General features: G+C 33.8%; 1 non-coding gene and 1 pseudogene across 1 annotated transcript; both read left to right on the forward strand.

The window, feature by feature from the left end:
* Positions 1-21,141: 21,141 nt before the first annotated feature.
* On the forward strand, positions 21,142-21,348 carry LOC122240711 (annotated as a pseudogene).
* A 26,652-nt stretch (positions 21,349-48,000) lies between these two features.
* LOC122240599 lies at positions 48,001-48,145 on the forward strand. The gene has a single exon (XR_006220380.1). It is a non-coding gene; the product is annotated as a U4 spliceosomal RNA (small nuclear RNA).
* Positions 48,146-72,089: the final 23,944 nt, after the last annotated feature.

Raw genomic sequence — 72,089 nt, forward strand, 5'->3', positions numbered from 1 at the left:
GCAATTGCACTACTAGGCATTTATCCAAGGGATACAGGTGTGTTGTTTCAAAGGGACACATGCACCGCCATGTTTATAGCAGCACTATCAACAATAGCCAAAGTATGGAAAGAGCCCAAATGTCCATCGATGGATGAATGGGTAAAGAAGATGTGGTGTATATACACAATGGAGTATCACTCGGCAATCAAAAAGAATGAAATCTTTCCATTTGCAACTACATCGATGGAAATAGAGGGTATTATGCTAAGTGAAATTAGTCAGAGAAAGACTTAAGATACAGAACAGATGAACATAAGGGAAAGGAAGGAAAAACATGGAGGGGGACAAAACATAAGAGACTCTTAAATATGGAGAACAAACAGATGGTTACTGGAGAGGTTGTGGGAGGGGAAATGGGCTAAATGGGTAAGGGGCATTAAGGAATCTACTGCTGAAATCATCATTGCAGTATATGCTAATTTTGGATGTAAACTAAAAAGTAAAATTGAAAAAAAAGAATAAAAAAGTGAACACAAATTCCATATATATATATATATATATATATATATATATATATATATATGAACAACTTGTCAAATTTTCTTCCATAGATTTTGCTTTGGTGTTATAGCTAAAAACTCATTAATAAACTCCAGTTCATATAGACTTTCTTCTATATATCTCTTGTCTCTTCAGACTACGTCTTTTCTTGACTTTTAGCATACCTTGTAATATTTTGGTAAAAGCCAGATATAGTGAGTGATAGGAACTAAGGCAATTAGACTCATCATATGAAGGTTTATGGGGGTCTGGGTGGTTCAGTCAGTTGAATGTCTGACTCTTGATTTCACCTCAGCTCATGATTCCCAGTCCTAGGATTGAGCCTTACGTTGCAGCAGGATTCTTGCACAGAGTCGTTACTCTAAGGGTTCTCTTTCTGGGAAGCAACTTTATTCCTGCCAGCATGGCTCAGTTGGGTTTGTACCTGAAGAGTTGAGCCCCAAACGCCATGTGGCATAGTTTTTTACATATTTTCTACTTCTTTGTCTCCCATATATGGTAACACACAAACGTGTAGTCTGATTAAGTGGTCTCATGTTGCAAATTCATGAGAGATGTTGTCATGTATGTGTATAACCAGGTTGCTTGAGGGTTTTTTTTTCCTTTACTTAGTGAGGGGACCCTACCACAGTGTCAGGCTTTCTGCTGAGTGTGGAGCCTGCCTGGGATTCTCTCTATCTCTCTCTCTCTCTGTCACTCTCTCTCTCTCTCTCTCCCTCCCTCTGCCCCTCTCCCCTACTCACTTTCTGTCTCTCTCTCTGTCAAAGACAAAGAAGTTGTTTTGTTTTTCTACCCCTGCCAAAGCCACAAGAGGATCTTTCTTGACCCTGTACCTTGAGAACTTGGTGGGATTCCTAAAGATAAAACCCACAAAAGCTGTCTCCTAAGACTGTAGTTCCAGAAGTTTCCCAGTCTCAAGCTAGTTGGTCTACTTTTAGCCTTCAACAGTTCATCCAAAAACCAATTAAGTGTTCCTGACCCTTGTAGTTCCAATGTGACTTCTGTTCCAGGTAAACAGATCTTGGCTGTGAGTCTAAGCATTCATTCGCTCTCCGGATTTCAGGGTGATAGTTTGCCCCACAATCTCATATATCTGATGGATTCAACACAATTCCTTCCTTCATTTTCATTTTGTTCAGTTGTGTTGTTGTTGTTGTTGTTTTATAACAACAGGAGCTGCAACTTTCAAGCTTTTTACAAGCTAGAGCTGAAACCGGAAATCCTTTCTGTTTCTTTTTTATAACTCCAATCATTAAATATGTGTTTCATATTTCAGATTTTAAAATGTTTGCTAGAATGCAACATTGCAATAACAACTCCTTTTATAAGATTTTTAAAAGTATGAAAATATAAATCAAGTGGATCATAAGGGGTGAAATAATAATAAAGGAGAAGAGATGGTTTCACTTTCTATGAATGTGATTTAAATTTACAATGAAATTATATTTGATTTTTTTGTATGCAATGTAACATACTTTTAATTGTAAATCATTATTTCTGTTCTATTTTCCCATGCTAACGTAATAGCATATTAAGTAAAATGGATATTAGCCTGTCAAAGAAAGTGTTTTCACAGAGAAGAGTTTTCAAAAATAAGTTCACTCATTTTTTAAATAGTGGTCTGTGTAAAAATCTTCATTCATAAGCAATTTGACATACATACTTTAAAGATCTGCTAAAGGAATTAAATAAGATGCAAAAATTCATGGTCATTTTAAGGAAATACAGATGGAACTATCAGACATAAATATTTTCGCACACTTCAAACCAAAGTCTTTGCAAAGGAATATCCAGAATCAGTCTTCAACAGCTGACACTAGCACAGTACACAGTCAGTGCATACTATTTGTTAAACTACTATAAGATATCAGTAATATTTGCTACCATCATCACCAATAATGAGAATGGCACACCAAAAGTTTCTCTAGAAATAAGATATTATCACTAAAGTTCCTATCTTGTATCATCTTCTATCACTTAATATGACAAATATCCATTGAGTGACAACTATATTCTAGGTAGCAGGTCATGCAGAGAAGTTACAGCATTATATATGACAGAAATATGACAGAAAGGGCTCTTTCTCATCCAAAGCTTACAGTTCAGTGTACACAAATGCTCTTCTCGTCAAATATTGCCCTTCTTACACTGCAGAAGTTCTTTGTTTAGAATTAATAGTTGGCATTTAGTCATTCTGGAGGAGGAAATCAAAGATGATGTGAACCTTCTATGCAGTCCACCTTTCCATGAATGTGAATAAAATTTGGGGAACAAAAACATTCAATCCTAGAATGGCTAAGGCAGAATGTAACCAATATTTTCATAACTGCATATAACACAGAAATTCTGCTTTGTATTTAAAAAGATAATATTTTAGGGAGCCTGGGTGGCTCAGTCAGTTAAGCATCTGACTTTGGCTCAGGTCATGATCTCTCAGTCTGTGAGTTTGAGCCCCACGTCATACTCTGTGCTGACAGCTCAGAGCCTGGAGCTTGCTTTAGATTCTGTGTCTCCCCCTCTCTCTCTTCCCCACTCACACTCTGTCTCTGTCTCTCTCTCTCAAAAATAAGCAAACATTAAAAACATTAAAAAATAAAAATAAAAAGATAATATTTTAATAAGGATCACTACATCCCAAATAAAAAAGAAAAATTCACTATAACATTTAAAGCAAGTGGAAAGAGATGATTTCACTAAAACAGTATCCCATGCACTTTGCTTTTATCTTGTGTTGTATATATGTAAAGGAATATTGTGCTGAGGGTATACTGGCGGGCTTCAAGTAGGACATAGAGCCTACTGCCTTGAAATAGCCATATTTTTGGAGTTGCAAACTAAGAAGTATTGCCAATGACAAAATTTGGTGAAATATGGATTTGCACTAAAAAAAGAAAAAATTAGACTGAAATGAGAAGACTGACTTAAGGTGGAGAGAGGAGCTTGTAAGTGGGAAGATGGCTAGCCTACAGTAATTTCTTCTTATGTTCTTGCTTGCCACCTCCAGCTTGAATATATGTAAGGTTTAAAGGAGTTAAAAAGGAGTAAACAGTAACTAATCCTCACTCATTTTCCACACTTACTCTGAAGCAGCTGTATAATAATCTTTAAATCCTTGACATTACTTGATTATGCAGTTTAATTAGCACACTACACGTGGCTGAATATTAAAGATTTTTTTTAATCTCCTATCTCAGACCACTTTTCAAATCACATTTCTGAATGCCCTAATTTTTAATAACAATACAATAAACATAGTCTTTACATAAAAATATTTTCAAAGTATGTTTTTTCACAATTTCACCAGAATTCTCATTCAAAATTTGATATTGTGTCGATCCTAAAAAGATTTTTCTCATTAAAAAATCAATTTATTGTATGTGATATTTTTGATAAAACACATGTGAATATGTCATTTGTTTTTATATGAGTATAATCTTAAGTATATAAAGGAATTTTCACAGGTCACAAGATTATGAAACTTCTTGAAACATTTTAAGAATACATTCCAGAAATAATTATGTGTCTGATAAGCACCGGAGTTTACTTAGAAAGAGCTTGTATTATATAGAATTTTATGTTTTTTGCATCAGAGAGAGTAACATATCATATGTGCACATGTGGGGATTGCATTCATATACACGCACACACCTGTATAACTATGTGATATATTGAGTTTGTCTTATGACTTCAGTGTTTATCTCTAGTATATGAAAAAAGGAATTCTAATATGATGATATTTCCTTATGTGGGTAAAAAAACCTCTCACACACACCAAATTAATACCAATTTTGTGTTCATCATTATATTCCAAGTTACTGAAAGGAAATTTTCATCAGCTATAACATTAGTTTTTCATGGTAAACTTAAGTTATATTTTAAATCATTACTCTCATTTCAAACTATTACTGTTGTATGTTTGTGTGTTTTTTGTCATGCATTTTGCCACCTATACTTCTGCTGCTAAAAAATAAATATCGTTTCTTTTACAATCCGGTTCACTGATGTTTTTATTTTAAGGTGCATCAAATACTTATATCCCATGTTGTCGTAGTTTATGAATTATAACTTTGTCCTTTGAGCTACACTTTAATTAAGACCGTTTAAGAAGTGTGCTGTTGCTAGAGAAGACCCCAATAAACACTGACATTGTACTTGATTCTGCCTTTCGGAAACATTTTTCTACCTCTTATGAGAAAAATCTAGATTGCCCTTCCCTGCTTGGCCAGTATATACAGGGGGCAATGGTTTGCTTTCGCGAGCAGAGCTTCTAACACCCTAGAGAAACATTGAGGAGCATGGGATGAAGAGTGCGGTGCTACAAAATAGGATCCATGGAGTAACACAGAGATGCTATATTTCAAAGCTTCTTTAAACAAGCTGCACCGAATAAGGAAGTAAGAAAACACTTCCTTATTAAATATCACTTACAGCTATTTGGTAAATTTTCACAACCAAAAAGCATTGGCAATGATACCAAAATACTGAATTCAATCCCCCAATCCTTTTACTATACTATGCATGCTGACCGGGGGCACATCCCTGCTACTGGTGTGTGAGGGGCTAGCCACACAGGAGGGACCTGGGATAAAGAGAGAGCCTTATTTTCTCCACTAAGGAAATGACACGTAGTTCTACATTTTGAAAGTGTTCTCATATGGCACTGCAGACGTATAGCCTATATGTTTTGTAACAATTATTATCCATGTATCAGTCTAAGGAAATAACACAGAAGGACTGTGTGGGTATTTGTATGCATTTATTCTTATGCTCAATAATTTTTTATAGTCAAGTCCCATTACCATATCCAGAAGGACTCCTTAGCACTTGTAGAATAATTTTATTGGTAGAACATGTAATATTTTGAAAATTGTTTCCTCTATCCACTCCCACAGCTGTCACCCACAAAACCCAGATTATTTCTTTCATGAAAGTCAGTGTGACATGTTTTTTGTGGGAGTTCACATAGCAGTTTCCTCAAACTCTGGCCTCGTCCATCTGATTTATCCTGCTTCCATTTCTAGTAATACCTTTACAACCCATGTCAGATTTCTAGCCCCAAATCTATTCATTTTATAAAGAATTTTTAGCTAACCTTACATCTTTCAGACTATTTCACTAAAGAAAAAATATATGAATGTGCTAGAGGATTCTATATGAGATATCCATGACAAATAATGTCTGAATAATCATCACACATTTTGAAAGCTACAAGGAATAAATGTATATAATTAAAACTCTAAGACCTCTTAAAGTAAAATGACATCTTTCTATGTCATTATCAGATGACATACCTACACCTGTGTCAAATAACAGATATATGAATCTCTTTATTATCACTATAATAACTAGTGTTAAAAGTGTCTTTTGTTCAGCTGCTGTTAAATATATCTAATCCTTTTAGTTTTTAAATTTTGAATTGTATTTTACACTGAATTCTATGTGCCTATATACCAATATATGCCAATAATCCTTGCACTTAGTACACAATTCAGTATAAATTGTAGAGGTATAGGGGTCCTCTGGGCCAGATATCTAGAAATGGAATCCTTAGGTTTCAAGGAAAGTATGTACAGTTTTCCAAAGTAGTTGTACCAACTAACACTCCACCTGCAGTCACTGAATGCTTGCTAACCCACATGTAATCATTACCAACATCAGTTTTCTAAAGAATGCTCATTTAGTGAGTACAAAATAATGGCTTCTGTTACATTACTCTGATTCTTGATATATCTATCTCCATCCATCCATCCATCCATCCATCCATCCATCCATCCACCCACCCATCCGTCTGTCCGTCCAACCATCTCGATCTCTACCTATATGTCAAAGTTTATAGGCAATGTGCACTTTCTCTTCAAAATTATTTTTATTTTACTATTTTTCTAGTGTTTTTTTTCTTTTCATGTTGATTATAAATGTTCATTTTATTTTCTATAAAGTAACTAATCCTTCAATAATTAATGTGTCCCAAGAGAGTTTGTGGCATTTCTTTTCACTTTCCTGAGAGATTTGTTTAATAATAGAAGTTTTGTAATGTTAATGTTGGATAATTTATGAATATTTTCTTCTGCTTATTTTTTTATCCGGTATAAGCAATCCTTATAAATATCACAAATATGCTTTCTTTTATTTTATTTAAAACATTTAACATACTTAAATATTTACATATTTTCTTTGAATTTTAAATGTATATTTTGTGATGTAAGGATTCAATTCCATATTTTCTCATGCTATCACCAGATACTTAGAATAAAAACAAGAAATAAAGAGATGGCCTTTGTTTCTCTGTCCAACTCCATCTTTGTCTTATCAAGTACCGTTAAAAGTACTCTTTTAAGTGTCACTTGGCTATTTGTGGACATTTGTATTTGCATTAAAATTTTAGAAATATCATGTCATCAAAATAAATAAACATTAAAAAATATGTCAAATACTGCAAAATATATTTGTAATTTTAAAGTGATTTCATTGAATCTATAGATCAATTTGGGGAGAATTAAAATATGTTCTATGATTAAGCTTTTTGGTTTAAGTGAATGGTATATTTCTATATTTAAGATTTTTTTATAGTCTTAAAATTTTATCCATAAGGTTTTGCACATTTTTATTCTTATCACCATGTACTACTATTCTAATGTATCATATAAGATAAATAGCATTTATGCTTTAAAATGGTCATTCCTTTTTTTTAATTTTCCTTTTAAAAATTTTTGATGTTTATTTTTTGAGAGAGAGAGAGAGCGAGAGCGTGAGTGGGGGAAGGGCAGAGAGAGAGGGAGACACTCTGTGCTGTGGAGCATAGAGCCCCACTCTGGGCTCAAACTCAAGAACAGAACCTCGAGATCATGACCTGAGCCGAACTCAGATGTTTAACTGATTGAGTCACCCAGGCATCCCATGCCTCTTTTTCTTGTGGGAACTTCTTATGAGTGTTGAGTCAATACATGAGTTGGATTTGGGTTTTTTGGTTGATTTAGGCTCTTACGTGCACATCTGACTTCAAATTCCTACGGCATTCCTTCGAATTCCTTTATGTTTTATGTTGGGATTGGATTGGTAGGTTTTTTTCATCTTTCTGCCCTATTTTCAGCGGTCCCTGCATGGTACGGAGGGACCCCCTCCATGCTCTTGCTTCATCCCTAGTATTTGACTACTGTTGAGGACAGAGAGGGATTCTTGATTCTCCTATTCTCTCTTCAGTCTTATGTAGGCCATGTACACTTGGAGCTAGATGATTTAATGTAGATGTAATGATATTCAGTCTCATTCTCTTAATCTTTTTTAGGCTGTTCATAGTAGAAACCCAGTTATTTTTTGCTAACAAGTATGAAACTATTAATACCAGTTTTTATAAAGTAAAAGGTTTCAGGGACAAAACCCTTTCCTAGAAGGATTTTTATTTAATGAATTACATTACCTCCTTGCCCTTATTTGTAAACAAAGAAATCTCAAATTTTAATTAAAAAATCGAAACTAGGGGCGCCTGGGTGGCTCAGTCGGTTAAGCGTCCGTCTTCAGCTCAGGTCACGATCTCGCGGTCCGCGAGTTCGAACCCGCGTCGGGCTCTGGGCTGATGGCTCAGAGCCTGGAGCCTGCTTCCGATTCTGTGCCTCCCTCTCTCTCTGCCCCTTCCCCGTTCATGCTGTGTCTCTCTCTGTCTCAAAAATAAATAAACGTTAAAAAAAATTTTTTTTTTAAAAATCCAAACTACAATTTATATGAGAGTGTAGCATTTTCAACTCTCTTGTCTAATACCATCTTTGCTAGCATAGGAAATAAATGTATAGGACTTTCCACAGAGAAAAAAAATGACATTCAAAACACATTCCTTTTAGAAAAGTTATATATTCTCATTTCAAGAAAGCAGTCTCAAGAACAACAAACATCAACTGGGAAAGACATAACATTTAGATGAAAAAAAGTGTTATGTCTAATTTATTTATAAATGACTTTTCTACATATAATACAATTTGATTTGGATACTTAAGAGTTGGACTCAAATATTCATATTCTGTATTCATATAAGCTTTTAAGGGGTAATTATCTGTACTATTGTCTAATTGGAAATTTAAAAATATTCTACTGTATAATATGGTTGAATGTAGTACAGCAAAATGAGCCCTCATTAAATCCAAGAATGATCAAAGTATTTTAAGTTCTGGACATAGTTAAGTGAATATTGAATTAATTATTTCTTCAAATAAAATCCCCAAGGATCTATAAAACATTCTAAATATCTTCTCTTTCTTCATTATCCACTTGAAATTTGGAAAATGTTTCACATTTAGTTGTAGAGTACCAAGTTATAAGCTATTCTTTGGAATTCAATGAGATAAGCAGTTGTTACTTGAAAGAATTTAATTAATTTTAATGTGATTTATTAATTGATAAGCTATAGAAGATATATGATTTCCTAAATTTCCAAGGAAGGTCATTTTCAAATCTAGATTTTTTTTGTCCCTGAAAAACTTTAATAATAATGATATCAACAACAAAAAACAATACTAACAGTGTTGACTCTTACCCTATGACAGATACTGCTTAAACTCTAAATATATTATCAAACATATCAAACATATTTTATAGATTATGCTCTGAGATATGCAGTAATTTGGCTAAGGTTACAAAGTTCATTAGTGGTAAAGCAGCATTGATACTCAGCTTGATTCTGGGGAGTCTGAGCCATTAACTGTTATATCCTATGGACTCTGAACCAATTACCAGGTTTTCAATAGGACCTAATATATACTATATTCTCCATGTTCAAAATAAATACTTTAATGGAGGTCATGAAGGCCATCACTATGGCAATAACAGTGACTCTTAATTATTCCCAAGTGAGAAAAAAAATGTTTTCCGGGGAACTTTCATGTGGGTATTTTAATAAAGAAATCACTTTTCCATTTTTATAACCTTTAAAATGTAAAATACTTTATGCATCACTAAAACTTGGATTATCATATTTTCTTCACCATAATACTGTGAAGATCAATATACACTGTGACTGTTCAAGGCCATAAAGGTAGTAAGTAAAAAATCAGAAACAAATATGTGATGAATCCCATGGTTTCTCTACTCCACCACATGGCTTCTTCCATGTGTGCAAATTTGCAGCAGTGTTCTTCACTTCATATTCAATTTATCATTCATGTCAGGCCAGAAATACAGAAATTTTTATTTATTTATTTATTTTTAATTTTTTTAATTATTTTTTAAATATTTTTTTAACATTTATTTATTTTTGAGACAGAGATAGAGCATGAACGGGGGAGGGTCAGAGAGAGAGGGAGACACAGAATCTGAAACAGGCTCCAGGCTCTGAGCTGTCAGCACAGAGCCCGATGCGGGGCTCGAACTCACGGACCACGAGATCATGACCTGAGCCGAAGTCGGACGCTCAACTGAGCCACCCAGGCGCCCTTATTTTTTTTTTTAAAAAGAAAGAGCACAAGTGTGGGAGAGGCGGACAGAGAGGGAAACACAAATCTGAAGCAGGCTTCAGGCTCTGAGCTGTCAGCACAGCAATGGCCAGAAACTTAAGTGATCAATTAAAAATAAAAGGTGGGAAAATATTTTTAAAAAAATGATGTGAAATTAATATCTATCACATACCCAAGTTAAAAACTATTTAAATCAGAGATTGAGATAGAAGGCCTTGGCTTGGAAGATAGTGACATTATGATGACAATGATGAAACTAGTAAGAAAATTCAAACTGGTGATTCTAACCACAAATTCATAAATAATCCAAAAAGAGTCCCAAATAATGTCATCTGAGTTAGAAACCATTTGAGAGAGAGAGGTATGTGTGTGGGCATGTGTAATTATAATCTATCTATATATTAATTATTATATATATATTAATTATATTATATATATTATATATTAATATATAATTATAATATAATATAATTAATATAATATATATATATTAAAGAAAAAAATATCCAGTTACCAAAATGTCTACCACATAGTGAAGAACTTCTTTTTAAAACACACATAAAAATTACACCCTTCTGGACAGTCCTGCTGCATCTAGGAATTTAACTCACAATAGTTTTAATTTGTCAAATTTAGAAAGGCTTTCTGAAACTATTTAGGTCAAGATCTAACATATGTTATATTATGAATAATTTTTTTGGTACATTAAACTCTGACACAAATTCCTAGAGATTTTAGCAAAACAGACATATTTGTCTTTACTATAAAAGGGGATATGACCACAGGGCAATAAAAGTTCTATATAATAAGAGGAGGTCGGAGTTCAAATAACTTTAAATCCAACGCCTTATTTATTTGGGTACCACTTTCTTTTAAATGTTAAAAAAATCCAATACGAATATAGAATTAAATATAGTTTTTCCCAATTTTCCTCTCAGGAAAATGTTCTTCCACTTGCTGGACCTATTTTTCTTTTCTGCTCTACTTCACTTTAAACTTTGATATATCTACATAATTAACAAGAGCTATAGATTCTATCTCCCCTTTCCACCTTGCTATTTTAAATTCCATTTCCCTCTGGTATTCTTTATGGGATAGCTCTTATTAAAAATTCAGTTGCTACATATAATTATTTATTTGATATGTTTCCATATCTAGGAAAGAGCAAAGTAGTTCTCATTAATACTTCAATATGCATGATGTGGAGTAGATATTCACAAATGTATTTTGAAAGAATAAATTCAGTTTAATATTTCCATTCACTTGTAGAAGATGATGTAAAAGGGCGGTGGACTAGATAATCAAGCCAGAAGTATGATGTTTCAGAGAAATGTGAGTGAGAAAGGGAACCAAACCACCAGCAGAATTCTCACCTCACCTTCACCATAGACAGGACATCATGGATAACCGAGCATTTTCTCCACACTAATTTAGGTCACCATTTCTTCCTACATTAGTGGGGATGTGGTTAAGACACATAGGACACACACTACTTTTGCAGACTTGAGTCCCCTGGGGTTCTAGTAACAAACCATTCAAGTCTTAGAAACATATACAATTCATGCCTTTAATTTGTTCCAATGGCTAAGGTAAATTTAAAAAACAGAACACTAATTTTTTCCGAAAAATAACATTTCCAAAAATTAACTTGTAATTTTAATATTGTTAGTGTGCTTTCATTATTAAAGTCAAGTTTCCTGGTTTTTCTTTAGAAAATTTAATGATTCAATAATCTAATCACTATCAAAATTAATTTAAATAAAAATATATATAGTGTTCAGTTACAATTTAATTATTTTTGTCGTTGTTACCGGTCTGAGTCCATCTCATTCTTTCAAATAAAGTAGAGCTATCTATATAAGTATTGAGGAACAAACATCTTTCTACAAACTCTGAGGAAATTGTGCCACTGCCTTTTATTAAAATAGTTTCAGGGAAAAAAGCATGAAATTAAGCTAATATTGGATCCTTTACAAATAACATCTGTTTTCTGCCTAGATACCCTTAACAAAATATTCTGTATTTTTAATAACATAATAAAGGAAAAATATTTACATATTAATCTTGTTTTCATTATTTTGTCTGGGAAATGAAACCTATAAAATTTATAGTAATCAAATAAACATAACTTAGCTATCTAATCAAATATTTTTAATAAAATAAAAAAGGAAAATATTTAGATATTAATCTTGTTTTCATTATTTTGTCTGGAAAATGAAACTTATAAAATTCACAGTAATCAAATGAACATAACTTAGCTATCTAATCAAATGACTGATAGGGAAATTTAAGTGGTACAGAGGAGTACCATATTGGGATTTTTTTTTATATTCTAATAATATAAAATAACATGTGCTACCTACAAAATAAATTTCAACTAGAGGATAATAATAAAAAAATATAATTGTCTGTTAGTGATCCTTTCTGAAATAAGTATCTTTAAAATGTGCTAGCCTTTAAGAAGAATATTTATGAAATTCTTTTACATATTTCCTTGCAAGGAGAGGAAAAAAAATAAGAAATACCCTTTCTGACCTTTTTCTCTTGACTTACAGTATTTTTATTTTCTCGTTATGAGAGAAGTTGTATATTTAAAGGAAGCACTTATTAGCTAGTATAAGTGTCCCAACTTAAGAGAGTATGCTTCCCGTTCTTTCTCTTTGGTGGGATGCTGCATTATTTCTCTACTGCTCTTACACCCATACTGTCTCTCTTCCATAAAATTGCGTTATTCTACTCTAGTCCTCAGAAATTTTCTGGAAGCATAGTCAGAGAATGACATCAAAATAGGATCTTTAAAATCTGGGTGTTTTTCCTTCTATAAAGCAGGCTATCTACCATTGCTATTTTTCTATTTTAATACCTCATGAAGGAATACTTTTGTAGTCTGTTGATGAACTTTTTATTGAAGTCCAAGATCACTTACAAAATTCATTAAGGCTTAATTTAACAGAGAAAAAATACTGTGGCCATAGCACACAAATAAAAATATTGATTTATTTATAGCACTATATATATCTGCTTAGCAATAAAAGTGCAGCTGTTGTGATTCACTATTCATTGATAGAATTCTTTCTCTTTAGAGATGTAAATGAGAAAAAAAAATAAGTAACAAATTCTAGAGCAAGTTTAATGCACTTGAATTACTAAAGTCAGTAAAAATGAATATGGATATTAACCCCAAAATGGATTTTAGAAAAATGGCTTATTAAAACCACTTTTTCTTTGTCTTTCTCAGTTTTTGATAACTTACATACTCAGAGGATCATGATTAATTAGGTCAATGTACTGCGACAGAATAGGAATTGTACTAAAAATAAGAAAACTTGGTTTTTATCAGTCATTGCCACTCTAAGTTGTGTGAACCCTCAATATGTGTTCTCCATTGTTATTCATTCATTTAAATACCTGTTCAAGAGCTATCACCACTTATTACCATCAGAGGTAAGATCTCAGCCTTCACATTGCTTACAGGTTCTCAGATGTGAAACAGACACTTAAAAAAAAAACCATTTGAACAATAGAGAAAAGTATGGGGTAAGACAGAAGCACAAAATAAGGGGATATAATAGTATAAGAGCTCTGGAAGACATTCAGGAGAAAGCAAATTTCTAATATACTTTTAAATCAAAAGTGGGGAAGAAGGGTCTACAGAATTGAAGAGACCACAATGTTGAAGTCTGGAAGTGAGAAAAGAGCATGGTCCATGTATGGAACTAAAATAAGCTTCATTAAGTCTACAGTGTAGAAAACCTCAACTGTGAGCTTATCTCAATTTAACTTTTTCTCTTGTATTCCAGGCTACTAGAGACCTTACAATACTCTTCTAGGTATATGCAATTAAAGAGTATGCTAGAACTGAAGCAGTTTATCATGGACTATTTCAGATATTTTCACCTTCTTAGCTTAGGATTCAGAAGTAAGTCCTAAAAAGAAAGAAAGAGTGAAGAATAAGTGAAATGTAGCAAATGAAGAAATCCCTTGGCTTATTAACACATAATTATCACCAACAATTATGAAATAATAGGTATTCATTTATCCTTAAATATTTTGATCTCTAAATACCATCTATTTGGGAGCTATAATCTGTATCAAGTATAAAAATATACCATTTTCATAGCATTCCTTCCTAGCTTCCTAGCAATGGCTCTTTGAAGTCTTTCTCTGTTCCTCATAAGGATGGCAAACTCCCAAATTCATAGCTCAACTTTCATTTTTGATGGCAGTGACACATAGATTGTAAGAAGGCTTTGAAGCAGTACAGTAGTTAAGAAGAGAAGAGAATCAACAATAAAAAAAAAAAAAAACGCAACCCAATTTCAGGGAGAGCTGTTTAAGCTCAGTGAACAGATTCAAAAATGTGCAAGCTCCACTTAGGCGTATATCAAGCATGCCTCACTGCATTTAAATGAAGACTGAACGTATGAAAAAGGTGAAATAGAAAAAGATCTGATGAGATACTTCTGTTCAATTAATCAACACACTTGAAAATGAGAAATACAGCTAAGAATGAGTTGTTTGTAAAAATGATTATGATGTATATGGCATCAGTTTAAGCTGATTACCTCATATTGAACATCTTAATACAATATAGAATCTGTTGAAAGTTATAATCATAATTATTATTATCAGACCATGGATGGATACCATTTTAGAATACTTATGAGGTGCTAGGCATTCCACTTGGTAAACATCATTTGAAGTACTTAAGTCACAAGAGAAAAAACAAAATTGCCTACTCAATGGAAGGCAAAATGGGGACTGCCACCATTATATGTTATCATGGAATTTCTTAGGCTTAAGAAGCCAACTTTCCTAAACAAACATCTTCCAAATGTTTGGGGTTTTTTTTTTTGTTTTTTTTTTTTTGTTTTTTTTTTTTGTTTCTTTGCCTTTTCCTGATCCTATGAGAAAGGATGGGCTAATTTCACAAAACTCAAACATGCTTCTCAAATTAGTCTACGTGAATTGCTCCTTAAATTGGTCATGTTAACCAGTTCTGAATACTATCTTTCTTGTTTCTTTCTTATTACTTTCTGACTCAGATACTTCTTTTTTCTAACTTTCTCTAAAGTCAGTCTTATAGGCTTCCTATAGTGAGAAATAAGAAGTCAATGAGTATTAGGTTTGCCAAATCATTGATTATTACAGAAAATCCTATTCAGTGTCACTTTTCCATTATATCACCTTATGGGCAGTAAAGAGGTAGCATTCTGCCTAGGAGCAGGCAGTAAGGGGGTACATGACTTTACATATTTTATAAAAATAATAAAATATCAAAATAAAAGTTGTTCTATATTTTTATTATCACCATGATTCAGCAATTTTAAATAATGTCAGTAATAAATTATTCTTTCCTCGGAGAATAATTTGTTAAAGTTCAAAAAGTGTCATGGTTACAGTCAAGTTAAAAAAAAACATACATGTGCTTCCAATTCACATATTTTATTGTGTCCTCTATTAAATATTGTACACTATATGGAAGTTAATTCAGAGAACTCTCAGTTGTACAGTAAGCCCCCGACACATGTGGACTCAATTATAGTCATTGTTTTCTAAATAGTTTGATCTCTAAATATCATCAGGTACAGTGTGTCTCCAACCAATGTGGTACTACATATTATTTTTCCTCTCCTTACAAGGAAATATGTAAAAGAATTTCATAAATATTCTTCTTAAAGGCTAGCTCATTTTAAAGATACTCATTTCAGAAAGGATCACTAACATACAGCTATATTTTTCTATTATCCTCTAGTTGAAATTTATTTTATAGGTAGCACATGTTATTTTATATTATTAGAATATTTTTAAAAATCCAATATGGTAATCCTCTGTACCACTCAAATTTCCCTACCAGTCATTCAATTAGATAGCTAAGTTATGTTCATTTGATTACTATAAATCTTATATGTTTCATTTTTCAGACAAAATAATGATAATAAGATTAATATCTATATATTTTTCCTTTTTTATTTTATTAAAAATACAGAATATTTTATTAAGGGTATCTAGGCAGAAAAAAGCTCAAGCTTTTTTTTTTTCCAAAGGTGGACACAGAATAAACAGTGTCAGCACAATGAATGTACAGAGAAAGAAATGGAATTTGAATTAGGTCAATTTTGTCATTCCATGTGACTGCTGGAATTTTTATTTTAAGACCTGAGTGAAATAATATATGAACTCTGAAGTGCATAATTTTTGTTTGAAAAGTTCATATTAAGCCACATATATAATATTTTATTGATTTTAATAACATACTTAAAATTGGATTTTATTATTCTATTTTAATTAATTTTTGTTTTAAAACAGAAAACAAGTCATAAAAATAAAATGTGCACCAGTGGAGCAATTGAGTTGTTACTCAAAATAAACATTTTATGTTTGGTTGTGAGAAAAAATCTTATTAACATATAAAAAGTAATTTAAATAATTATATCAAACTAATGAAAGTTTGACATTCACTTGTTATAAAACTTTATCTACATAGTTTTTTGTGTTTTGAGGTTTTTTCCCTCTCCAGGAATTTGGAGTAGCCTAAAGTCATTTTCTATATTATTGTGAAACCATAATAATTCTACGTTCTGTAAAGTTCTGTAAAGAACTTTAATGTGAGGTACCTTGTCAACATGAAGTGATAACATTCTAGTGGAGTAAAACAAGAAAATAGAAGTCAATACAGGAGGTAATTGAATCATTGAACATACTCTAAAAAGTGTAATATATAAAATATTACATATAGTTCTTCAATTATAGGAAAATCAGGATTGCACATACAATCCTAAGAATGCATACAAGAAAGAATAATGCTTAAGTGATACAGGTAAAGGATGAATTTGAATATTTTTCTCTCAAGTTTGATAATTTTGAACAGAAAGTAAGTATCATCAAAAGTCAACACTAAGAGTGATGATGATAATGATGATGATAAGGAGATGCTTGGCTAAGCCTTTGAAGGAAAAGATATGATAAAAGAAATTTTAATGTATTATGATTTCACTACTTAGTCAATATTTGTTCCAGGTGATTGATATTAAACCCGTTTAAAAGAAGTGAACCATATTATAATAAATGTTGTTATACAATTGAATGAGAATGAGAAAAGAACAAAGGAGGGAAGTCAATTCTTGTCAACTTGATGGTTTTTAGACTCTTTAAATATTTTCCATATAGTGGAAAATTGAGAGTTTATGTGAGTTGTTTAGAAACTGAAAAAATTATATATTTTATTAGTTTACTGGTAATGAAACAAAACCTGGCATGTCCAGCTTAATAAATCATTTTAAAACCTGCTGGAAAGTATATTCTAAAGTCCCTGATATTAAGACATCTGAACAATATTTATCTTCTTACAAAATGGAAGATTTTTACACCACATACGAAAACATATATATGCATATATGCACACATATATACATACATATGCACACATGTAGATATATGTTTGTGTGTATGTGTATGAATAAAAAATGACTTTTTAGATCCTATTTAGAGTTAATAATGCTTTCAGACAAATAAAATATCCTTTCCCTGATCATAAAAACCATGTCATTAGCAAATAAAGAACACTGTTTTGAAGTTGAAGAAATTACTCTCAAATTATGACCCAAAGTCAAAGGAACATTTTGTAATGTTTTACTATGCAGTAATGTATTACCATGCTAGTTTTTTTTTCTATGGTCTAAATAATTATATTCATCTTCTGGAAAATTACCTCAAAGAACAGATAGTTGCATTAAAAATGCAAAGTAGTTTGAAATTCTTAACATTCCCAAAGCTTTATACTCTGTTCATTTATACAAGTTGATCAAATATATCAATCTTGAAGGTGGTCAAGATAAAGAAATTAATTTTGAGCTTTTTCTCTCCTTTCCAGGAAATTCCCTGAAATGACTGTCCAATGGTCAAGAATATGACAACAGTATAACTGTGGCCAAAACAAATGATGGAAAAATGTGAAATAAATTAATCCTTAATTCTCATTTGCTCCTTGAGCAATTTTTTTCCCCCAAAGCTTAAGAGAATTCACTCTTTTAGAAGATTTCCTCAGGAAAATGTATTTTGGAATTTGTGAAAAATAAACCTATCCTTTCAGGTTCACCTGATCAATAGCAAAGGCTGCAGAATGTAGATATTATCACTAAGGACTTTCTTAAAATATGTAGTGCTCATTATGAAGCTGAGTGCACAAGAAAGACACATTTTGAAAGTTAATTCAATCCATGAAATACTGGTTGATTCAAAGGAAAAAGGGACACACAAACATCAGCTCAGATATTATCTTCTGCTGTCTATGTCTTTTCTGAGTTACCTCATTTGAAAGTGAAATTTGAAATGTAAATATTAAAGTGACACAAATATTGCAAACAACCAGAGTAAGATTTGAATTATTTAGAGTGAAACATCAAGTTTTAAATTAACACTTGAAGATTGATTCAGAAAACAATGGAGGTTAGTAACTCTGCAACAATAAAATGTAAGGAAATGAATATTTGCAGAAGATAAATGCCAAAAGAAATGATAAAGGATAATGGTGTTAGGTCATCAGAAAAAAGTCAAAGATACAGTATTTGAATGTCTCAATTATTTTCATTAACAACTGGGCAATTATTTTAAATTAGTAGATCAAATAAAGTCAATGTACACTTATATGTAGAGAGTTTTCTCTGAAGAAGAAAACTTCAAATATATTTTTATCAAATGTAACAGAAATGTATGATGAATTATTTGGTGAAAATATTTTTGAACTATAGAAATACTGAAAATCTGCCAGAATCAACCTGAAGAAATAAATACATAGACATTATGGGAATGTCTGGATTTTATTGCAAAATTTACTTTTTATGAATCTCCAACAAACTATTATATTTAAGAATTTCTTTTGTAGGGGCACCTGCATGCTCAGTCGATTAAGCATCTGACCTCGGCTCAGGTCATGATCTCATGGTTCATGAGACTGAGCCCCACATTGGGATCTGCACTGAGAGTGCAGGGATTCTCTGCATTTGGGATTCTCTCTCTGCCCCTCCCCCACTCATGGTTTCTCTCTCTAAATAAAAAAAAATTTTAAAGAATTTATTTTGTATAATTGCCACATCAAGTGAAACAACCTTTTGAAATTAAAAAAAAACATTAAAAATACTTTATCAATCATGAATGAAAAATGGAACTTGGCTATGCTATTTATTAAACATCAATATATGAAGAATATAGATTTTGACAAACCCTTTGATAAGTTTTCAGAACTTAAGGCTCAAAACTAAAATGTAATGTTATCATTCATTTCTGTGATAGACCAGTATATAGATATAAAACTATGGGTTTTAAATATTTTATAAATATTTTATAAAAACACAGATTTTTAAAATTAAAGTGTCTTAAATTTTGTCTATTATTTACATTATTTTATATTATTAATATTTATATTATTTTACTTGTATTATTAGAAGTACAGAATTCAACAAAAGAAAAAAAATCACTGTAGGCTTTATTTGACCATTACTATTACTTATTTAAATTCATGATTATTTCTGAAAATAACTTCATCATATAAAGGAAAAAAGTAATAAAAAGGGATTAGTTCTGGGAATCAAATGCACTAGTAGGGCACACTGACTTTTGTATCATTAGAATCATTAAATCTCTGACCAAATTGTCTTTCATCAGACTAATCCCATCCCAGACTTAATTTAGTATTATCGTTCTGACTATCCTTTACATTGGACACAACTTGTACACTATTTGAAAATCCTCTGGTCACAGCAGTCAGCATCACACAAACTTTAGAGAGCTTTTTCAGGTGCAACCTCCAAAAGCATTGCCTCAAGCTGAGGATCTTGCAATGTGAGTCTTGCCCTGGAGTTCCTGTAAGACCCATGTGGGGAATGTCATCTAGTCAGACTGCCTCGTGATCTGGAAGTATAAACAATTAACGCCAACAGGGCCACCCTGGACCAACAGGGCCAAAAAGTATTGGACACATATCTCCCTGTTTCATCTTTGGGTAGATAATTCTGTGGTCCATTTTATAAGGTCCTCAGAAGGTCTCAATGGGAATGGGTAACAGTTGCCTGGAGAACATCCAACTCCATGACATCCTTGCATTGGCGGTTCCTCCTTCCCTATTCTATTCTCACTGCCCTGCATTCCATCTCCTACCTGGGATCACATGCTAAAATAAACTAGCCTTGGGCTGCCTGGGTGGCTCAGTTGGTTAAGGTCATGATCTCACGGTTCATGGTTTCGAGCCCACATTGGGCTCTATGCTGACAGTGCGGAGCCTATTTGGGATTCTCTTTCTCTATCTCTCTGCCCCTCCCCTGCTTTCTTTCTCTCTCTCAAAAAATAAACTAAAAATAATAGTAATAGTAATAATAATAATAATAATAATAATAAACTAGCCTCACACAAGCTTTGAGTTGAGTTTGAGTTGAGCCTGTTTTCTGAGTAGACCTTGAGCTAAAGAACATTTAATATGTCATCCTGTCTGCGTCTTCCCTTAGAAGCAAATTGTATTAATTTATCAGGCATTTTTCATGAAAACACAGGAAATACCAGTGTCTCTACCTAGGAAAAGTATTTACCTTGAAACTCAAATGTAATGTTTCAAGTTTTTACATTGATCTGTCCAGTCATCCGCCATGAAGTCTGTCCAACTTTTCTTTGACGGCTGAATACAGCTGTCACGATACTTAAATGGTTGTTCCTCAATGGCTACTGGCTCTCAATCTGCTGCGTTAAGGGGCCACATGCCAATTTTGCAGCAAATCTCAGCTCCCTCCGAAGGAGTCATTCCAGTTTGCTCTTTCTTCTCCTGTGTCCTCCTTCAATATATGTTATTGCATTATTTTTCCGTATCAAATAAGTTCGATGAACAAAAAAGGCAGAATGATGGAGGTGAAATGTCATCTTTACTATGGATACAGGTGAATTTGGAGTATGCATCTTTGGTGAATTTTAATAATAGGTTTCCTATTAATGCATCAGAGCAAATCTTTCTAGAGAGAAACTGAAATATAAACCAGAATGTAATAAAAAAAAAAAAAGCAGCCCACCAAACTGTCTGAACAGATGTCAATTCTCTGTTTAGGAAGAACTAAACGTTTTAAATTTACCTCTAGTATTACTGCCTCATTTTCTCATATTTTAATAATTGTCTGTAATCGCTTCTCGGTCTTTTGGCTAAGATCAAGTATGGTATCTGTCCTAATCAGTTTAATAATTATCCCTGGAAAATGGAAGCCCATTGGTCAGAAAGCTCTAACTTTATCATTTGCACTAAAAAATATTTTTCAAAAGTTTATTTTTAAGAAAAGGTTTTATTTTCTGGACAGCCTGCTTTGAGAATGATAGGCTTGGGGAATTCTTATTGGAACATAAAATGACTTCTGTTTTCTCAAGTGGTTTCTCTCTTATTGCTTCTTTTGAACTCCATCCTAATCTTGATGACCCTCTTTGCTTATAAATCACCCCTTGTCTACAGGGACTTATGTAACTTTTGACTTTGGAAATATCAAATCTAGACCAAAACAGAAAAGAAAGAAAGAACAAATAAGAACACCTGGAAAAACTTTCAGCTGGCTACAAGTTGTGAGTCATTTTAATCATCTTAAAAATATAGCTCAATCAAGTATTTTCTATAATACGATTAATATGTATATACACTTAGATCATATATTCTGATTGGACTCATTTTTCTCTATTGTCCTAAATGCAAAGAAGATATCTTTTTTATAATAATGTGACTCTAATCTTATATTCATTCTTAGGGCAGATGCTAGTGTACTGTTAGAATTCTTCTGTGTGTTAAACATTTCTTCCCTGTTTGTTTCCTGTATATTAAAAAAATTTTTTAAGGTTTATTTACTTTTGAGAAAGAGAGCACGAGTTGGGGAGGGGATGGAGATGGGGAGACACAGAATCTGAAGTAAGCTCCAGGCTCTGAGCTGTCAGCACAGCGGCTGACACGGGACTTGAACCCACAAACCATGAGATCATGACCTGAGCCAAAGTCAGACACTTAACTGACTGAACCACCCAAGTGCCCCTCTCTCTCTCTCTCCATATATATATAATATATTTCTTTTTTTAATTTTAATGTTTATTTATTTTTGAGAGAGAGTGACAGAACATTAGTGGGGGAGGGGCAGAAAGGGAGACACAGAATCCAAATCAGGCGCCAGGCTCAGAGCTGTCAGCGCAGACCTGGATGTGGGGCTCAAACTTGTGAATGGTGAGGGGCGCCTGGGTGGCTTGGTCGATTAAGCGGCCGACTTCGGCCCAGGTCATGATCTCACAGTTCCTGAGTTCGAGCCCCGCGTCGGGCTCCGTGCTGATGGCTCAGAGCCTGGAGCCTGTTTCAGATTCTGTGTCTCCCTCTCTCTCTGCCCCTCCCCTGTTCATGCTCTGTCTCTCTCTGTCTGAAAAATAAATAAACGTTAAAAAAAAAAAAAAAAAAAAAACTCGCGAATGGTGAGATCAAGACCTGAGCTGCAGTCAGACACTTAACCCACTGAGCCACCCAGGTGCCCTCTCTACAGTTTTGTTTTTTTTTTTTTTTTAACCTTAAATTGGTCATTTTCCCACACCATGATCATTTTTTTTAATTTCTCCTTTTGGTATATTTTGTTTTCTACCCTTTTCCCCATATTGTCTTCAAGATACAAAACCTATTAAATGTGAGTAGATGTCTCTATGCCACAAATCTGGATTCATATACAAATAATGACAGGCTTTGGATAAATGTCATTTGGCTTTGAAGAAGCAAAATCATCTATATCACACTGCTTAATCTCTGTATTATCAAGACTTCACTAATGTTACACTTATTCTTGCTCTTCCAGAAAACCCAATCCAAAAAGATAAAAGATACAAGTAACATTATTGTTCCTTTCAAGCACTTTTGAAAAACTCATTAATATGAACATCCGTCTGCTAACTTTCAATACATAACACTCACTTCGGAACTGTTTTCTCAAAACCTTAGCTTTGCCTGGTCCACTCATCGTCCACTACTATATCATGAACCAGTCCTAATTAAGACCTCACATTGAAATACATGCTTTCAACTGTATCCAAAAACCTCATAAATATCCCAATTTTTCTTTTCCCTCTCTAAAACACTATTAAGACATTCACAAGTAACTGATCTCCTCTACCACACCTGTCAACAAATGGTTTGGATAGAATTCAGCACTTTGAATGACTATGAATTAAAATTATGTTCATAAAATTTTCTCCTGATTTTTATAATAGAAGGTCCATAGTTTCCATTATCCTACTGTGGGGATCAATTCTCCATGTACTTCTGTCTTCTGAGCAGGGGCATTAACAGTTTTTGTTCTATATTATCTTTCAAGATTGTTCATAAAGCAAATAGCTTTGGAAGTTAGAGAGTGTCTTCCAGAACAGAAGGGATATTGGTTTGCTGTTCACATTAATAATTACAATGTCTCTTTCCAGGGCAAAGGTTGGGTAGATTTGCTCACAGTCTCCTTATAAAAAATTGGGGTTTTTAAACTCAGGTTTTTTTTTTCTCCTTTAACATAACCCACAGTGTGTACAGGCATCACCCAGACCTTGTCATGTCACCAGGTGGCATGTGGGAATTAGGGCTTGGAGAACTAGTGTAAACAATATAATGCTGACCACTGCTGTTGCTGTGAGTCATAAACTGTCCTTTGTCTCATGCAGGCATCTTTTGTCTTTATCGATGTAGGTGAACTTTCGACAGGATAACTTATTAGCTAACACAGAGGGCAAAAATCTCAGATCTCAGATCTCAGTCCCTTCACAGCTCTTGACATCTGTATGAAACATGGCAGATTTTAAATTAAATTCTTTGCCCTAGTGAGTTTAAAAGTAAAATCTATTTTCAAAGCTACATTTAATATCAGTAATGAACCACTCCACCTAGCATATATAAGATTATTTTGATAGATTAACTAATTGCAACTATAATTTAATAAGTGTTACCTAGGTGTCAGGCATGTGAAAATGTACTTTAGAGATGTGATTTTATTTTCACAATAAATTGGTGTGGTTTGTTTAGTTACCCCAGATATAATGATATGGAAACTGACATTAAAAATTAAGTAACATGTTCAACATCATACAGATGATGATTGGTAAAGTCAGATTAGTACCCATGTCTAATCACTAAAACCCAAGTTCTTTCCACACTAGTCTACGTTGTAACTTTAGGGTCCCACCTGAAATTAGACATTGATATTGCCTAAAGTATCAATGACTAGCTGACATTTGCCATTTCTACATGAATAGGAATGTTAAATTTGCCATTCTCCAATAAAATAAGGAACTAAAAGCCAATTTAATAAATACATGAAGACAGAAAAAATAATCTGTAATTGAGGAGAAAAGAAACAAATACCTCTCCCCTTTTCTGCTATTCATAATTTTCCCTCTCTTTTGTTTCCAAAATGTCATTAGCCTAACGTCAGAATTATAGCTTCAGAAGACAAAGATAAGTGAATTTTGAAACCCAATGGATGGCATTTAAAAATTTTAGAATTGCAGCAGTGCTGAATTGTAACAGGAGAAGATCATGGGAAGAAATAGATTTCAATTAGGTAGTAAATTAAAGGGAGTAGGAAATTCCATCAACCAAATCAGACAGCTTTAAAAATGGTCCCACCTGTCTAATCAGCATCCTGGGAGGAATCCAGGGCACACATATAGTTCTCATAAAATGATTTCAAGTTTGTGAATGATAAACAAATATACCAATAATTACAGCAAACCTGGCATAGCAAACAGTACAATGATTTTTAATTTTCCACCAAGTAACCTCAGCATGCCCATTAGAGAGTAAGTTAAAAGGTAATTAAGTTAAGATATAATGAAGGGAGCCAAGTCTAAATCACTAACACTTCATTATTAAGTTTACAATATCAGTGTCTTTTTTTTTTAATGAAAGTGCATATGATATTTAGGGGAACATGGTATATTTGATACTTATAGCTAAAATGTCTAGGATGACTTTATTTTCTGTTAACAGTGTTAGAGTTGTTAAGGGAATTTAACTTACAAATTTATAAGTTTGAATTTATGAAAATTCTTTAAGCAGTTTTGGGAGAGATTTCCCTACTATAGTGTGAGTTTTCTCTGTCCTGCTTGTGTGATTCTTAAAAACTAAATATATCTAATTTATAAATTCAGGTAAAAAATATTTAAAGCTTTGTTAGTTAAACTTATAAGCAGATACACTCAGTTACTATATATCCTTCATTTCTATGTGTTTGAAGCAGACCGTGTCAAATGCCTATAAAACATCAGAAATGGATGTTCCAAGATGATGCCTATACACACATTAAATAAATGGCTGGTAATACAACCAATGCTTTCTTTTCTCATGCTGAAAAAATTGACAGTGATACAGCCACTATGCCATCACATGGACTGAAATAATCATGGTGGATCTTGTGGAATGTGAAGTGAATAGACCAACATATCTCAAGTCAGATTACCCCCCTAGTGGCCTGAAAACTCTCCATCTGTGCATTTAAAGTGATACATGCTGGGTAAAATCAAGTTATAAATTGTAGTTTATCTCTTATAAAATTTACTTTCTGTAGCAGTCAGAAACCTCCTCGCTGTTCTATGTAGAATTAAATATCTATTTCATATTAAACAAGTGAAATGAGTCAAAATATTAAAAAGAGAACCATTAGGATTGCAAGTACAATTTCAGAAGAAAGTCAAGCATCAGAAGAGAGAGTTTTCAAATGGAATCCTGTAGTGCACACGAGTTCTTTCTGAAGCAGAGTAGAGTCAGCAAGGCTGCCCATAACGGCACTTTATCACAAAACACAGACTTGCATGGCTGAAAAAGATAGCGCTTCAATGCCAGATAGAAACTGCGTGGTGAGCTTGGCAGCCCAGGCAAGCACTTTTAGCAAAAAAGCAGACAAGGAGTGTGGAAGCCCATTCACTTCCGTAGGGAATGGATAAATAGCTAGGAGACTAAAAATAGACAATGCCATGTTTTCTATTAATTGAAAATAAAATGATGCTTCTCTTCCCACTTCCTTTTGATGAATATTAATCACTTCATGCTATTTTAAAATTGGAAGCTGCACTAAAATATCTATGGTACATTAGAAGGGAAGGTCATAATTTTCTACATTTGCATTATTTAAAACACGAGTTGCAAAACAATTTCATATTTTTACCCACTTGTGTTATCAATTAGTCTAAGTACATACATACTTATGTACCCATGAAATAAATATTTTGTGTCTCTTTTCCTTGTACAGATTATTATCTGCTTTAAAATCTATAATTTAAAATACAATGTGGGGTGCCTGGGTGGCTCAGTCAGTTGAGCATCTGACTTCGGCTCAGGTCATGATCTCGCAGTCTGTGAGTTCAAGCCCGCATCGGGCTGTGTGCTGACAGCTCAGAGCCTGGGCCTGCTTTGGTTTCTGTGTCTCCCTCTCTCTCTGCCCCTCCCACACTCACGCTGTGTCTCTCTCCATCTCTCAAAAATGAATAAACATTTAAAAAATTAAAAAAATACAATGTTATTAGGATAAATATTTAGGTGCATAAGCCACTGAGAAAATTCTAAATCATAATAATGTCTTCTCAAATGAGAAATGGATTTTTAAAAAGAGACATATTATATTTCAAATACTGTCAAATGTTTGCTTTTCACTGTTAATTTGTTCACATCTAGCGTGTGTATTTAGTAAAATGTAAAATGTATTTAGTATTAATACTAAATGTATTTAGTATTAGTGAAAATATTAAGCAGATACAACTTATTTCAGTTTTATATTAAAGTTATTAAATGAGAAGGATGGATTTCATTAGAACATTTTAATGAAAGTGGTTTTAAAAAGAATCATTTTTGTATCTTTCACATGTTTACGATTATTTCAATAGTATTTTCATATCTGGAAAGTATAGAGTGAAAGAATAGTGACTGAAATAAATTTGAAAAGATCAAATCATGATGTTAGAAATTTTAAGTACATCAGTAAAAGATGATATGAAATGAAAAGATTATCTTTTCACAGTACAAGTCTTCCCAATGAATATCCAAAACACTCTAATTTATAAGTACTATAAAACAAAACCCCAGGACAGAGAATATGAGATTTTGTCTTATTATTATTGAAAAATGAATTGTAACACTTAGCTCAGTGTGTTTCAATATTAAATTTTCTACTCTGTGGCACGTGACTATAGGCTAAAAATGAAAAATATGAGCTTGAATTATGAAATGTTATGACTGTCCTTGCAGAAAAATAATAAACATGTAGAATCTGATTTATATTAAAAAATAAAAAGACCAATCATAATTAAGACATAGATTTTCTATTCCCAAAGGCCTTACGCATTTCCTTAAACTACATTCTCTGGAATGATGTACTCTCCTGTCTAGCCAGAGACTGCCCAAATAGAATAACTGAGTGCCAGTGTACCTGATTTTCATTCCTTTGAATCCTCTGATCATGTGTACTTATATCCATAACTGAGAACTTTCCTGAGTTGGTGCTGCATGGGATCAAGGGGCCACATCCTTGGGGGGAGGATATAGAGAAAGCAAAGAAGCAAATACATCTTTATAACTGATAATCAATTTCATTACTATCTAACCTGCCTTTCAGGCCAAAGAAACATTTTCTCCCCTTCCAATGAATACATTTATCTAGGGTAGATTTTGAGGTGTCACATCACTATGGTTGTTTTCAATTATTGGCATGTTTTTGTCAGGTTGATGGTAACAATAATAGACATGAAAAATTGATTGAGAAACTAAGTATAGAAGACCAAAGCCAATAATACAAATATAAACTAACATGAATTAAAGCATGGTCTAGTTACATTATCTCACTGCATCTTTAAACAGTATTACTACTACTCCCATTTTACAGGTAAAGATATTGAGGATTAGAGTTGTTAAGTATACCTCCCAATGTCATATAGATGCTAAATGGTAGACCTACAATTCAAACTCAGACATCCTGAGGTAGTCTGCAATTCTCCCCCTTATGCCATACTGGTAATTGGAATGGTTCACTATTTACTGAAGTTTTGAAAAAACAGATGATTTAACAAAGGGCAGGTCGTGCTGCTCAGAGGTGATGAAATGCTCGTGACAGATGGAAGTAATACAACTGACAGGTTGTGAAAAATAAGGGTTCCTACTAGAGAAGCGGCAAAACTCAAGGCAATTAAAACAGTAGTGACTCAGCTTGATGAAGTTTGAGGGTTTAGGTTGAGATCTTTGAAAGTGATATAAAGAGTTATAAAACAAATCAACAAGTTGGAGAATATACCAGAAGCACTGGTATGAATAAAAACAGGCACAAGTGAAATATTCTCATGAGTGACACCAAAAAGACAACCCCAAAAGAAGGCTCCTTAAGCACAGAAGACCATCCTCCTGAATCATCCTTCTGAATTAAAAACCAAAAGCACCAACCTGGTAGTCATTAGTTTATAATAAATTTTTATATTCATAGTTTAAGTTGCACATTTGTTTTAGTTGTGTTCAACTCATAATATTAAATAATAAAACTACAAATTTATTTACAGAGTGGCAAAATTATCCATCTGTATTTATATGAAAAAAAAGTTGATGGAGAAGCAATTTTATTGTCTTATAAATACTGCAATTAACCTTTAAATCACAGTATTTTTAAAAAAATAATGCAAATAAGCAAAAATTGCCAATAGTTCAATTTAATTAACCCTAATTAAATTGCAGAATGTCGCTAAATGTAATTACACTGCATTTTTCATAGGGTTACATTTCATAAAGCATTAAATGCTATTATTGGTCATGGTGTTTTATCCTCAACAAGGAAGCTGATACTTATTTATGGGTTTTTTTATGAGTTAAATTAAACAACTACTAAATATTTTCTAACGTAATATATTTGGATGGGTTTGCAAAAGAATTTTTATGGTGATATAATATCTCCAATGGCAGAAACATCATATAAAGAATCCTCTATGTTATCAGGTACAATCAAGTTTGTTTCTACAATAATTACATCATTTAAACACTTGAGAATCCTGTAGCTTTCCCAAATCTAATTTAACCTTTCAGATATTAGACTTTTTATAGCTTCTCAGCACTACTCCTCCCTAAGGAGTAGGTATGTGTGTATCATAGGCCAGCAGAGATTGAACAGTTCTTAAAAAATTTAAAACTCCCTGAATTAAATTAATCTTGTATTTTTAGACAAAGCAATATTTCATTTTTATCACTTTATTGTAATTGTACAGTTATCAATTCTCTATGAAGCTGACAATAAGCTTAGCTGCCAATGTTTACTCTCTGTGTGACAGTAAGTGTTGTCTCATATCTAGGAAAATCAGTAATATTTAAATTTTAATATTGGAGAGGGGAGGAGATTTATGACTGAAAGTAAGGTACCAAATGAACAATCATGGTGCTTAATATGATAATTCATTTGAGTTAAGCCATTGAAAATCATAGTTAAAATGCAAATGTGTTGGGGCACCTGGGTCACTCAGTCAGTTAAGCATCAGACCTCAGCTCAGGTCAGGATCTCAGGGTTCCTGTCAGCTGTGCTGACAGTTCTGCACCCAGAACCTGCTTCAGATTCTGTCTCCCTCTCTCTCTACCCCTCCACCACTCACACTCTGTCACTCTCTGTCTCTCAAAAATAAATAAACATGGAAAAAAATTTTAATAAAAAAATGCAAATGTCTTGGGTGAAAGGACACTTTAGACTTAATAATAGTAGGAACAACAACACCCTTTTGACTAACTCTATACTAGTATCTTGAATAGGAAAATACCTACGTACATTTAACAGACTAGAAAACAAAGGCCAATGTTTATAGAACACTTAAGAAACAAAGCTTCATTCAACGTGGCCACGTCTGCACGCGGAGGCTATCTGTATATTATGCTGCCTCTTACTACTTAGTGGCATCAATTAGGTCTTTCCATAAGTAGGAAATACTTATGGATGGAAGAGAATCTTATTTTAAAATGTCTATAGGAACTAATAAGTAAATTTAAAAAGTTCATAAGGTTATACATTAATATACAAAAATTATTTTTTTCCAGGGGCGCCTGGGTGGCTCAGCTGGTTAAGCGTCCGACTTCGGCTCAGGTCACGAGCTCCTACTCCGTGGGTTCGAGCCCCGCGTCGGGCTCTGTGCTGACAGCTCAGAGCCTGGAGCCTGTTTCAGATTCTGTGTCTCCCTCTCTCTCTGACCCTCCCCCGTTCATGCTCTGTCTCTCCCTGTCTCAAAAATAAATAAACGTTAAAAAAAAAATTTTTTTAAAAATTAAAAAAAAATTATTTTTTCCAAATAATAGAAATGAAATTTTAGAAAAGAAAATAAGCAAACAATGAACCCACTTAGAATAAAAAATGAAATGCTTAGAAATAAACTTAATAAAATGTTCAGGACTGGAAGTCATGATAGTCCTAGATAGCAGCATATAGAGAGACCTGAACTGACCTTCTTCCACAGATATGCCAAATCTACTATATATGGAATAATAGCCATTTAAAAATAATAAAAACTAGCTGAACAGCTCCATCCACAACAAGGGATAAAATGGCCAAATCCAGATAGGTAGGAGAGGCAGAGATGTGGTCTCATCAAAATACTTACCGCCCCTATAAACAGTAATCCTCAATAAGGAAGAACCTCATGGGTCTCAAAACTCTCCCTGAAGAGTGAGGGGTTTGCATCCCACATTAGCCACCCTAACCCTAGGGATCTGCACCAGAGAGACAAGACCCCAAAAGACCCTGGCTTTGGAAACCAGTGGGGCTTATGTACAGAAGATCTGGGGGAACTGTAGGAATATGACATATTCCTTTTATGGGGTTCATGTGCAGAGTCATTCACCCAGCAGTTTGAGAATTATGGGATTATATATGAAGAAGATTCATTGGCTAAATCTTAAAGCATCTGCTGGAGGGGCATGGACTAGTGGGACTTTGGGGGATGGGGGCACTGCCAAGTGCCATTTTTGCATTTGTATTGGAAGTCATAGTCACAGCAAATGGAAAAAATAAATAAATAAATAAAAGATATCAGCGTTGAAAAGGAAAAAGTAAAATTGTCTCTACTTGCAGATGACACAATACTATATATTAGAAAATCCTAAAAACTCCACTAAAAATTGTTAGAATGAGTTCAGTAAAGATGAAGGATATAAAATTGACATAGAGAAATATATTGCATTTCTATACCATAATAATGAACTAGCAGAAAGAGAAATTAAGAAAACAATCCCATTTATAATTGCAGTGAAAAGAATAAAATACTTGGAATAAATTTAACCAAGGAGGTGAAAGACCTAAACAATAAAATCTAGAAGATGTTGATGAAAGAAATTGAAGAAGATACAAATACATGGAAAGATACCCTGTGTTTGTGGATTGGAATAATTGACATTTTATTCATATACATAATTATTTATTTGTTTTGATAGAAAAAGAGAGAGAGTGTGCAAGTGGGGGAGAGGCGGAGAGAAAGGGAGAGAGAGAATGTGAAGCAGGCTCCCGACTGTCAGCACAGAGCCCAATGTAGGCTCAATCTCAAGACCATGAGATCATGACTTGCGCCTAAATCAAGACTCAGACGCTTAACCAACTGAGCCACCCAGGTGCCCCTGGAAGAATTGATATTATTAAAATGTCCATACTACCCAAAGCAATCTACACAGTCAATGCAATCCTTATTGAAATTCCTACTGTATCTTTCACAAAACTAAAACAAATACTTCTAATTTGGATGGAACCACAAAAGACACTGAATAGCCAAAACAATCTTAAGACAGAAAAACAAACCTGGAGGCATTATACCTTCTGATCTCAAGCAATACTACAAATCTATAGTAATTAAAACAGTGTAGTACTGGCATAAAAATAGATGCATATATCAATGGAACAGAATAGAAAGCCCAAGAATAAATAGAGAGCCACACATATATAGTCAATTAATTTAATGGAGCCAAAATTATACAGTGGAGAAAGGACAGTCTCTTCAATTAAATGGCATTGGGAAATCTGGACAGCCACATACAAAAGAATGAAACTAGACCACTATTTTATGCCATTCACAAAAATTAATGCAAAATGAATTAAAGACTTGAATTTAAGACCTGAATATATAAAACTCTTAGTAAAACATATGTAGTAATCTCCTTGATAGAGGCCTTGATGTTGAATTTTTAGACCTTACTTGTTGCCTTGCAATGGCAACAAAAGGAAAAATAAACACATAGGACTATGTTAAACTAAGAAGATTCTCCACAGTGAAGGAAATCATCAGTTATGTGAACAGACAACCTACTGAATGGGAGAAAATGTTTGCAAACCATGTATCTGATAAAGGGTTAATAGCTAAAATATATAAGGAACTCAAAAAACTCAACAACAGAAATGAAACAATAATATTTAAAAATGGGCAGAGGACCTAAAAAAATTTTTTTCCAAAGAAGACATACAGATGACCAACAGACACATAAAAGATGCTCATAGTCACTAATTATCAGGGAAATGCAAATCAAAACCACAGTGAGATATCACCTCCCACAGGTAAGGCTATTATCACAAAGACAAGAAATAATAAGTATTGGGGTGGATACGGAGAAAAGGGAACTCTTGCACACTGTTGGTAAAAATGTAAATTGGTAAAGCCAGCATAGAAAACATTATGGAAGTTCCTCAAAAAATTAAAAAAAGAACTACCATATGATCCATCTATCCCACTTCTGGCTCTTTATCCAAAGAAAATAAAACACTAATTCAAATATATATGCACACCTATGTTCATTGCAGCATTATTTGCAATAGTCAAAATATGGAAACAACCTAAGTATTCATTGATAGATCAATGGATAGAGAATATATGGGGTGTATATATGTATATACACACATATATTTATATATATACACACACACATACATACATACATACACACATACAATGGAATACTACTTAGCCACCAAAAAAGGAAATCTTGCCATTTGCAACCACCTGATTGGACCTTGAAGGCATTATGTCAAGTGAAATAACTCAGACAAGGAAAAATATATCATTTCACTTATATGAGGATTCAAACACACACACACACACACACATAAATACACATAACAGATTGGTCATTATTAGAGGGGTTTATCAGAGGTAAAAGGAGTAAGGATTGGAGAAATAGGTGAGATCAATTATATGGTGACAGCATCTAAACTTATGGGATCATAATTTAATATGTACAAGAATCAAATTATTGCATTGTGTACCTGAAAATAATATAATGTTAGATACTTATTTTACCTCAATAAAAAAACTAAATTAAAAAAAAAGAAAAGAAAGTGGTACAGACCTGCATGCTTAAAACTAAAAAATATCACAAAGACATTTCTATGAAAGCCTCAATCAAGGGATACACTGAATTCATTAAATGGAAAATTCACTAGTATTAAGATTATAATTTTCCTCTAGTTTTTCTGGATTCAATGCAATTCCAATCAAAATATTAGCAGATTTTTTTTCCTTAGTAAATTGAAAAGCTGATTTAAAGTCTATATGCAAAGGCAAAAGACCAAGAAAAAAATCTTGAAAAAGAAGAAAAATTATAGAAAACTAATATTTCTAATTTCAAGACTTATATTAAAGCAACATTGTCGTATTAGAATAAGGTTGGATGAATGGAACACAATAGCTCAGATAAATCCACACTTCTTTGCTTAATTGACCTGACAAAAGTGCCAAAGTTATTCAACTGGAATATAATTGTGTTTGTGTTTGTGTGTGTGTGTGTGTGTGTGTGTGTGTGTGTATAAAAATTAATTGACACTGGAGGAGCCAAGATGGTGGAACAGCATGGAAGTTATTTGTGTGTCTTGCATCCATGAAATACAGCCAGACGAACACTAAACCATCCTGCACACCTAGAAAACTGATTGGAGGATTAAGACAACAATCTGCACAACCTGAACCACAGAATTCAGCAGGTACTCAGCGAGGAGAGGTAAAATTGGGGAGCGAGAAGCCATGGGAAGGGAGATGCTTTTGTGGGTGAGAAAGGACAGAGACAGGGGTGGGGGGAAGAATACGGGAAAAGCACCCCTCCCCAAAAGCAGCTGGAGAGAAAGTAGAAAATTGGAAACAGCCACAGGGACTAAACTAAAAATGGAGAAAGGAGAAAGGAGAGGGTTTAAATTCCATTAAGACTGTAAAAAGGGGGAGCACAAAGTCTGCAACTCCGCAGCTCAATACCTGGAGGCACTCTGGTGGGAAGGGCAAATCTCCAGGAACAGAGTGGGAGCCGGGAGGTTTTCAGGCCACACGGGGAAAAGCAGTTCCACTGCTGGAAGGACATTTGGTAGAGACTGTTGAAGCCACCTGGTCCCAGCAGACCCCAGAAAACAGCGACATTCGGTGGTGCTGGAACAAGGTCATTAAGGGTGAAGCCTGGTGCCAGATATGTGTTGTGATTTTCCATAACCCCTGAAATGCTGCTGCTACACTATCTCACCAACTTTTTCTGAGGCGGGCTGGCACCTGGCCGTAGTCCTGGGGCACTGGCAGCAGCAGGGTCCAGCAAGCGTTCCTGGGTGCAGCTGACATTCAGCCATTGCTCATTCGGCCATTGCTCTGTGAGAACCTCCTGCAGAGGGGCAGAACGGGTCAAAGCCGCAGTCCTCCCGAAGTAAGGAGCCAGGGAAAACAGCCGTATGTGAGACAAAACTCGGGAGAGAGGTACTGCCTGGGGCTTGGTCACAGACAGTGAAGAAGCAGGGATTGGATGAAAGCTAAAGACATAACAGGTGCACGATTGCTGATTGGGAAGAACAGAGTTCTCATACTAGAGACTCGGTAGCTGGGTGATGCCATTTTCACCGCACATGTGCATATTCACCTAGGAGCTCCAAACACTCCAACCCAGTAGGCTAGCAGCACCATCTAGTGGAGAACGGAGCCGTTACACTGAGCCCCGCCCAAGTGGGACAACCTCGCTCTTCAAGAACACAAGTCTCACCACCTACTTAATTTATGGACTATAAAGTCCTTCATAGTCTGACTTCTAGGGGAAAACGCAATAATTTCAGTCCTATTTCCATTTGTTAACAGGTCTACCCAATTTTTTTTCTTTCTTTTCTCTTTTTCACTTTCTTTTTCTTGAATACAGAAAGAGAAAAAATTCATTTTTATTTGCAACTTCTATTAAAAATAATTTTCTGTGATTTTTTCACTATATTTTTTATGTTTGTGTAATTTTTTTCAAACTTCATTTTACTTCCATCATTTTATTTTAGTCCGCTTCAGTGTATTCACTTTTCCAAATTTTCAAATTTTCAAATGATTTCCTTTTTTTTCTTTTTCTTTTTTCTCTTTTCCGTTTCTTTTCTTTTTCATGAATGCAGAAAGAGTAAAACTTCATTTTTACTTTCAATTTCCATTAATATATTTTCTTTAATTTTTACTATATTTTTTTAATTTTCTTTTTACTATATTTTTAAATTTTTTACTATATTTTTACTATATTTTTTTAATTTTCACTATATATTTTAATTTTTTACTATATTTTCAAATTCGATTTTTCTTCCATCATTTTATTTGAGTCTACTAGTGTTTTCACTTTTTCAAATTTCCAAATGATTTCCTTTTATTTTTTCCTTGTCTTTTTCGTTTTTTTCTTGTTCTTGAATACCAAAGGGGAAAAATTAATTGTTATTTTCAATTTTTATTAAAAATATGTTTCTTTAGCTTATTTCTACTATACTCTTTACTTTTGTGTATATTTCCTCAAATTCTGTTTTACTCCCATCATCTCATTTTAGTCTACATTAGTGTATTCATTTTTTTCAAATTCTCAAACAATTGCCTTTTTTTTTCTTTTATTCCACATTTTCTTTTCTCTAATCTGTCAAACCACTTTCAACACCCAGACCAAAATACACCTAGGGTCTAGCATCATTTATTTGATTTTTGTGTGTGTGTTTTTTTAATTTTTTAATTTTAATATTTTTTTAACTTTAATATGTCTACCTCATTAATTCCTTTTCTCCCTTCAAAATGACAAAACGAAGAAATTCACCCCAAAAGAAAGAGCACGAAGAAATGACAGCCAGGGATTTAACCAACACAGATACAAGCAAGATGTCTGAACCATAATTTAAAATCACAATAATAAGAATATGAGCTGGAGTAGAAAATAGATTTGAATCCCGTTCTGCAGAGATAAAAGAAGTAAAAACTAGTCAGAATGAAATTAAAAATGCTATAACTGAGTTGCAATCATGGAAGGATGCTGCGGTGGCAAGGATGGATGAGGCAGAACAGAGAATCAGTGATATAGAGGACAAACTTATAGAGAATAATGAAGCAGAAAAAATGAGATGAAGGCAATAGAGCACGATTTAAGAATTAGAGAAGTCAGTGACACATTAAAAAGGAACAACATCAGAATCATAGGAGTCCCAGAAGAGGAAGAGAGAGAAATAGCAGAAAACTTTCCTAACTTGGGGAAAGACACAGACATCAAAATCCAGGAAGCACAGAGAACCCCCATTAGATTCAATAAAAACAGACCATCAACAAGGCATATCATAGTCAAATTCACAAAATATTCAGGCAAGGAGAGAATCATGAAAGCAGCAAGGGAAAAACATTCCTAACCTACAAGGGAAGACAGATGAGGCTTGCAGAAGACCTATCCACAGAAACTTGGCAGGCCAGAAGGGAGTGGCAGGATATATTCAATGTGCTGAATCAGAAAAATATACAGCCAAAAATTCTTTATACAGCAAGACCGTCATTCAAAATAGAAGGAGAGATTAAAAGTTTCCCAGACAAACAAAAATTCAAAGTGTTTGTGACCACTAACCCAGCCCTGCAAGAAATTTTAAAGAGGACTGTCTGAGGGGAGAAAAGATGAATATATATACCAAAAGCAACAAAGACTAGAAAGGACGAGACAACACCACCAGAAACTCCAACTGTACAAGCATCATGACAATAAATTCATATCTTTCAGTACTCACTCTAAATGTCAATGGACTCAATGCTCCAATCAAAGGACATAGGGTAACAGAATGGATAAGAAAACAAGACACATCTATATGCTGTTTACAAGAGACCCACTTAAGACCTAAAGACACCTTCATATTAAATATAAGGGGATGGAGAACAATCTATCATGCTAATAGTCAAGAAAAGAAAGCCGGAGTAGCCATACTTAGACAATCTAGAATTTAAAATAAAGACTGTACCAGTGATGAAAAAGGGCATTATATCATAATTGTAAACATTTTTGCATCAAATGTGGCAAAACCCAAATATATAAATCAAATAATCACAAATATAAAGAAACTCATCGATAGTATTACCATAATAGTAGGAGACTTCAACACCCCACTCAGCAATGGACACATCATCTAATCAAAAAATCAACAAGGAAACAATGGCTTTGAATGACACACTGGACCAGATGGACTTAACAGATATATTCAGAACATTTCATGCTAAAGCAACAGAATATACATTCTTCTCCAGCGCACATGGAATGTTCTCCAGAATAGACCATATACTAGGACACAAATCAGCCCTCAACAAATACAAAAAGATCAAGATCATACCGAACATATTTTCAGACCACAACATTATGAAACTCAAAATCAACCACAAGAAAAAATTTGAAAAGGTAACAAATACCTGGAAACTGAAGAACATCCTACTAAAAAATGAATGGGCTAACCAAGAAGTTAAAGAGGAAATTAAAAAGTATATGGAAGTCAATGAAAATGATAACACCACAACCCAAAACCTCTGGGACAAAGGAAAGGCATTCATAAGAGGAAAGTATATAGCAATCTAGGCCTTCCTAAAGAAGGAAGAAAGGTCTCAGATACACAACCTAACCTTAAGTCTTAAGGAGCTGGAAAAAGAACAGCAAATAAAACCCAATACCAGCAGAAGACAGGAAATAATAAAGATTAGAGCAGAAATCAATGCTATGGAAACAAAACAAAACAAAAACCAGTAGAACAGAATAATGAAACCAGAAGCTTGTTCTTTGAAAGAATTAACAAAACTGATAAACCACTACTCAGTTTGACCAAAAAGAAAAAGGAAAAGACCCAAATAAACAAAATCAAGAATGAAAGAGGAGAGATCACAACCAACACAGCCAAAATACAAACAATAATAAGAGAATATTATGAGCAATTATAACCCAATAAAATGGACAATATGGAAGAAATGGACAAATTCCTAGAAACATACACTACCAAAACTGAAACAGGAAGAAATAGAAAATTTGAACAGACCCATACCCAGTAAGGAAATCGAATTAGTAATCAAAAATCTGCCAGAAAACAAGAGTCCAGGGTCAGATGGCTTTCCAGGGGAATTCTAACAAACATTTAAGGAAGAGTTAACACCTATTCTCTTGAAGGTGTTCCAATAAATAGAAATGGAAGGAAAACTTCCAAACTCTATGAAGCCAGCATGAAGCCAGCATTATCTTGATTCCAAAACCAGACAGAGATACCACTAAAAAGGAGAACTATAGACCAATTACCCTGATGAACATGGATGCAAAATTCCTCAACAAGATATTAGCCAACTGGATCCAACAATACATTAAAAAATTTTATTCACCACAACCAAGTGAGTTTTTTTTCCTGGGTTGCAGGGCTGGTTCAATATCTGCAAAACAATTAACGTGATTCATCACATCAATACAAGAAAGGACACAACCATATGTTCCTCTCAATAGATGCAGAGAAAGCATTAGACAAAATAAAGCATCCTTTCTTAATAAAAACCCTCAAGAAAGTAGGGATAGAAGGAGCATACCTTGAGATCATAAAAGCCAAAAATAAATGAGCTGATGCTAATATCATTTTCCCACTGAGGAAAAACTGAGAGCTTTCCCCATAAGGTCAGGAACAAGACAGGGATGTCCACTTTCACCACTGTTATTCAACATAGTATTGGATGTCTTAGCCTCAGCAATCAGACAACAAAAGAAATAAAATGCATCCGAATAAGCCAGGACAAGGTCAAACTTTCACTCTGCACAGATGACATGATACTCTATATGGAAAACCCAAAAGATTCCACCAAAAAACTGCTAGAATTGATGCATGAATTCAGCAAAGTTGCAGGATATAAAATCAACACACAGAAATCGGTTGCATTCCTACACACCAACAATGAGGTGACAGAAAGAGAAATAAAGGAATTGATCCCATTTACAGTTGCACCAAAAACCATAAAATATCTAGGAATAAATCTAACCAAAGAGGTGAAAAATCTATACACTGAAAACTACAGAAAGTTTATGAAAGAAATTGAAAAAGACACAAAAAATTGAAAAAGATTCCATGCACCTGGAAAGGAAGAACAAATATTGGTAAAATGTCAATACTACCCAAAGCAATCCACATATTCAATGCAATCCCTATCAAAATAACACCAGCATTCTTCACAGAGCTAGAAAAAATAATCCTAAAATGTGTATGGAACAAAATAAGACCCTGAATAGCCAAAGCAATCTTAAAAAAGAAAACCAAAGCAGGAGGCATCACAATCCCAGACTTCAAGCTATACTAAAAAGCTGTAATCATCAATACAGTATGGTACTGGCACAAGAACAGACACTCAGATCAATGGAACAGAATACAGAACCCAGAAATGGACCCACAAACGTATGGCTAACTAATCTTTGACAAAGCAGGAAAGAATATCCAATGGAATAAAGACAGTCTCTTTAGCAAGTGGTGCTAGGAAAACTGGACAGCAACATGCAGAAGAATGAACCTGGACCACTTTCTTACACCATACACAAAAATAAATTCAAAATGGATCAAAGACCTAAATGTAAGACAGGAAGCCATCAAAATCCTCCAGGAGAAAGCAAGCAAAAAACTCTTTGACTTTGGCCACAGCAACTTCTCACTCAACACGTCCAGAGTCAAGAGAAAGAAAAGCAAAAATGAACTATTGGGACCTCATCAAAATAAAAAGCTTCTGCACAGCAAAGGAAACAATCAGCAAAATTAAAAGGCAACCAACAGAATGGGAGAAGATATTTGCCAGTGACTTATCAGATAAGGGTTAGTATCCCAATCTACAAAGAAGTTATCAAACTCAACACCCAGAAAACAAATAATCCAGTGAAGAAATGGAAAAAAGACATGAATAGACACTTCTCCAAAGAAGACATCCAGATGGCTAGCTGACACATCAAAAAATGCTCCACATCACTCATCATCAGGGAAACACAAATCAAAACCACAATGAGATACCACCTTACACTTGTCAGAATAGCTAACATTAACAACTCAGGCAACAACAGATGTTGGCAGGGATGTGGAGAAAAAGGAGCTCTTTTGCATTGTTGGTGGGAATGCATGCTGGTGCAGCCACTCTGGAAAACAGTATGGAGGTTCCTCAAAAAATTAAAAATAGAACTACCCTACGACCCAGGAATTACACTACTATGCATTTATCCAACGGATGTAGGTGTGCTGTTTTGAAGGGACACATGCACCCCTATGTTTATAGCAGCACTATCAACAATAGCCAAAGTATGGAAATGGCCCAAATGTCCATTAATGGATGAGTGGATAAAGAAGATGTGGTATACATATAAAAAGGAGTATTACTTGGCAATCATAAAGAATGAAATCTTGCCATTTGCAACTACGTGGATGGAACTGGAGTGTATTATGCTAAGTGAAATTAGTCAGTCATAGAAAGACAAAAATCATATGTCTTCACTCATATGAGGACTTTAAAAGACAAAACAGATGAACATAAAGGAAGGAAAACAAAAATATATAAACATATATTACATATTACAAAAATATAAAACATAAAAACCGGGAGGGGGACAAAACAGAAGAGACTCATAAATATGGAGAAGAAACTGAGGATTACTGGAGGGGTTGTGGGAGGGGGGATGGGCTAAATGGGTAAGGGGCAGTAAGTAATCTACTCCTGAAATCATTGTTGCACTGTATGCTAACTAATTTGGTTGTAATTTTTTTAAAAAATTAAAAATAAAATTAAAAAAATTAATTGACATATATGTTATATCATTAAAACAAAAATCAAAATGATCATACTATGAAAATGTCAGAAATAAAAGTGTTAACCTTCTAAAAGAGAACAGAACAAAATCTTTGTGACTTTGATTTAGAAAAAAATTATCCAATAAGATATAAAAAAGTCAGCCTGGAAATAAAAATAATAATGATAATAATAATAGGTTTTAACAAAGATTTAAAACCTTCAGCCTTTCAGTAAAATAAAAGACAAACTACAGACTCTGTGAAAATATTCAAATGGTTTTTTAAAAATACATCCCAGATAAAGGACTTGTATACAGAATACATAAAGAAGTTTCAAAACTCATCAATAAGAAAACAAGAAACTCGATTTAAAATGGCCAGACAATTTGAATATTCACTTCATAATAAAAGATATAAGGCTGGCAAATATGCACATAAAATGATGGCAAATATCACTAGTCATCAGAGAAGTTCAAATTAAAGTTGCAATAACATATCCCAACACATCTCTAGAATAGTTAAGACCAAATGAGCAATACAACCATGTGCTTACAAGAACGGTAACAGTAATTCCTGTCTTGCTGTCGATATGCAAAATGATACAGATACCAACTTCTGAGCACAGAGGGTCAGTACATTGTAAGTCTAGTTATTATAGAATCTAGCCATCCCACTTCTAGGTACTTTTCTATGGCTGCACCTGAACATATATCAGTGTTTACAGGGGCATTATTTTATAACACCACATCCACTAGAGGAAGAAAATTGCACTTCTATTCATTCTATGGAAAACTCCTTAGTCATAAAAAAGGAACAAAATGTAAATACAGCAACAACATGGATAAATATCAAAAATATTATGGTAAGTAAAAAAAAAATTCAAATGCTTAATTAAATGTTACACATTGGATCGTTCCATTTATATGAAATTTGAGAAAGGTCAAAATTATACCATGTAGATTATTCATTGAGCTTTCAGGCAAAAGTGGATAGTTTAGGTTGCTGGGATTGCCATAATGAGGTACCACAGACTGGGACTCTTAAGCAACAGCAATGTATTTTCTAACAGGTTTGGAAGGTAGGACAGTGGTGAGATCAAGGCATTGTCACTAGAATCAATTTCTGAGTCCTCTCTTCTTGGCTTGTTAGATATCTGCCTTCTCCCTTTTCATCACATGGTCTTTCCTCTCTCTGTTTCTCTGTGCTCATCCCATCTGGCATCCTCCTTAAGGACACCAGACATATCTGATTAGGGCCTATAAAATAGGGTGCATTTTAACCTAATTACCCCTTCAAAGGTTTTACCTCCAATACTATCACATTCTGAGGTACTGGGATTTAAGACTTCATCATTCAATGCATGAATTGGGGGGGAGGTACAATTCAGCTCATCAGAGTGGGGTATCAATTTCAAAGGGATTGGGGAAGACTTTTTAGGGAGATAATACCTCTCAAGCATTTTTCTATGGAGAGGATTTAATTGGATACAATGATCAGAATCAAACTCTACAATTAAAAAAGTGAATTTTGGGGCACCTGGGTGGCTCAGTCAGTTAAGAAAATGTATTCAGCTCAGGTCATGATCTCATGGTTCCTGGGTTTGAGCCCCCTCTTGGGCTCTGAGCTGACAGCTCAGAGCATGGAGCTTGCTTCAGATTCTGTGTCTCCCTCTCTGCCCCTCCCCAGTATGTGCGCTCTCGCTCTCTCTCACTCTTGCTCTTGCTCTCTCTCTGTCTCTCAAAAACAAATAAGTAAATATTTAAAAGTTAATATTTATTTATGTATGTACCTCTGAAAGCTAAAAAAATCTAGATATCAAACTCTAAAGTTGCACCACTTTGGGTTAAACTGTTTTATCTATCAAGATAAAGATATTTCTGAGAAAAAATTTAAATTAAATTATGGTATATTGTTTTGGTGTGAATCCCAGCTCTTCTCCCTATGTAGTCTTAGACAAGTTACTTAATCTCTCAATTCCCCGTTTTCCTGCCTATGAAATGGGGACAATAATAGCATCTATCCAATTGGGCTGGAATTTAATATGAACTAAAAATAAATAGTAGTCATCATTTAAAAAATTAAAATAAATGGGGTACCTGGGTGGTTCAGTCTGTTAAGTGTCCAACTCTTGGTTTCAGCCCAGGTCATGATCTCTCAGATTTGTGAGATTGAGCCCAATGTTGAGCTTTATGCTGACAACACGGAGCCTGCTTGGGATTATCTCTCCCTTCCTCTCTTTCTGTTCCTCCCCTGCTTGCTCTCTCTCTCAAAATAAATAAACTTTTTTTTAATGTTTATTTATTTTTGAGACAGAGAGAGACAGAGGGTCAGAGAGAGAGGGAGACACAGAATCTGAAACAGTTTCCAGGCTTTGAGCTGTCAGCCAAGAGCCCGATGCAGGGCTTGAACTCACGGACTGCAAGATCATGACCTGAGCCAAAGTCGGACGCTTAACCGACTGAGCCACCCAGGCACCCCAAAATAAATAAACTTTTAAAAAATAAAAATAAGCTATCATAATTAAAATAAAAATTATGGTGTTTACACTAACATGCCATGCTTATTGTGTATATACTTTTTTCCTCCTCTTTCTCCAAAGTTTACTATAGCACCAATCATTCTAATTTTATCAGCTCACTCTATGAAAATTTATCGGTGTTCATTGACAGTGAATAGGATCCTCTTGGTCAACCCGGCACTTCAACATACAGCTACCTGGCAATATACATGGCAGTTCATTGGCTCGGAAGAATCTTGGGTATGTTTAGGTAAGACTGATATTTCTCTCATTTACCCCCCAATTTTCTGACACTTAAAAAATGTATAATGTAGAACACTTCCTCTTAAGACAAAATAGTTGTAACTTCATTAAAATGAAAATAGCACGTAACTCAAGGAAGTCAAGGGAGAGGATTCTGAATCTCAGCACATCTGGTCAAAGAATTAAAATAAAAATGATTTAAAACTTCAATTAGAGCTGCTCTTTTTTTTTTTTTTTTTGGTGGAGAGGCTACTTACTTTTTGTTTTCTAGCAAGTATATAACAATATTTAAAAAGATGTTATATTTTGTTCTAAGACCAATGCCTATATATATGTTCTCTTTCAAATATATCACATTATCCTCTCTTTTGACAAGAAAAAAGGAAAGAAAGGGAAGGGAGGATGAAAGTCACAAAGGAAAAAGCCAGTTGAATTTTAGTAAATATTAATCCTGTTTTAATATTCCAAAAGGAAATGCTACTTTTAATATGGATGAGACCTTCTTAAGTCTTTTATATTTTTCTAGTGTATAGATCTTTTGGGCAAAGATTCTATATTGAACGAGAGAAATCAATTAAAAGCAAATCAAACTTACATTTATCAGAAAGCATTAGACTTCTTCCATTTTGGGTTACCACCAAGTCATTTTTGTATTTAGTTCCTATCACAACACATAAAAGTGAGGCACTTAGAAAGTAAATAACTCAACTTCTTAACTCTAAATAACTTAATCCAACTGAGACTCCTAAGTTACATACCCTACATCTTTCCCTCAAAAGTTTTAAAATATGGAAAGATGACTACTTTAGGGTGTTCATATACATATACATATGTGTCTATGATTCATATCAGAATATATTTTTCTATGAATAGATAACTTTAAGATGTACCAAGTTGGTCTTCTAACAACTTGTTTTTCTCATCTAAATGTTTTACCCAAGATAAAAGCTATTACTCATAACAGAAATATAGAAAGTTAATATTTATGTGCAAATATTATATATTTCTTAGTCACTGAAAAGTGCAATTAAGGCAAAGGTTTATCTTTGTGTGTATTACGTTGTTGTTTGTGTGACTATTTCCTGCACAATTTGTGTGTGTATATATGTTACACTCTAACTCACCACGCTTTCTAGGGATGCTCTTTCAAATAATACAATATCAAAAGTTTCTAATTTTAGTTCTTGTATCTAAAAGGGAAGGAGCATTCAAATTACCCAGGAGTATAAAATCTTGACTCCATAATACTTTTAAATTATAGGTCAAACATGTTTAAAGGTGAGTTATTATTTACGTATTTTTAAATATGACTATGAAATATAAAGGCTACTTAGAATTTTACATAATTATAATCTACTTGTCAAATACATTGTTTTCTCAAATACAGTTTCAATTAGAATTTTAAGGCCCAAAATGTCATATGTTGATTATAGAATATCATTTATATGATCTTTGTACTAGATATAATTTACATTGCTTTTAATTTGTTTTAAATATTTTTATTACTAATGTATTTATTTTATTTTTACTATTTGTAACCACTTCACGTCATCTGAAACTTTAGACGGTGTGACTTTATATAAGTTTGTTCACATAGTTGTTGTTTTTTTAAGTTTATTTACTTATTTTGAGAGAGAGAACAAGCAAGTGGGAGAGGGACAGGGAAAGGGAGAGAAAATCCCAAGCTGTCTCTGCATTGTCAGCTGAGCCTGATACCAGGCTCCAACTGTGAGACCATGACCTGAGGCAAAATCAGGAGTCAGTTGCTTTAACCAATCTTGCCACCCAGCTGCCCCTGTTCATACAGTTTCATGTGGCTAAAGAAACAGAGGTCCTCAGAGAATAAGAATCTACTAGTGTGTGTGCCAACTGTTCCACCATTTTGTTAGCTAGGTCACAAGGGGAAGTTTACACAACTTCTAAGGGGTCTGAAAGCTCTCAGCAGGAGGGAGGAAAGGAAGGGACAAAAGCAGGGAAAGAACGTGTTTCATTTTGCACAACCAGAAGTTCCAACCAGTCTGAGGTGGTTTGGTGCTGAGGACCTACGCAGAACCCCCTTCACAGTTGTCCTGAAGTTACTTATAGCTCATTATAATATTATGATCTCCTCCTATGGGCAGAGTTTTCTGCCATTTTTTGAACAGAAGATGTATGTGCCAGCATGTTGTCATGCTAGGCATGCACAATTGAACCAAGATGCCTGTGCAAGCCTCCTGCCCCTGCCGTCTAGTATAACTCTGAATAAAAGCTTCCTATACTAACCCTACAGGGAGACAGTACTTTGAGAGATATCTCCTCATCTCCTCACTTGTAACAAGTAATAAAAAGTTATTTGCTTTCAAAACTTCCATGAAAAAATTGATGTATCCCAAGTTGTGAGCCCCTTGAGTTTGGCTACAATTTCTGTGAGAATCTTTGTTGGGGTAATACAATTTCTCTATATATGTCTCCTGAAAAAAAGTAACAGGTACAAATATTTATGTATAAGTATCTGTGAACAATTGCTGATAATAACAAAGGAATTGGAAACAATTTAAATGTTTATTAAAACAAATTGCTAATTAAATTCTGGTATATTATGCATTCACCACCTTTGCTAAAGATATGTGTTTACAAATATCACTATGTGTATGCAAAGAGAGAGACATTAGAAAACAATATTTTGATAAACAATATAAATATGTTGTTTTTATATACTGTTTACCAATAAGTGGTTAAATTATGTATGTATAATGTAAATAACTGGACCATCTCGAGAGATTATCTCTAGAGATGAAAGCTGATATTAAGAAAACATCATGGTAAACACACACACACACACACACACACACACACACACACACACACACACAGAGCTTCTCCTTGGTAACACACCCTGAGTCTCCAGACAGTGATTATTGTTCTTTGTTATTCTGAATACAATGACAACTCCTGTATCCCAAAAGGAAATCAAGCATTCAAGACTTTAAAGAAATCTGTTGCTACTTATTCTATCTAGACACAGAGCCATTCCACAGTTTTCACATAGGTTAAATCCTATTACCAATTCTATCTTCCTACCGTACAGATTGTGCTTACTAATAACTGCAATTTTTGACTTCTGCACCTATGACTCTCTTAGCACCACACCGCCTCTTTTGTTTAAATTCCTCCAGAGGTAGTATCTGATGGGGTTAAAAATCGCCATTGAATACATTGTTTTCACAAGATACCTTATCACGATATAATAAGCAGACCAGAAATGCCTGACTTCATTCAAGTTTTGATCTCTGTCTCTAAGATTTGTGTACAAAAAATGAGGACCCATGGGATGTAATCATAGCAGAACCTTTATTTTCATTCTGTCACATTCTTTAAAAATATTCTGTAGATATCTCCTCTGCCCCTGGATAAAAACTTGAGCAAATCTCATGATTTTCCCGTATCCTCTTAAGGAATTTAGAATTTTCTATCACTTTATGTCAGAAAACACAGCCTTGATTTAGAAATAATCTTATATACACTTTGATATTATTACTCAGCTCTTCAATCCGAATTGAACAAGTTAGACTTATTTTTTTGTCCTTCTCCTAACTAGTGCAGGTAAGAAAAGGCAGGTTTTCTGCCCTTTAAAAGGAGCAAATACTTGGAGCCTTCATTCTTTCTTGCTTTCTTTGTTTGCCACTCATTAGCTGCTATTTCTGACCCTCCAGGATCAGAGCAAAAATGAGAAAGAAAGGTAAAGGGACATAGGGAAATTTCTACTTGGTAGCTCCTCTTGTGAAAGAGCTTAGCACATTGTGTGCTTGGCAAAGTTCACTCCTTCTCTCACATATCCACTCTGGGCCTATCAACTAAAACTCCATCGACCTGATGTTGACCATGATGGTCCTTCAGCTGGCAATTCTTTTCCCAAGTGTGGCTTTCCAGCAATCCACTCCACACAATTTCTATGTCTTCCCTGAAGACAATATTTTTGGCTTGGGTAGGACTTAATTCCATCCTGGCTATCTCCCAAATGGACTACATGTGGTCCATAGGAAACATTTATACAATTTTTGGCCTGATAAAATAAGAGAGCACAGGCTAAATGCAACACAGAAGCATCTTGTCCCTCACTCCAGTCATTGGAAAAGCTAGTCAAAATATTTCATTCTCTATTTTCCTTTTTGAAAGTCACAATCTTGGTTAATGAAAACATCTGTATTAGTTTCCTAGTGTTAGCTTTGCGCAGTGGCAGTATCGTAGCCAGTGAGGTTTATCCAAGGCGCGATTATTGCTAATAGTTTCCTAGTGTTAGTGAACACTGCACCACAAATTGGGTGGCTTAGAACCATAGAAATTTATTGTCTCACTACCCTGGAGGATAGAATTCTGAAACTGAGGTGTTGGAAGGGTCATGTTCCCTCTGAAACATTTAGGGACAATCCATCCTTGCCTTTTCCTACCTTCTGGTAGTTTGCCAGCAATCCTTGGCATCCCCAGATTTACAGCTTCAGCACATCAATCTCTGCCTGTGTTATCACGTGACAGTCTTCCATCCTGTGGCCATATGTCCCTCTTCTCTTCATATAGAGGTAACACTCATAGTGAATTAGAACCCACCTTCATGACCCCATCTTAATGTGACTACATCTGCAAAAGACCCTATTTCAAACAAAGTCACACCCATAAGTACCTGTGGTTAGGATTTCAACATAACTTTTTGGAGACTCAATTCAACCCATAACAACATCTAACTAAGCTCTTCAAATGGTCTCCTTCCCTCCACATTTACAAACACTCACACCACCTATTTTATCCTTAGTGTGTGGATGTGGTGGTAGGAGAGGGGCTTACAATACAGGAATAATTTCCTTTAAATAATTTCAAGGGGAGCAGACTATGCCACCCCAGAATGTGCCACTTTGGTATGTGCATTATTTCAAGCTGAAGATAATCAAGGCCCAACAGACTCAAGAAGTGCTTTTACCCTCCCTTTAATTGCCTAAAATAACTTAGAAAGGGGGATTGTCCCAGGAAGACAACTATTATCAGGGATAACTCTTTATATCAGACAGACTTATCTGCAGGGCATGACAACCATTTGTTTGCCAAACATTTGCTCTTCTCATCTTCCTATGAATTTCTTCCTGCCTTTTGAGACCTAGGTCCCTTAGGTCAGGATGGTATTTAAGTCTCCATTACTTTAGTGCTAAAAAGCTTCATATTTTTATAGGGCTCCTGTATGTACAAAACTTGTTTTTCTCCTATTAATCTGTTATGTGAATTTAGTTATCAGACATGTCAAAGAACCTAGAACGAAAGAAAGAGAAAGTTTTCTTCTCCTACACTTCCCAATAAAATCATCTCTTACTCGATATTCTTTATTCCTTTCTGGTGTGTGTAAATTTTACTTTTTAAAAGTTGTGAAACTGGTTTCATTGAAAATCATCTTTGAAGTCTGGTCTCACTTTGGTATTTCATACATATATAATATATTGGCTGAGACAAATGAACACATTTGCATATACATTTAGTTGTGACAAATTTACATATCCAAGCAAGCATCACCAAAATCAACATATAAAGAATTCCATCAACTCAAATAATTTATTCCCTCTTGTCCATTTTAAGATTAGTCACCCCACTCCCTACCACCCTGCCTTGCTACTCATCAACCCCTTGGCCAATAAACCAGTGATTTCATTTCAATTACTATAGATTAGTTTTTCCAGTTCTAAAACTTACATTAATGGAGTTGTCTAGTATGTGTTCATTTTTTATGGATATACATTTTCATCTCTGCTGAATAAATATCTAGCAGAATTACTAGGTTGTATATTTAATATTAAGTGTATATTCGATATTAAAAGAACCTTCCAAATGGTTTCAAAGGTTGTAGTTACTTCATAACCTTATCAACCCTTGATATTGCCCATCTTTTTAATTTTTGCTATTCTAATAGGTTTATAGTTTTATGTCATTATAATTTTATTCTGCATTTACCTATGACTAAAACTATTGAGTTTTTTCTTAAGCATTAGCTAATAATGTATCTATTTTTATCAAGTATCTATTCAAAGCATTTGTCTATTTATAACTTAGTTGTGCTGTTAAGTTGTAAGATTTTAAATAAATGATACAAGTATACATATACTTTAAAAGGTATAAAATTAAATGTGTATGTGTATACTTTCTTTCAACAGTATTTTGTAGTTTCCAGTTTCCAGAACTATATATACATACACACACACACACATATACACATTTAGGAATATATATATATACATATATATATATATATATATATATACACACACACACACACATATATAAATGTGTGTATATATATATGTGTATATATATACATACATATATATATATACCTAAATATATGTGTGTGTGTATATATATATTCCTAAATATATCATGTCATTAAAATCTACCTATTTTTAAATTCAATTTTCAATTGTTTATATACATAAAAATTCCTTTTGATATGCTGAACTAACATTTTATGACTTGGTAAACTCATATTAGAGTTTATTAAATCTAGCAACAATTTTGTATATTCCTTAGAATTTCTTACATACTTGATCATATCCCCTGTAAATAAATTTACTGCTTTGTTACAAACTGCATGCTCTGTCTCCTTTTTATCTCTCTCTCTCTCTCTCTCTCTTATCCCATTCTCTCTCCCTCAGTCTGCCATCTTCTTTGATGTCCCTGTCTCCTCCATCCCTTTCTTTTTCCACCTCTCCCTCTCCCTGGTCTATTGTATTGTCTATGACCATGGTGCAAATTTATTAGAAATGGTGTGAAGACATTCATCCTTGACTTGCTCCTGATCATCAGGGGAGAGAATTTCATATTTATCACTGAGTATATGTTAGCTTCATTTTTTAGGCTACATTTTCTCAAGTTGAAGGAGTTCCTTTCTTATCTGAGAATTCTTATGAATATTGATGAATTCTGTCAGATAATTTATCTGTTTTTAGTGAAATTATGACTTTTTTTGGATTTTATCAATATGACAGATTGCATTGATTGTTATCAAAGTTAAAGTAATCTTGAATTCCAGGGATAAACTCTATTTAATCATGATGTAATACCATTTTTGTACATTGGTAGATTCTAAATGCTAATACTTTTATAAAATCTTCATAGATATTCATACACACACTTACACACACTATCAGGCTGTAGTTTCCTTGTAATGTTATTGTCTTGTTTTGTTCTATGACTTAATAAAGAATATTACATCTCCAACTGTGATTTTAGACTTTTCTACTTTTTCTTTTGGTGTTTTCAGTGTTTACTTCATTTATTTTTAAACTCTTTCTCAAAACACTACTTAGATAAGGCATTTATATGTTTATTTTATAATAATATCACACATATTGCCAACTAGCCTAAACAGTTTTTAGAGTTTAATATTTATCATTAGGAGGTTTTCAGTTAAATATTTGTCAATGAGAAACAAGAATAATGCTTTCATAATATGCTTACATCAAACATAAAATGTGTTTATTAAAGTTATACAGAATTATGAGATAGAGTTCATCACTACAAGTCTTTAGAGTATTGTCTATAATAATAAGTAAGCCATTTGGTAGGCAAAAGTCACATATATCCTGTTATGGGAATAATGGGAAAACAGCATGAGGTTGAGCTTAGGTGAAATTGAAATTAATTTTCACAGTTTAGTTGCCGGGTGGTCTCAGATGACATGGCTGTTTAATCTTAGCTAGTACAGGTGTGAAAGTCATAATATGAAAACTGACACATTCAAATAGAAAAAGAGACAATATTATAATTAGACTTCATATTCATGGTAAAGTGTGAAAGAAAAAGCTTTTTTACACAGTGTCTCTGCCTTGTGAAAAAAACTACGTAACTTTTTGGAAAATAAATATGGACATGACATAGCTTTCAGTGTCTGTATTATTTGTAACTAAAGGGTTTTTTAGCTGATGTTATGTGGAAGAATTTTCATTTACCAGTACCCCAGATCAATTTTTAGAGCCATTCCAGTGATGGAAATATGCCTAATTGCCTGGTGCAAGATCCTTTTTTTATTCCATAGAGAATGTTGTTTTTAAATCAGAGCACATCCTGTCCCTTCTTCTATCTAATTAAGACAGAAATATGATTTGGCCTGCTCAGCACAAAATTGGCTGTAGAAATATACCCATTTGTTAATTTTGGTAAGCCTTTACTAACAAGATATTATGTATGTATTTATAATTGATAATATATTGAGCAGTATCATATATATATTGGACCTACAATATGTGGCTGAGCAGCTTACACTGCATAATGAACATTCACAGCGTTATGGCCTAAACAGACATACAACTAACTTGTATTGGTATTTTCTCTATAAACAAAACATTATAAAATTGAAAATGTATTTTATTACCTTGATTTTTACATTTATTTTATTGAAAATATATTTTATTACATTGATGATTACATTTATTACCTATGCAGAACTATTGAGACTAAAATTCACATTTACTGGTAAGAAAATCCCTACTGAAATAGCTAGCCCTTTTACTGCCATTGAAACTTACCTATCTCTGATTTATTTCTACAATATATGGTAAATTTATTATTTCTCATATGAAATGCCCATATTATATAATTCCCTAAGCCTTACATTAAATTTATTAAATTGAGGACCTATCAATGGTATCTCAAACATAAATACATTTGATTTGTTAGTAACACTTATCTATGTAAATAAATTGGTAAGCTAAAGACAGCATTCAAGTATACAAAATAACTCTAATTCTTCATTATTGAGGACGTTAAGCTTTGAAAATGAAAAAATGTTTCCAAGGTTGTATATTAGGATTTAATCCATTTATTAAAATTATAGGAATAAGATGTAGTTTTATATTTAACTATTTTATAATCCTTAAAAGGACCTCTCCTTTAGTTAAAATATAAGCAGACCAGCAAATTTAATCTGTGTTTATCTTTGAGTTACACACACGGAGAATTTTTGGTCATAGTACAGTGTTTGCATAGCTTCACTATATAACAGATACATGTAATACTATAATTATAGGATAACATGTATTTTGTGTCATAGTAGTAAATAAAAATGTACTAACCAAAAACTAGGTGTTTTTACACTTAACTAAACTTTCCTTACAACACATAATTTTAAAGTTCAATTTAAAGTACGTCTCCTAAACATACTGAATGCATTACATCCTATTATATTGAATATAAAATGTTATATAAATTAATGAGGTTTATAGGATTTGTGTACATAATGCAAACTTTTATATCAGAAAAAAAATCTCAGTGAATTAACATTAAGAGTTGGTTACTCAACTTTCAATATGTCTCAAAATCCAATATGGTTGCCATTAAGAAATCATACCTTGTCTCTTTATCTTGTGAAGGTGACCTCCTTAACATATGCCCACAAGGTATTAGCAGAGAGTGGGTGACAGAAAACAAAAAGATCACAATCCAAATTTCATTGTGTTACACATCCCTTTTCCCCACATTCTGTTAAGTGACATTGGTCACATACTGCCTAACTCCATGAAAAGAAAGGGTAGAGACTGGGAAATATAATGTTCCTGTTTGCCCAGGAGAAACACAAAATATGTTTGGAGAAAACATGGTTTTTCTTTTGTCACAAACACCAAACAAAAGGAGCAGAAAAATCAAAACCATATGCATAAGGTGTGACTTACATTTTCTGAGATTTCCAAGGCAGTAATGCTGCTGAAAATACTGGATATGTTTGGCAAGAACAAGGATAATGTAACCGATAAACCACAAGTGCTCTATTCACTAAAACTTTCAGGAAAGCAAAATTAGCTCTGAAAGAGTAGACTGGAGAATTTCCTCTTCTACATTTCAAAATGGTGTTAAATATTCATGAATTATAAAATACTTTTCTTCTGTACTAAATTAGTTTGGTATTTCTTCAATGACCAGATTATCTTTTTATATTGAAAATATAATTTTCTTTTACTATGGATAAAAATCTGGGAAAAAACATATTTCAATGAAAAGCTGAAGTGTTCTAATAAAGTATCACTAAACAATTGTAGTTACAGAATATGAATGTGGACATTACTGTGTTAAGCATTTTCCTATATCTTATTTAATTTACATGAGATATTATTCTAAATGGATTTTTATTATTAAAGAAACGAAAACATTATTTTACACTCAATAGAGCCCCACTTTATGAACTAATATTGAGTCATGGACCAGAGGAATAAAACAATAATTATTCTTTATTGTAAAGTTATAATCTACTATGTAATTAATTTGCCATAATTCTCCCTGGTGACATATTATGTTCTTGGCTCACAGTAGTTGGGTCTTGCATCATAGTTTGTTAAATAATCACCACAGTATTCAAAAGTATGACAAAACTTGTTGCCATTATTTTATTTACTGCTTTTATAAAATCTGGAAACCAAAAGACATGCTAAAACATACATCTAAAGCTACCATTAGGGTTAATTATACAAAATTATTTATGAGATATTTACCTGGATAATAAATATTTGTGCAGTGACCTAACACTGAAATAGAAGTACCATCCCTATAAACCAAATGAAAGCTAGAACTTAAAAGAGAAAGACTTAATGATTTCTGAAATGGTTTCTCAGCTAGGGAAGCCAGGTGAAAATTAAAAATAAACAGTTGGAAGGCACCTGGGTGGCTCAGTCTTGTTGAGCATCTGACTCAATCTTGGCTCAGGTCATCATCTCAGGGTTTGTGAGTTTGAGCCCCTCTGCTGTCAATACAGAGTCTGCTTAGTATTCTGTGTCTCCCTCTCTGCCCTTCCCCTGCTCTCCCACTCAAAATAAATCAACTTAAAAAAATGGCTGTTACAAAACATTTTTTGTAGTCTAATATTTGGTTGCCAAAAACTTTAACTCTTTTGCATATTTTCTGGGTAAGATTGCACTGCATTTCACTTGAATCAGAATGTGAAAAACATACATATTTTTTTTAAAAAAAGTTTCTTTGGAAATTATCTGTCCACATCTGGGATTCTAAGGTTTATATAAAAACCAAAAAAAAAAGTTTTCTAATCATCTGTAAGAAAAATATCTCAGAAAAAACCTATCAGGTGCTAATAAAATATAAATAGATACTGAAATGATTATTTGATAGAGTAAGGGATTCTATGAACAGTTCCTAACTTGTGACCATATTCTGGGTTTCATTTTCTCGATCATCTTGATTGATATGTTCATACTATGACCATAAAAACAAACCAAAAAAAGTAGGTTATCACAAAGATGCCTGAGAATCACACCTGACCTTAATTGCAAGTGCACTTCAAGCATCTGTTACCAAATTTTAAAACTAGTAACTAATTTCAAATTCACCACTCCATTACATATGACTAAAATCAGTACTATTAATACTCTTATCAGAAGTGTTATTGCTATTTTATGAAAAGTCATGTTTTGTTTTAAAAAGAAATAATCAAAGGGCACCTAGGTGGCTCAGTCAGTTAAGCGCCTGACTTAGCTCAGGTCATGATCTCGCAGTCCATGAGTTTGAGCCCCGCATCAGGCTCTGTGCTGACAGCTCAGAGCCTGGAGCCTGCTTTGGATCCTGTGTACCCACTCTCTCTGACCCTCCCCCCACTCGTGCTCTGTCTTTCTCTATCTCTCAAAAATAAATGCTAAAAAAATTATTTTTAAAGAAAAAATCAAAAGTGATAATTTGAGGTACACAAAAGACCTTGTATGCTTTTTAATGCTCCTACAAATATCCTAAGAGAACAGGTGTTTTTTTTAAAATTGAAATCCTATTGATGATTTTTGATGCTTGATGTTGCTGAATAGAGTGATGACTATGATAAAAGTGTATATAAAAGTTTAATTTGTAGTAATAAATTTGTTTGCTAGACCAGATGTTAAGCTACTCAATTTCTTTGAGACTTCAAATGAGCTTTATATATCCAATACTCTTCTCACTCTTCATAACCATGATTGCTCAAAATAATCACAGCACTGATGTATTAGGTGATTACAGTTTATAGATTAAGTGAAATGAATGACAGCAATTTTAAGTGACTAGGAGGAGAAACTGAGGTAACAGTTATAAAGTAATTGCACTATCCATGAAATAGTATAGTAATATTCAAAAGTGGAATTATTAGTTGTAAATGTATCTTTCACATACTAGGGCAACAAAAACCATAATTAAAGATGTATAACTGAGATGATAAGAAATGAGGGAAAAAAAGTGGAGTCATATAAAATACCAAATTAAAATTAGAGGAGACAGAAAATAGTGGGATAAAAAGAGCCAAGGATCAGAATACAGTTTAAAAATCGGTTAGAAACCTATTATATCAATAATCATTTAAATGCCAGTGATGTAAGTTCACCAATTAAAAGAGACAAGTCACAGTGGATTTAAAAAAAAGAAGAAGAAAACAGACCTAACTAGATGTTGTTTATAAGAAATCTACCTTCATGAAAGGAAAAAATAGATAAAAAATAAAGGAATAGAAAAAAAAAAAACATATACCATGCTATGACTAGTCAGAGGAAATCTGTAGAAAATATATTCATTTAAGACAAATCCAACTTCATGGCAAGGAAAATTTTCAGATATAGAAAGGGCTCTACATAATATAAAGGGGTTAAATATCCAAAAAGACTTAAAGATTCACAATGTGCATGAACCTAAAAGCAGAGAGTAAAAATATGTGAGACCAAAATGTTAGAAGTGCAAGAAAAAATACGTGAAACCACTATTATATTTGGTGATTTCCATACCAATCTCTCAGTAATTCCAGATTCAGCAGGCAGTAAATCACCAAGGATATAGTTTGACTGGACAGTGCCATCATCAGCTAAATCTAATTGGCATTTTTTATAAGATTTAAAAAAAAATTAATGTTTTATTTATTTTTGAGACAGAGACAGAGCATGAGCAGGGGAGGGGCAGAGAGAGAAGGAGACACAGAATCTGAAGCAGGCTCCAGGCTCTGAGCTGTTAGCACAGAGCCTGACGCAGGGATCGAACTCATGGACTGTGAGATCATGACCTGAGCTGAAGTCGGATGCTTAACCGACTGAGCCACCCAGGCACCTCTAATTGACATTTAAAGAATACTTCTTTTATTTCCCTTGGCTTTGGAGAGATGTCAAGTAAGAAGTTGCTGCAGCTGAGGTCAGACATTGTTTCCTGTTTTCTCCTCTAGGATTTTGATGGTTTCCTGTCTCACATTTAGGTCTTTCATCCATTTTGAACTATTGGAACCCCATCAAGATAAAAAGCGTCTGCACAGCAAAGGAAACAATCAAGAAAACTAAAAGGCAAACAACATAATGGGAGAAGATATTTGCAAATGACATACCAGAAAAGGGTTAGTATCAAAAATCTATAAAGAACTTACCAAACTGAATACCCCCCCAAAATAATCTAGTGAAGAAATGGGCAAAAGACATAAATAGACACTTTTCCAAAGAAGACATCCAGATGGCAAATAGACACATCGAAAAATGCTCAACATCACTCATCATCAGGGAAATACAAAAAAAACACAGTGAGATATCACCTCATACCAGTCAGAGTGGCTAAAATAAGAACTCAGGAAACAAAAGATGTTGGTGAGGATATGGAGAAAAGGGAACACTCTTGCACTGTTGGTGGGAATGCAAACTTGTGTAGCCACTCTAGAAAACAGTGTGGAAATTCCTCCAAAAATTTAAAATAGAATTACCCTATGACCCAGCAATAGCACCACTAGGAATTTATCCAATGGATATAGGAGTGCTGATTTGTGGGACACATATACCCCAATGTTTATAGCAGAACTATCAACAATAGTCAAATTATGGAAAGAGCCCAAATGTCTACCAACTGATAAATGGATAAAGAAGATGTGATACATATACATAGAATGGAATACTACTCAGTGATGAAAAAGAATGAAATCTTGCCATTTGCAACAATGTGGATAGAACTGAAGGGTATTATGCTAAATTAAATAAGTCAGTCATGTATGTGTCATCATATGAAAAAGACAGATATCATAGGTTTTCACTCATATGTGGAATTTGAGAAACTTAACAGAAGACCATAGGGGAAGAGAAAGAAAAATAAGTTACAAACAGAGAGAGAGGAAAACCATAAGAGACTCTTAAATATAGAGAATTAACTGAGGGTTGATAAGGGTGGTGGGTTGAGGGGGCAGAGAAAATGGGAGGTGGGTATTGAGGATGGCACTTGTTGGGATGAGCACTGGGTGTTGTATGTAAGTGATGAATCATGGGAATCTACTCCCAAAGCAAAGACTAAACTGTATACACTGTATGTTAGCTAACTTGAGAATAAATTATTAAAAACAAAAACACATAAAAATGAATCTAGAAGGGCTGTAATATTGTGGGAGTGTCAGGCACTGAAGACACAAAGATTTGGTCCCTGCCTGCCCTCAGGAGGAGATACCTGGGTCCAACATGTCTAAGGACCATAGGGAAGAACAAGAATGATTAAGAGCTTCAGGGGCATCTGGGTGAGAGGGGGAAAAGGCACTGAACTACAAAAGCCACAGTAGAGGCAAACCAGGCTCACAAGTCATTAATGTATATTCGGGGATTCTCCTTTTTAGGGATTTTATAAAACACATCCTGTTTCCCCTACTTTCTTGCATGTGTCAAGATACTGGGATAACTGAGTAATTAAAATGTTGCTCTATTCACAATGAAATGAGAAAGAAGAGAAGTGAAAAGTTAGGAAAAAAATAAAAATTAAACTACTTCTTTCAAAAACAGCATAATACACATTCTTCTCAAGCTCACGTGGACCATTCACCAATATAAACCAAATTTGGATCAACAACTCTTAATAAACTGAAAAGAATAGAAATCATAAAATTTGTTCTCAGATCATACTGGAATTAAGCTGGAAACCAGTAAGAGAAATAAAACTGGAAAACACTGATGTATTTGTAGATTAAATAATACTTCTTCATAACACACGGGTTAAGGAAATTTAAAAATAATTTGAACTAAATAAAAATGAAAATGAAAATAAATCTTACCAAAATTTGTGGGATGCAAAGAAAACAGTGCTTAGAAGAAAATTTATAAAATTGTATATTAGAAAAGTAATAATATCATTAATCTAAATTTCTATCTTAAAAATTAAAGTATGAAATTAAATTCAAGGTAAACCAGATATAAAGTAATAATAGAGACCAGAAATCAATAAAATTAAAAATGGGTAATCAATACAAGAAAAATCAATAAAACTTAAAGCTGGTTCTTTGTTAATAGAATTACTAACCTCTAATCAGGCTAACCAAGAAAAAAAGACAGAGAGAGAAAAAACACATATTATCAGAGATTGAAGAGGGTCTATCACTACTGAACCCATGGATATAAAAGAATAATAAAAAAATACTATGGACCACTCTTTGCCCACAATCTTGATAATTTTTATGAAATAAATAATTCCTTGAAAGACACAATTTATAAAAACACACAAGAAGAAACAGTTCAGCTGAATAGGCCTACATCTATTAAAATAATAACCAAAACAGGAAGCACAAGGCTCTAAAGCCTTTACTGGTGAATCTAATGAAGAAATTTCTATAATCCTTTACAGAAAATAGAAGCAGAAGGGGAACTTTCTAACTCATACTATGAAGGTAGTGTTATTCTAATACCCTGCCAGCCAAAAGCATTACAAGAAAGGAATATTACAGACCAATGTTTTTCATAAACATAGATACAAAAATCCTTAATGAAATATTAGAAATAATTCCAACAGTGCATAAAAAGTATTATGCACTATAAGCAAATGAGGTTTATCTCAGGTATTCAATATTGTTTAAATCTTTGAAAATTAATTATTGAAATCCATCATATCGACAGGCTGAAGAAAAGGAATCTTGACAAACCCTGTTAAGTGAACAGTTACCTTCCTACCTAGTTACTTCTTCACCATTTACCACCCTCCAGCCCAAATTCCTTTGTCTTATCAATTCTTGACCAATTCATTTTATTTCTTTAATTTTTTTTTTATCTAAATGGTATAAAAACTTCCTGCTTTGGTCATTTCTTTAGGCCTTCATTGTCTTGTGAAGACAATGTGCATATGCATTATAAAAATTGAACAAACTCTGTACTTTTCTCCTTAAAAAAAAACAGGCTCAAGAAAAATCACATGTTCACACCAACAAATGGAGAAAAAGCATGTGACAAAGCCAACACTTATCCAGGATAAAATCTCACAGCAAACAAGAAATGAAGGAAAACTTTCTCAACTAATAAACATCTCCAAAACTCTTATAGCTAACATCATATCTAATTGTGAGAAACTGAATGCTTTCACACTGAGCTTAGGAGAAGGCATGGATATACCATCAACACTTCTATCAACATTGAACTGGAAGTCCTAGCTAATGCAAAAAAAGAAAAAAGAAAAAGAAAAGAAAAAGGAAACACAAGGTTACAGATTGGGAAAGAAGAGGTAAAACTATATTTGTTCACAGACAATATGATTATTTATGTAGGAAATCCCAAAGAACTGGTACTAATAAGCAATGATAGCAAGTTTGCAGAATATGAGGTTAATTGACTTTCCATATAGCAGTTTGAAACTAAAAACATAATGCTGTTTATATTCACATCCAAAAATTCAAATGTTTAGGAATCCATCTCACAAAATATGTACCAGAACAATCTGAAAAAAATTATCATTTGACCCAGTTCCAGTTGTTATAACAAAACATATCATAGACTGGGTAGCTTATAAACAACAGAAATATATTTATTATAATTCTAGAAGCTGGAAGTCTGAGATCAAGGTACCAGCATGGTCAGGTGAGGGCTTTCTTCCTGGTAACAGACTTCTCACTGTATCCTCACATGGTAAAAGCAGTAGCAAGGGAATTCTTCGGAGTTCCTTTTGTAAAAGCAATCCCATTTATAAGAACTCCACCTTGATGGCCTGATCACCTCCCAAAGAGCCTATCTACTAATACTATTACCTTTGGTAGTTAGAATTTCAACATCTGAATTGTGGGATCACCCAAACATTCAGAACACAGCAAATACAAAATTCTGATGGAAGAAATCAAAGAAGGTCTAAATAGAAATATTCCATGTTTATGGGTAGAAAGACTCAATATTGTTAAGACATCAGTTCTTCCTAACATGGTCTACAGATTCAATACAATTCAAATCAAGATATCAGGAAATCATTTTATGGCTACCAACAACCTGATCCTAAAGTTTATACAGAGAGTACAAAAACCCAGAATACCGTACACAATATTGAAGAAGAGCTAAATCAAAGGACTGACACTACCGAACTTTGAAACTTCCTATAAGGCTATAATAATGAAGGTACTGTTGTATGGTGAAAGATGGAACATAATAGGGAGACCAGGAACAGATCTAATAAATAGAGCCAAATTATTTTTGATGAAAGAGAAAGAACAACCCAGTGAAAAAGAGTCTAGAAAGAAAAATGAGGGGAGCCTATGTGGCTTAGCTGGTTAAGCATCTAACTCTGATTTCATCTCAAGTCATGATCCCAGACTCATGGGACTGAGCCCCATATCAGACTCTCTGCTAAGGTGAGGAGCCTGCTTATGATTCTCTCTCTCTTCCTCTGCCCCCCTCCCTCATTCATGCACTCTCTCACTCTCTCTCTCAAAAAAAAAAAAAGAATTATGTTTAATAAAAGAAAAGAAAGAAAAATGATAATAGAACTAGACATACACATAAAAAATCTAGACATAGACCTTATGCATTTTACAACAGTTAATTCAAAATGGATCGTAGACGTTAATGTAAAATTTTAAGATTCCAAGAACATAGAGAATCTAGGTGATCTTGATCTTGGAGATGACTTTTTCAATACAACACCAGAAACTCTGTACATGGAAGAAAAAAATAACAAGTAGGACTTTATTAAAAGTAAATACTCCTTCTCTGTAAATACACTGTTAAGATACTTCATAGGCAGGCCACAGACCAGGAGAAAATATTTGCAAAACATATCTGATAAAGTATTTGCATCCAAATATGCAAAGAACACTTAAAGCTCAACAATAAGAAAGCAAATAATAATGGGCAAAGATAAGACACACCTCACCAAAGAATATATAGAGAGGTCAAATAAGCATATTAAAAGAAATTTAGCATCATATGTCATTAGAATACTGCAAATTAAAACAGTAATTGGATATGACTGAACACTTGTTAGGATGGCTAAAATCCAAAATATATCGATTACTTTCAAGATGTGGAGTAACAGCAAATTTCATGCATAGCTGATAGGAATGCAGAAATGTACAGATGTTTTAGAAGGTAGTATGACAGTTTCTTACAAAGCTAAACAGTCATATCACACTCCATGATATTTACCCAAATGAGTTAAAAAATTGTGTCCAAACAAAAGCCTGCACCAATTGTTTACAATATGTTTATTGATATTTGCCCAAACTTGGAAGCAACCAAGATATCTCTCAAATGGTGAATGGTCAAACTATGGTACATCAATACGATGGAATAATATTCAATGATAAAATGAAATAAACTATCAAACCATAAACCCACCGTTTGTGGGTTCAGTCAGTTAAGCATTCGACTTAGGCTCAGGTTGTGATCTCACCGTTTGTGGGTTCAAGCCCCGTGTCGGACTCTCTGCATAGAGCCTGGAGCCTGCTTCAGATTCTGTCTCCCTCTCTGTCTGCCCCTCCCCACTCGCACTCTGTCTCTCTCTCTCTCCCTCTCTCTCTCTCTTACAAATAAACATTTCAAAAAATAAAAAAAAATTAAAATCTGAATCCTAATGTGAACTATAGATTTTAGTTAATAATGTATATAATATTTCATCAAAAATATTCAATTTAGTTAATATATCAAAAATATACAATTATAATAATGTATAACACTGAGGGAAGAGGTTAGTGATAAGGTAAATTCTGGGTGGGGGATGGACACATACAAGACCTTTCCATATATTCTGTTCCATTTTTCTGTAAATTTGAAAATCTTCTAAAAAGTAAAGTCTATTAATTTAAAGAAAATAGAGATTTTTGTGGTGTTTTTAAAACAACATAATTTGAACAATTCTGTTTGAAAATAATAAATTGATACCTATGAGTGGAGTGTTGCCTCAAAGATTATAATTTTGGATTTTAAAATCTAAAATTGTTTAAATTGAATCTAAAATTGTTTAGATTGAATCTACAGTCTAAAATTGTGGCAAGGGGCCAAGATGGTGGAACAGCATGGAAATTTTTTTGTGTGTCTCTCATCCCTGAAATACAGCCAGATCAACACTAAACCATCCTACACACCTAGGAAACAGATTTGGGGATTAACACAACAATCTGCACAACCTGAACCAGAGAACTCAGCAGGTATGGAGCACGGAGAGGTGAACTGGGGAAGAGAGAAGTCACAGAGGGCAGGGGCTGTTGTTATTTGTGGAGAAAGGACAGAGAGCTGGGAGAGTACACAAGCATCCCCTGGCCCAAAAGCAGCTGGAGAGAAAAGAAAGAGTATGCAAGTGACAGAACAAAAAAGGGAGAAAGGAGAAGTTTAAATTCCATTAAGACTCTGTAAACAGGGGGAGTGCAGAGTATGAAACTACGCAACCCTATACCTGTTAGTGCTCTAGTGGGAAGAGAAAATCCCCAGGAACAGAAAGCAAGGTCCTCGGGGACCTCATCAAAATAAAAATCTTCTGCACAGTGAAAAAACAATCAGCAAAACTAAAAGGTAACTGATGGAATGGAGGAGATATTTGCAAAATATCAGATAAAGGGTTATCAAATAAAGGGTTAGTATCCAAAATCTATAAAGAATTTATCAAACTCAACACCCAAAAAAACAAAGAATCCAGTGAGGGAATGGGCAAAAGATATGAATAGACACTTCTCCAAAGAAGACATCCAGATGGCCAACCAACACATGAAAAAATGCTCCACAGCATTCATCATCATGGAAATACAAATCAAAACCACATTGAGATCCCTCCTCACACCTGTCAGAATGGCTAACATTAACAACTCAGTCAAAAACAGATGTTGGCAAGGATGTAAAGAAAGAAGATCTCTTTTGCATTGCTGGTAGGAATGCAAATTGGTGCAGCCACTCTTGAAAACAGTATGGAGGTTCCTCAAAAAATTAAAAATAGAAATACCCTACAACCCAGCAATTTCACTAATAGGTATTTATCCAAGGGATAGAGGTATGCTGTTTTGAGGGGGCACATGCACCCCCATGTTTATAGCAGCACTATCAACAATAGCCACAGTATGGAAAGAGCCCAAATGTCCATCGATGGATGAATGGATAAAGAAGATGTGGTATATATATACAATAGAGTATTACTCAGCAATCAAAAAGAATGAAATCTTGCCATTTGCAACTACGTGGATGGAACTAGAGGGTATTCTAAGCAAAATTAGTCAGTCAGAGAAATACAAATATCATATGACTTCACTCATATGAGGACTTAAAGATACAAAACAGATGAACATAAGGGAAAGGAAGCAAAAATAATATAAAAACAGGGAGTGGGACAAAACATAAGAGACTCTTAATTATAGAGAACAAACAGAGGGTTACAGGAGGGGTTGTGAGAGGAGGGATGAGCTAAATGGATAAGGGGCACTAAGAAATCCACTCCTGAAATCATTGGTGCACCATGTGTTAACTATCTTGGATGTAAATTATAAAAATAAATAAATAAATTATAGAAAGAATAGAAAAATAAATAAATAGAAACAAGTAAATATATAATGGGGATTAAGGAGTGCCCTGGTGTGACAACACTGGGTGATGTGCATGACTGTTAATCACTATATTGCACACCTGAAATGGTTTATCAACTAATTGGAGTTAAAACAAAAACTTAAAAAAAAAAAAAAAGCAGTGTCATGAAACTGGAAAAATAAATAAATAAAATTATGGCATTGTTTTAGGGTAGGCAGCTGGCAGTGAGAAAAAAAGTTATCAGAGTATGGGACAGTATCCATATTAAAAATATAGTAGAAAAATATTCAGTATAATACACCAGCAACTGGGGCGCCTGGGTGGCTCAGTTGGTTAAGCGTCCAACTTCGGCCCAGGTCATGATCTCACAGTTTGTGAGTTTGAGTCCCTCGTAGGGCTCTGTGCTGACAGCTCGGAACCTGGAGCCTGCTTCAGAATCTATGTCTTCCTCTCTCTCTGCCCCTCCCCAGCTCATGCTTGCACTCTGTCTCTGTCAAAAATAAATAAACTTAGAAAAAATAATAAAAAAATAATAAAAAAGATACACCAGCAATAAATTGGAAGACCTATAATACAACTAATTTACCTTGGGTTGGTGGGAGATAGGACTTTAAAAATAGCTTATTGGTGGCATGTGTTCTTTGCTTAGTTGTGTTTGACAAGGCTTTATAAGAAACTCAAAGAATTGATTTTTTGCAATGAAGAAAAAAAGGAATAGAGACAGTCAATAAATTTAGGCATTAAGATGAAAAAGACAACTGATACTTCAATTTTAAATGATAAAAACTAGAAATTCTTGTTAGTGAAGAAATCCATGAAATAAAAATCTGGCCTTGCTACAATGATTAAAACAAGGTCATACCATCGTATGATTCAATATTTCAAACAAAAATGGATTGACAGCGCCTGACAATTCCTTTCAATTATACTGTTACTTGGCTCTTATCTGCACAACGATCATATTAAGGAGGCATTGCTCCAAAGTGAATACACATTATAGGAAATGACTAAAGAACCGAATATTAGCAATGCATCCCTAGTTTAACGTAGTAACACCATATTACTGACATGAAGGAATATGCTGCATTTCATCTACTGTGCAAATCTACAAAGCTAATATCCTCAATATATTTTGACTTTGAAAAAGTCAAATAAATCATTTTGCTTTCCAGCTCAGTTTCTAATCTATATTTAAATTTATTATACACAACTCATGGCTTTATGCTAGAATTCTAAGCAAAATGAGGTTAAAAATATTTTCAGCTTTTATCTGCTAAACCTTCCTACAGTAGAGAAATAATGCAAAATATTTTCATCCTCAATCAAATTTTTAAATAAGTGTCTTCAAAAAAGAATCTCATGTTGATCTGAATTTTTCTCCATAGGTAATATTTTTGTATATACAAAGTAATTACAGTTGCAGAATATCATTCAAACCTATACTGGAAATGAATAAGAGATCTATAATAAAAGAAAATGTGCTTTGGGTCCTTTACATATTACCACTGAATTTAGAATAATGAGATCATATTTTCTCTTAGGAATATTACTATGATGCTGCCTCTATTAATTAGGTTACTTTAAGAATATGGTGGAAGAGGGGCGCCTGGGTGGCTCAGTCGGTTAAGCGTCTGACTTCAGCTCAGGTCACGATCTCACGGTCCGTGGGTTCGAGCCCCGTGTCGGGCTCTGGGCTGATGATGGCCCAGAGCCTGGAGCCTGCTTCCGATTCTGTGTCTCCCTCTCTCTCTCTGACCCTCCCCCGTTCATGCTCTGCCTCTCTCTGTCTCAAAAATAAATAAACGTTAAAAAAATATTAAAAAAAAAAGAATATGGTGGAAGAAATATAACACTATCAGTCTAAAATAGTATCATCCAATAGAGATAAAAATAACAATTTTGAGTGAAGAATTTGTATTAAAATTAAAATGATTTAATGTAAAGATCTTCAAAATCATACATATTAACTTCTTTTAATTTGGAAGAGAATTTTATTTTAAATATTAACATATTCATTCCATTACTGATAGTCTATTGTAGGAAAAACTAAATTCATTAAGGCCGAATTTAACTTTTTCTTCTCTGGGATCTTTCTTTTTTTCTTTCTTTTAATCTGATGCCTTTGTTCTATGGTATCATAGGCTCACAACCTTATTCACTTCAGCAGGGAGTATTACATAAAAGAAATGTTTGAAAGGGTAATGGCATTCACTGCATTACTAATCTATTCTCTCAACTGTTGATTAGCATTGAAATTGATTTTGAACTTCTTGTGACTAAATGACATTAATCTAGCATTTGCTGTTACAAACATAACACCTATTTCATGTTAGCAGGTGATGACACATCATTAATTTGATAACTTGATGTTGCAACTCCTTACAGGCCATCGAATATATTAGCTCAAAAGAACTTCATAAGAAAAAGTAACTGTAAATATCAGTTGAGTATCTGAAGATGTCACCTTTTTTTTTGGAAAGTATTTGGACGAGGCAGTTTCAATGCATGATATGGAATTAATGATTCATGTTAGTATCTTCTTTTTTATTATAACTCAGAGCTTTTCAACCCTACCTGTGTGTTAGATTCACCTAAAAAAACTTTAAAAATATTAATATCTTGAGACTGCAACCCAAGAAACTCAAATTTATTTGGACAAGTAAATAATTTATTTGGCCATGCAAGGCATCAGTATCATTTAAGGCTCCCCTGGTTAATTCAACTTTCAAGCTAGTAATGAGAACCAGTTTTAAACCAATATTCAAATATCCACACTGATGTATGCCTATTATCATGGAATCACACATGTGTATTCCAAAACCTTCAACAAATAGTAAGTATAAATAATAAGTATTTTTGCTCTTGGCTCTTCTCAAGGAATTTTGTACAAGTGAAAATTACAGTAATCTCTATATTTCCCCTCTAAATATATATATATAACAAATCCTGCCTTATTTTAATGACGACAGTTCCCAACACTCTTCAGTGATTTTATTCATGTAGAAAAAAAAATATTGGCATAAGGGTATTTTGCAAATAGAATCACACTAACAAAACAAAACAAAAAAGCCAGAGTTTATGGTGTTAGAATGAAATATTCATTCCCTCTATTTCATCTACTGCTCTTTACCACTATTCATTTTTTTTTCAAAAATGATAAAATATTCAACAGAGATAAAGAAAAAACAACTAGGAATAATAACAACTATCTTTCTTTAAAAAACATTGGCCTATATATCAGAGGCCAGGATTCTAGGGATGACTCTGACACTTCCTTGTATGATCTAGGTAAACTTTTAATTCCACATCTCTCCACTTTTATACAACATGAGATTTGAATAAGGTTAATTTTGATATTCCTTTGAGGCATTTATCCCCCCACCTGAATCCATTCCTAACCCATAAAAAAATTAAACTTACTTTAGATTAATAACTGAGCCACATTTAGTTTGGCATTTCAAAGTGCTCAAAAACATTCATGAAATAAATGAATGAATGTTTTGCTCACTCTACTACTTTACCTTAATATCCACATTTTCTAAAAATTAGGGTTTTATCTTTATCTTCTTCTATTATCTAAAATATTGCTTTTGCAGTCTCCTTATTCAAACCTCATTCCATAAATGTTACCTCAATAATATCATTATTAGATTATTATGTTTAATTTTAATATTACTGCTAATAGCAATATCAACAATGCTGATTTCTTCATATATAACCACCCGATGCCTCTACATGCTTTCACATACATACCATGTCATACTTCTTACATGATACTGTTTTCAAGGAAAGTATCATGACCCCACTTAATAAATGAGAAAACAACCTTGCTATCTGAAAGTTGAAAAGTGATTGAACAGCTTTCCCTCCGCCTCTCATCTCTTGCTTGCTCTGACAAAGCAGCACATCATGTTGCGGGCTACCTTATGAAAAGGCCCACTTCACAGGGAATGAGAGGCAATCTCTGGCCAATACACAGCAAAGAATTGTGGCCTTTATTGTGATAGCACATGAACTGAGTCCTGTCAACAACCAGTTGAATAAGCTTGGAACTAGATCCTTCCCTAGCCAAGATTCAAGATAACTGTAGGCCCAATTACCCTTCAGTTGAAACCTCATGAGAGATCCCGAGTCATAGGACCTGGATAAACCATGCCTAGATTCCTGAAAGCAGAAACTGAAATAATAGATATTGTTGTTTCATGACCCTGTTTTGAGGTAATGGGCTATGCAGAAATAGATAACTAACATAACTGATCTTCTGCAATAGTTCATCTAAATCACACATAATTTTTATGTGCCATTCACCTTCTCACATGATTCTCAACTTTTTTTAATGCCCACTACATATTACACATTACATATATATGACACACAATCTCAAAGTGTAGATATAATGAATAAAAAATAGGAGCATCACTCATAGACTATGTTTTGGTGCTATTAAGGGGAATCATTATTCCACCCTACCTCAAGTCACTATACCCTTGAAAGGAAGATTTATCAAAAGGCTAACTCTGAGTTGCTTTCTCTTTGCAACTGTCTTTTTAACTCTGTATTTCCTGTGAAGTGGAAATGTGGTCAATTTCTTCATGAAGGCTTAATATCATTGTATTACCTTACCAGTGCTCAGGGTCACTAACGCTAACAGCAGCAGGAATCGGACTCTGACTCTCTGGATTGTGCCACGAATGGATGGATGGATGAGTTAGAAAAGAAGTCTCTTTCTAATCCCTGCTACCAGGTGATCTGTACTTTTGGGGAAGTCTCAGGTCTCAGAACCTTTTTTTTTTCCCTTGGGTATAGACAGGCCATTCTTTCTCACATACTCTTTTTGGAAACTATTGAGTTGGCAAAGCAACACTGAGATCCTACATGAAGGTATCTTGTTAAATAAACTCTGAGGCTACATACAGAAGTAAATTCCTCCCCCACCACCTCATGTCTCAATTTGAGGCCCCCTGTAGGAAAACCTCATTTGACACCAACTTAAATTTGTGTTCTAAATGCTCCATTTAATGAAAAGTAAGGATTCTTGAGTTACTGGGACACCATTAATAAAGCTAAATAATGATACCAATTTGGTTCTGCGAACATTGTTTCTAAATAGTATAAACCAGTGACAAAGAGAGTTAAGTGATTATACAAAGAATCCCCAACAAGTTCCAAATACAACACTTATCTGTTTATATCAGACAAGTCATAACTTCTTAGTTTCCTTACTTGTAAAAATCACTGACATACTTATCTTTATAATCTCACAAATATTGTAATGACTAAATAAGATACTAATACATATTAATTGTTGTACTTAAATTATTACATGCTGCTCCAGGGAAAATGGTAAATAAGAATTAATACATAACATTTGTGTCGTGTTTTCAAAGACAGACTCACATTTCCAAAATGGGAAAAAAATATATCTGGATCATTTTGAGTTCCTTTCTGCTTGGCATTCCATAATTAATTCCTTCTTTCTATACTACAAACAACTGCCCTTATTCCCACCTCAGAGCTTTTGTTCTTACTCTCCCTTCTACCTCAATGCTCTTCAATCTAATTGGATACAGTTTTTTGCATAAATAGTTGCCCTTTGTCCATCTGGAGCAAGCTACCCTTTAGAGAGGAATCACTGACTATTCTTTATAGAAGATTAGCTTGTCCTCATTTCCATCATTCTCTATCCCTTTGTCCTGCCTTACTCCATAATATTGAGCTTATTACTATTGTATACTATATTGTTTTATCTTTAGTTTATTGCCATTGTTATCTCCCACAAAGGAGAGCTTACTCTTATGAGGGTCATGACCTTATTATGTTCAATGGTAATTCTACCAAAAAAAAAAAAAATACAGAGCCGATATGTGCACAAAGTTGCTGAGTATATACATAGTGAACAAATGAACAAACCATATTTGCTAGTAGATAAGGGATATCTAAAGTGTATCTTATCTCCAACTACCAAGTCACTCTAAATATCATGGCCAAACAAGGAGTTAGTATATCACTTAGTAAGTAAAGATATAGTTGTAAATTGGCACCAGAAAAAAAAATAAGCAATGCAAGTGTAACTCAAGATAAACTGATAAGTTTTAAAGAAGATCAGAGGTTAAGTTAGTGTCATCAATCAACAAACTATTAGAAAGAATATGAAGATGTTAACATAAGACACAGTAATTTAAAACAGCATGATACATGTGATGTATGGCTGAAAAAGAGAGTACAGAAGGCAAGGGGACCACCCAATAGCCCTCTGCAGAAACAAAAGGGAGTTCATCAAGCATATGCCATAAGACAAACGCAAGCAAACCAAAAGTGAAGGGCAAAAGACAAGAGAAGGAAAGCCATTGCTGCCAATATATTTACTTTTGCCAGCTACTGAAAAAAGAAGTCCCTATCTCTTAGTAATTCACTACATCTGGTATATTTTGACACTCTAATACCAGTGTATTGCTTTTCATGCTGTTTTTTCCATCCAAAGTCAAACTGATCAAAGGCACTTTAACTCTTCAGTGGACATGTTGTCTGGCATATTGCAGATGCTCAAAAAATGTTAACTTAATAATGGACAAGACCCACTTCAATTCTGATGCTAGAGAAATTTTACTTTTTTTCCCGAGATGATATTTAAGTATTGTTTAAAAAATAGAATGGAAGAATCCATAGTATGAAAATAAACTAAAGATTAAAATCCTTTTAGAAAAATGAATTCTTGGCAAATTGTTTTTTAATAAACTGTCAGAAAAGTTTAATAGTGTTTAAGTAGCACATTTTATGTTCTTTAATCTCCTTCTGCAATCCAGAAACTGCAGATCAATAGGTGTTCAACTTGAAAATAAATGACTGAAACACTACCTTACCATAAAAATGATTATTCTGACAATGTTTTTGCGACATTTGAGGTGAAAATAACAGCAAGGGTCAATGTGACTGCCATTTTAAAATAAGTAAACTAGTAAAAAATGAAAGAATCCCACAAAACAACTTGGGGACCATAAACATGAGAAAGCAACAATAAAAATTTCAGGAAGACAAACACATATGTTTCACTAAATTCAAAGAAAAATGGAATTCAAGAAAAATCTCAGAGGTATGGCCATGACCTTTAAAAGGAGATATAAAAGGAATAATGTAAATAAAAACAAATACATATGCCATCAAATATTTGATTCCCCTCCAGAGAGAGAGAGACAGAGACAAAGACAGAGAGAATGTGTGTATATAAATGCTTCCAGTCACCACTGTGTGCTGTAATACACCAGGTCATTGCAGCGGGAGTCTGGCATGACATTTACGGGGGGGCTGTTTCCATTACCTTGTTGATGTGCCAGTCATTCTCTGTTTTCTTTGTTTGGGGTTTTCCTGAATAATCTCATTTATTTGTTCTCCCAAGTGAATTTTCTTTTTTTTTTTCTTTTTTTTCTTTTTTTTTAATGAGACAGAGAGAGACAGAGCATGAAGGGGGAAGGGTCAGAGAGAGAGGGAGACACAGAATCTGAAGCAGGCTCCAGGCTCTGAGCTGTCAGCACAGAGCCCACGCGGGGCTCGAACTCACGGACCGTGAGATCAT

The sequence above is a fragment of the Panthera tigris genome, chromosome B4 (assembly GCF_018350195.1).
Source record: "Panthera tigris isolate Pti1 chromosome B4, P.tigris_Pti1_mat1.1, whole genome shotgun sequence".
NCBI lineage: Eukaryota > Metazoa > Chordata > Mammalia > Carnivora > Felidae > Panthera > Panthera tigris.